Raw genomic sequence first — 72089 nt, 5'->3', positions numbered from 1 at the left:
TGCTCATGGAGCCAAACATGCTAAAGGGATAGAGGCAAATGGGATCCCATTCCCTGAATTTGAGGGAGTGCATCCACTTACCTCTTGAAGCAAAGTAAGAAGAACAGGTGCATTGCGGGCTCCAAGACCAAGCCATTTCCTCCACCTTGTGGTTCACAAAGCTGTGGCATTGCTCCTCTCGCCACGGCCTGGCTGACCATGAAAAATGGATGCACACTGCTCAGCAATTTGACACGGTCGTGTTCAATACGAAAGGGATGTTAAAGTGAGCATACACCTTTAAAGCGTCTTGTGAACAAAACAGCTAATGTAACAGCATGGACAGAAGCCAGAGACACTCTCAAGCTTCAAATATTTACATATTCACTGCTCAACATCAGTGCAACATAACACTCCCGTATAACACTTTACATTGGTAGGCTGCAGATCACTTTACAAAGGAGGGCAGTATCAATGACTCCATTTGACAGATGGGAAAAGCAAGGTTGCCCAGTAGGCCAGTGACAGAGCTCTGATCTCTTGTTTCCCCAGTGGAGTGCTGCAGCCAGCAGGACACAATGACTAATCTGCTGCTTTCCAGCCACAATCCTCCATACCATAAATATTTCCCTCACCACAAAGAATTTAATATGTTATCAGCCACAAAAAGGGCAGGTTAGACTTGGGATCAAAACTGAAGTTATTTGATATGATTTCAAGGGAATGGAGCGAAGTCTTCAGGTTCTGATGCCCAAAAAAATAGAATCGTATCTCCAGGATATTTCTCGACAGATCACATAACACATATGACAGATAATATATATGTCCCCACACATACCAGGGCAGATCCTCAGGTGATGCTTGAAGGCTGTGGAGCTATGAGAATACACACCAGCTGAGACTCTACCCCCCCTGAAAGTGGGTGCACACCAGGCCCACCACTGTGGGGGAGAGGGACCAAAGGGGGCAATTGACCCAGGGCCTGGTGATGCAAAAGGGCCATGAGTTTGCAGCCACTACTGCAGCAGCAGCAATGGCCAGAGTGCCTGGTCCTTTAAAGTGCTCCCAGAGTGCTGTGCTCTGGGTGGTTCTGAGGGCTGCCTGGGTAGACGGGCGCACTGGGTGGTGACTCCAATCAGGGCTAAGGGCTGGGGGGAGGGGCGCATCACGGGCTAGGTGAGGTTGAGGGCAGGACGTCCTCAGACCTGCCCCTTTTACCCAAGGCGCTGACCCTTTTGGGGGCACAGAGCAGTGCTCCCCCTTTTGCCCTGGGAGGCTGTCAGTCCTGCTGCTGTCAGTCCTGCTGCCTGCTTTATGCTTTTGAATATATAAGGAGGGGAAAAAATCCAGACAACCAAAATAGTCATATTAAATTAAACGTTGTAAACACACTAAGCTGTAAAAGGGCTGAAAAATATTCATGCCTCTCACTGTATTTTCTTGTTTACTTTTCCTCCAGTAAGATTCTGGACAAGGCATGTGTGATACAAGTTGGTCTAAGATTCTGGTTTGCACCTTTGTAAAGGCTACAGTGTAGCCTGGGAGATGCGGTCAGTGGAGAACGCCTAATATAATTTTTCGCTCAGCTGACAGGATGACAACAATGCCCAATGCATCCGTAAGATTCAGTCTGGGCTGGTTTTGCTGATGGAACAGGAAATTGGATTCCGCTGTCTAATCCATTGTTAATGACTCCACTTCATAAAAATACTCAGTCTTCATTATACCTTCGTGCTGTTGGTAATGGTTTAAACCTTGGGGAAAGTCTTCCCGGAAGAATCAATCATCAAGTATGTCACCTTTTAATTCTATGATTTATTGATTAGTTTTCCACTGCTATCGCCTTGTACCCAAGCTTGGCAGGAAGGTCAAAGTGATGTTATTTGTCTTGACTCCACAGTAACTGTTAAGACTGTTCCACAGTTGGACACTGAGTGCAGAAGGTGACGACCCACAAGAGACCTTAAAAATAACTTGTCGTTATAGTATTGTATTTAAAAGCTTCCCCATGTCACAGATTTTCTGTCCTTGGACGCTAGGTGCCACCACTCAAGTGAGAAAACCCCTTTTTAGAACCTTGGCAGACACACTTGGGATGTTTTTCCTGTGGAGTAACCCCAAGCTCTTAACCCTCCCTTAGGAGGGAGCTCAAAAACAGAGAAAGATATTAAACTGCAGTTTTTGATAGATGACCATTTCGTTTTCAACATGCGCATACACAGACCCTTTTTTAGGACAGGAATTAAATTATTGCCTTAAAAAGGAGATTAACAAAACAAAAGATATACATGATAAAGCATACTTGGTTGCTAGGTGTTACACAGCACTAAAAAGGTAGATTAAAACGGAATTATTTTCCTGGGATTCAATTTAAAAGTTACAGTATATAAGGGAGGTACAGCAGCCAGCCTGAGAAGTTCTGCACCAAACCCAAAAATAAAACATAGCCTGACTGCATTTGATTAAACTTTATCCGTACATATTTGTATGCCCAGATTTCTTTATTGGTCTGAATATTTACTGAATTCTTCAAACCTGGTTTAGGCTTAAAACATCTTTGTGCTCTCTGTCTTTGGCACACAAAAGCAGATCCGTGTAGCATGCAACTGCTTTAATTTAAAAATCCCCCTCTTTCTTCCCGTTGGCTTATCTGGCTGCTTTCCTGCAGAGAGCCAACTGTTGATGGGTTTAACCTTTGATGGACACTCTTTTGACAGTAATAAACTAATTTGAAATGTTTGTGGAATAAGTATTAGCATCTTTTAGCAACACGTATGAAAACAGACCAATGAATTGCACTTTTGTGAAATGGGTGCTCTGATTATTTTTAGTTTTGAACATCTTAGTTTCCTATCTGGCAATTAGCCTTGCCTAGGCGATCGTCTATGTCTGTCATTCTCAGTGGGGCCCACTTGAGGATAACACTACACCTGCGTAGATGGAATGTCAGCACCTCACCTTTCGAATACACTAGAGAGACAATATCAGCTACATCCCACACTTCATACCCATTACAGTCATTGGTCTCAGCATGGGTTACTTAACACGCCTGCAGTTTGAGTTATTCTAGCAGTTGGCTAAGTATCTTGCGGAGAGTCACGAGGGGAGATGTTAACTGAATTGCAAAGAGAACCAAGAGCCCCATGTTCCCAGTTTCCTGTTGTAATCACCGCATGCAGGAATCCAGCGCATTTCAAAATGCAACGTGCCAGTCTGGGAGGCATCTCAACTCCAGAGACAGCAACCATGGGAAAGGCTGTGTTCACACCTGTTGTGTTGCCTTTCCCACAGGGAATTAAGGGCTTGGAGCATAAGGCCCACCTGGCTGGCCCAAACAAATGCAGGATAAGAAAACTAGTCAACCGCCGCTTGCAGTTTGGAAGGAGTCACCCTTTACCAGTGATGGAGCAGTGGGTTAGAAATCCACCAACCTGCCCTATTGTGTTAATTTAGATGGGATACATGGGCCCAAAGAGCCAAAGCCGTTAACATGAGCTGTCACTATCCAACTTTATAACCATTTAAAACAAGATTTAGGGTTTGATATACAGACACCTCAGCCTGCTTAGTACCACAGCAAACATAGTTAAAAATCTTGTTAGCCTTTTTTAAAAGATACAGAAATGGACAAACAGAAGATTCGAAATGTAAATTATTGAGTGAGGCTTTCATTTTAAATTCCTTGTTCCACTTCCCCATAGACGAAGAGAGTCTTCAGAAGGGAAAAAACCCCTTTTAATGCCATCTAAGAGATGGTAAACAAGATGGTAGTATCTGTCTTGCTAGGGGAAAAGAGAAAACATTTGTTAAGATCAGCTTGTTAACTGTTAAAATCTGATATCACTTCCTAGAAAACAAAATAAGGCAAACACACAAAAAAGAGAAAAAGGGAAAAAACCACCAAAGACAGAAAATGAAGATTCTGCCTGTGGTCTTAATGGTGTCTCCTAGGCTCACTGCTAGAAAAGCAGGTACAAAACATGGATGTAGTATTTTCTTTCTCAATACTCACATGAAATACTTCTGCTTCTAGGTTCTTTTAATAATAACAATCTCTTTCTGTTTGCTGTTGATGTAGATTGGCTTGTGACAGTACCACTAGCTGGATTTTGGAAAGTCTTTTTCTTTAAACTGGTATATGTTTTTGGCACTGTGCTGCCACTAGTTTTTCTTTTTTTTTTATAGCGGGTGTTATCTGAGCACCATTTAACTTGATTAATGCACAGAATGAAGTACAAGGACAGCAGACAAAAGACCATTGTTGATTCTAGTGGGAGCTTGAAGGAGAGCAAAATATAGTGCATACTCTCTAAAGAGAAGTTGCTTTCCAGAGATTTTTTTTTCCAAGAAATCAGCAGTTCTGTATTTCACATGTAGTTAAACCACTGTTTTATTCCAATGCCCTTTGACAGGTCTGAAATCCCATCAGAATCAGACTACATCCAAACAGCACTAACTATTGGGTAATTTTAGATCAGAGTACTGAATAAGCACCTGTGCCCAAAAATGAGGGATAGCTCAGTGGTTTGAACATTGGCCTAGTAAAGCCAGGTTTGGGAGCTCAATCCAGGAGGAAGCCATTTAGAAGTTGCATACATTAAAAAAAGTCTGCCAGATATGGTGATTGGCTCTGGCAAGAGGTGAGGGGACTGGACTTGAAGTCCTCTGAAGCGCTGTGAGATATCGATATATGATGGTCTTTGTTTAGCAAATGATGGGCAGTGATGAAATCCAAAGAGCATCAGTTGCATGAGCCACAGATATCAGTGCTTGGAATTGTTTGGCTATTTCATTGCAAAGTCCTAAACCAGGTAAAACTCCCTGACTTGGAGCTTTGTTTGGAGCTCAATCAGACTTGGAGAATGGAACAAAAATCCTTATCTTTCTATGCACAGGCATCCATCATTCAAGAAGAACTAGGTTCCTGCCCCTCTTCCCTGCTGCTACCCTGAGGGTGGCTGTGTAATAATTGCACCTGTAGGTTTACCCTAATTTTGAGATCAATTGTGAAAAGTGAGTGAAAATTCATAGAATGTCACAATAGCTTATAATGGTTAATATCTGTGGGGAAAGGTGCAAAAAAGAGAATGTCTTAGTTCAACCCCAAAAGTGTACTCACTTGAGCATGAAAACCATTCCAGAAAGATGAGCATCAGATACTCTTGAGATGTTAGAAAAATATTCAGCATTTAGATAAAGACGCAGGCTGGATTTCCAAAGAGGCTAAGTGAGTTGGGTGCAACAAGAGCTGGATGTGCCTTTCCATCAGACGCAACAAGGGCTGGTGACTCACTTCCTTTGGCATCTTTGAGAATCCCAACCAGGGCTCCTAGATGCAGGAATGTCCAGGTCAGTGTGCAGCATCAGATTCTACAGGATTCTCTCTTTGGCCACCCAGATAACCATTATCATAATGTAAGGACGTAAGCCCAGCACATATCAGCCCCATCCTCCCTCTGATCACATGCTCTTAACCTTCTTGCTGTGTTCAGGTGAAGCCCATCTTCCACCGAGTCTTTCTTTCCCTTCTGAAGGAGCCAAGTTCTGGAACATATGACAACTGGAGCACTTCCTCTTTGTATAGGGAGCTTTCTTCCCTACCTTTGCCAGCGTTAACACTATACAGCAGGGTCTCCCCATTCATCAGTGCCATATTCACAAATTTAATTATTCACGAGTGGCCGCGCTTCCCCAAGGCTCTGTGGCTGGGAGCGCCAGTGGCTGCCGCAGCTTCCCCAGGGCAGGAATGCCAGCAGCTGCTGCTTCCCTGGAGCCCCGGGCTGGGAGCGCTGGCAGCCGCAGGTTCCCCAAGACTCTGAGACAGGGGGTGCCCACAGCTGCCACTTCCTGGGACTCCAAGCCGCACCCCCATTCATGAAAATCAACATTCCTGAATGTGGAGACCCTACTACATAGGGCCACTGTGATCATCTGGTCTGACCATGTGGATGAGATTCTGTGATGGGTGCTACACGGTGGTTCCAGATTCTAACTGCCTGCAAATGGACCATGTGTGGAGTGTTTTCTAATTTCCCTTTAACAATACCGATCCGGTGAAAACAGCACGGGTTCAAAGAACCCGTATTACACATGAAAACCCTACTTTCAGCCAAAACTCAATCCACAAAGGCAGTTCTCTGTTAGAATCCCACTCTGCCTCCCCGTCAGTCCTATCGCTGCTTTAGATTCTCTGGGAGACAATACGGCTCGGATGCTGGGGGATGTGAAGTGCTATTGTCTGTTTCTAACAAAAACCACACACAGTGATCACCACTAAAATGTCAAGATGGGCCAGTGGGGACGTATGAGATACCAGCCACTGAGGTACCATGGTAACTGACAACCCACACTTTGCCCCTGTGTGTAGGCACCGAGTGTTGGGTTAATTTGGAAAACATAAATCCCAAGTCTGAGGTCACTTACTGACACAAGGCTTCACTCACACACTAGTGCCTCCTGCTGGCCATCTTGGGATTAGCACCCTTGGTCAAACCACTCCCTCCTGATAGTGCTTTGCCTACTGTCAAGCTGCTCCTGGACCCACATCACTTCAAGGACTTTGGCATCTCTTCATGACGCTGCCCTCCAGGCATGTCATGATCTGTGCTCTCCCCTCAGGGGTCCTGCAGCTCAACCATTTCTCCAGTGGCAAGTGCAGGGGGGGAACCCAGGCCAGCCCATTACACCAACTCTTGCCCTGGGGAGCCTGTAGATTGCAGGCACTTACTTTGTCCTCTCCAACTCAGTGCATTTTCTTGGGCCAGAGGCTCACAGTCTCAGCACCTTCTCTGCCTTTCCCTCAGGGCCTCAGTGGGCCAGTCCTAGCAGGCAGATAGGATTTCCCCTCTCCTGTTCCTACCCAGCACTGCTCTGTCCAGAGCGCAAGCTTCCATCTACGTGCAAGACACCCAGTTCTCTCTCCTTGAGCTCCAAGGAGTTACAATCCTCACCACGCCCTGAAAGTCTTTTTCTATGGGCTTGATGGTCAGCTCTTCACAGCCCCTCTCCTACTGGCTGCTTTTTGTGAAGCCTCTGCAGGGCTCTGTTAACTCCTTACTGGCCAGCATGGAGCAGACGCTCCGTCAGACTTACACTGGAGTAAATCAAAAGTAGTGTCACTGAAGTCAAAGGAATTCTACCAGCATACATGACACCAGACTCAGGCCCCACCAAACTGAAGCATGCTTGTCTTCCCACACGTGCAGTTGGCATCTGCAAGTGGTGGAGAAAGGGGGAGACAAAACAAGAATCCCAATTTAAAGAGAAAAAATGTTTTGCTACAGAAGGCTGATGTCCCTGTACGGGATACGTTAAAGTGACTGGTCTCCCTGGGGACAGTTCTTCCCAGGTGCACGTAAATAGCCCTCTTGCTTACATTTCGTTTATGTGCCTGTTTTATGACTATTTACTCTCTTGGCAACGACATCCAGGATAGATGAGTTTGAGAGACATAAGGGGATAATATGCTCTCCCTTTCTCCTCGGTTGGATAACGGCTGTTGCCAAGCCATTATTCTTTTCCCTGAAGGAGGGTATAGTGCTTTCGGAGGGAAACGCTCGTGTTGCAAAGATCACTTTGCAGAAGGTTATGTTGAGGAAAGCATTTCTGAAAATTTACTGAAGCACATCCACTTCTGCTCTCCATCAGTTCAAAACATGTTCCTCTAAAAGGATGCTCTCCCTCCATTAAAGTACAGATTCTCTGCTTTCACAGCTCCAAAAATGGCTTTTTGCCCAGATTTTAGAATATGGAGTTTCTTAATAGAGATTGTAATGGAGTTCTCAAAATTTGTTAGCACATTGTGTCAACCCAAGAGTATTAGTGTAAACCCTTCAGTATCACAAGTACAGACATAATGGTGTATGGATTCGTGAAAATAATTCAAGGTAGCAGATAGGTAGAAGAAAGAAACCTTCGAAATAAGTTTTTGAGTTAAAGTGATGACATCTGAAAACGCTTTCAGTTGCTAGCCAATAAAAATAGAGGACCACAAAATTATCCCACTATGACGGACTTGCTGAACTAGAGTTTGCAGAAAAGGAATTCACAAAAGTGCTTTTTGTTTCATTTTTAATAGGCAAACTTTTATTGAATGACAGGAGTGGCCTCCTGCTTTGCACCTCTGAAGTTCTGCCTGGTCCCTATTTATTCAGATCTCCTGGTACACATGGCCTTGGTAACGACTGCCACTTTATTCATGTACTTGGCAGAAGAGCACAAGACGACTCTCAGGAAGCCCATGGGATTGTAGTCCTGCAACAATATCCAGGAGAAAGATGTGCACAAATAGTTTAATGCTAGTTCAAACATCTCATTAACGTAATTTTTATGGACAAAACTGCCAGCCTTAATTTCAATATTGAACCACTGCTGAACTTTGTACCCATGACATCACAAAAAGGAAAGCTAAGAATTTCCCCTTTTAGTACTTTATGGCCATGATAACCACAGTGAGGTGGAACGAACCATCTCAGTGAGCTACTGAAATAGTCTTGTTAAAACCAGGACACATATTCAGAGTAAAAATTAGTAGCAGCGGTATTGAAATAGAGTTACAGTTTGTGAAACAAAAGCAAAGCAATGCCTAGATGAGCACATAATATATAGCTGGTAGGGCATTAGATGGTTAGCTTCCTTCAAGCTTCCAGATCCTTTGGCTGGTGAACCAAGCAGGGCTGACAGCACAGTAGGATGGTTGAGTGCTGCCCTATCAGTGCATACACACACTTTCCCCACTGACTTCATCAGAAGGGTGGCTCTGGACTAAATACTGAATGTTGGCGCTATAGGCCTGGTAAAGACACCCAACTGTAGCCTGGCTAGAGATTTCCACACTGTTCCAAAAGGTTCGTGTCTTGCTGGTATGAGGCTCCCAGACCAATACTGGTCTCCAAGCCAGTCAGAACATCCAACACCTGCTAGAGATCCAGACCTCTACCTGCTAAAGCTTAGAGACGGGCCTGATCCAGGTGCAACAAATCTGTGCTGAAACAGAGAGCTAATTTCGGACGGATCCCAAGTTAAAGTATTAAAGAAAGTAAGATAATTAATGTCAGTTGATATAGGAATCGACCAACCAACACAGGAAATAAAACAAGACAAAACAAAACCAAAGAATGACTCTTTTCTCAACCAAACTTGTAAACACATTAAAAAGGGAAATGACAATGGTGTAGTATACCTTGACGACTGTCAGAGCACTTGGTCCCACATAGTATTTTGATTTAAAACTAAAAAGATATAAAATCAATATGGTACATGTGACATGGATTAAAATCTGGATAACTAAAAGGTTTTAAAACGTACTTGTAAATGAGGAGTCATAACAAAGCAGGCCTGTTTCGACTGGGATCCGTCGGGGATCACTTCCTGGCCATACGCTGTTTAACATTTTTATCAGTGACATGGAATAAAAATATAAAATCAGGTTACAGAAAAACTGGGGAAATGATAAATAATGCTGAGAACAGGTCACTGAGACAGAGTAAACTGGATTGCTCGGTAAGCTGTGTGTAGGCATTTTAATACAGCTAGAGATAAATGTATATATCTGGAAACAAAGAATGCAGAGCATAATGAGTATGAGACCTACATCCTGGCAGGCAGTGACTCTGAAACGATGTTTTTTTGTGGCAGACATCAGGGTATGCGGATAATTACCTGAATAAGAGTTCCCAATGTGACACTGCAGTCAAAACAGCTAATACAATCCTAGGATGGATAAACCCTGATTAGGAGTAGAGAGATTGTTTTACCTCTGCATTTGCACAGGTGCACCTGTTGCTGGAGTACTGCGTCCAATTCTGGTGTCCTCAGTGCAAGGAAGATATTTATAAACTGAAGAAAGTTCACAGAAGAGCCATGTGAATGACAAAAAAAATTAGCAAACACACTTGAGAGTGACAGAACTCAAAAAGCTCAATCTGTATTGCATAACAAAGAACTAGTTAAGGGGTGACTAGATAGCAGTCCATAAGCCCCTACATGGGCTCTTCAAGAGAAAGGTGAAGCTAGACAAATTCAGACTGGAAAAAGTGAGTGTAATTAACTATTGGAACAACTTACCAAGAGTCATGGTCAGCATCCCCTGCAAGCTGAGCACTTGGATGGCCACCCAGGAGAGATTCAGGTGCTGCTCACCTGAGTAGCAGAATGCCCACATCCACCCACAGTGGGCAACATGGGTTTCTGCGGGTGCTGCATATCCACACATGCCTTGGCGCACATAACAACGTATTCCACCCATAGATGGAAAGAATAGAGGCAACCCTGGTCATAGTGGATTTTCCAGAAGCTGGCAATTTGTAAATCAAGGCTGAATGTTTTTTTAAGAGATCTGTTTGAGGGAAGTTCTCTGGCCTCTGTCATACAGAAGAACAGGCTACAGGATTACAACAGTCCCCCTTCTGGCCTTGGAATCTATGACTGTTAAGTAAAGATTGGTTTCCTAAAGCTGGTGGTTGTTGTACCAGGCCAAAAGCCAGCAAAATTGGCTTTAGGGCCTGGATCAGACTTACAGCCCCACTTGAGAGACTTAAAAAAAAAAAAAAAAGACCCTGAAAATCTTTGAAAAAATAAAACATTTTTGGCCTTTTTAAAGGGCTCAGTTTTCAAAACCGAAACATTTCAAATGTTTCCAAGACAATAGCATTTGTTTCTGCTCTGCCCACAAGAAGATCTTCAGCTGGTGTAAATCAATGCATTCCCATTGCAGACTGATTTAATTAGGCGAAAACCTGACACCTACCACTCTCTTTCCCAGCAGTAGGGTCTGAGTGGGGGACAACTTACAGCCTAATAGCTTACACCTGTCTTTCTTGCTAGGGACCCTGTGAAAACTTCAGGGCAGCATTTGATGCTAAAAGTGCTCCTCTGTGGTCATACTTAAAATCCCTCTTTTTCCACACTTTCTTGGAACTCTTTTCCCCACATTCTGCTCACTCAGTGCTTTGTTTTCAAAGCTCTTCCACCACATAATTTTACAATCACCTATTTCTAGCCTCAGAGAGGCTGGGTGGAGGAGGGTTGAATCTAATCATATTGATCAATAACCTTGCTGCTTGGGAAGTGTGCCCTTTCTTTTGTTTAAGAAATGCCTGCTGGGAGGAGGAAAGCATGTGTCAGGGTAGACTAATGAATTTGGTAGGAGATAGATTAGGGGCCTTGTGCACAAGCATATTGCCTACATAAGAGGGAGAAAACATAATAGCAGCATCAAAAAGCAGGAATGGGCCAGAAAACAAATCACTTAGCAATAGCTGAAAGGTTAAGCTCTCTGAAAGGCACATTTAGTTTTACCTTCCCCTTAACGAACACCATTGCAACCCTGTATGGTTCCCCGTCTCTGGCCTGGTTCATATGATTTGTTGAAATAAATTTAGCTCACCTACCAAATGTACATCAGAGCAAATAACATGAGAACTGTGATCAATTACAGACTGATCAATATGTCCGGGGTCTCTTCAGCAGGAGATGGGTTTTGTTCTGGAGGGTCACCCTTCTGATGTGCGCAATCTAGATCATAAATCAAAACCAGGGAAATTCTTCCAAGGTGATTGGGCTATAAGTTAAGCCATTTGTACCAACCACCCTAAGCAGAAAGGAATCTGATAAAAAGGAGAACCAAAAATAGTAATCAAGGTTGACAAAACAGCAAAATATTATCAAGGTGAGCAAATCAGAGAGTGGCGGGGGGTCAAGAATTAGATAAAGCAAAGTTTGTGAAAAAGCCCCTATAATGAGCTAGAAAATTGCCATCCCAGTTCAAGCCACGTGTTAATATGTCAAATTTGAATATAAAATCTGAAGAACTGGGTCTGTCCCATGAAAGCTCATCACCTAACAAATTATTTTGTTAGTCTTTAAAGTGCTACTAGACTGCTTTTTTGTTTTGATAGTATAAAGACTAGCACGGCTATCTCTCGGTTACTGATAAAAAGGTAATGGTTGGAGTGGGCATTTGGAGGCATATAATAAAAATTCTATATATACATATAGCTCATATATGAGGGGAGAAAATCCTATTAAACTGTTATTGGTACCTTTGGGTAAATGTACATTTCTCTGTACTACACTTCGACCTCGCTGGTCCAGCACTCTTGGAACCTGACCAGTCCTGAACAAGGGAGATCGCCAGACCAGGGGAGATCAGTGCCAGATCCTCTGCTACCAACATCTGGGCTTTCTTGAGGAGCCATTAGTTTACTGGCCACCAGACTCCCCTTCTGGTCATCAGCCCCCATTTCCAGGTTTTCCTCCCAAACAAAGACCTCACTTCTGGCCCCTGCTAGCAAGCTCTGCTTCAAACTCCAGCCAGGCTCCCTACTACCAGACTGTTGGCCCAGTTCTGCTCCCAGACCCAGCCAGGTTCCTGCATTAGCCTTTCTGCCACTGGACTCCCAGCCGGTCCCCACTCTCAGCCACCAGGGCCCTCTGGTCCAACACCACCACCACCCATGCTTTTTGGAAAATGGGTTATGCATATTTACATTCATATGTCATGGGGTGACCTCACCGCCACAGCGCCTCCAGCTGGTCAATCAGGGAATTAGCTCATTCTCATCAGCAGGGCACCTCCCTCTGGTTGAACAAGAAGTCCTGCAGCACCTTATGGACTAACAGATATCTTGGAGCATAAGCTTTCGTGGGTAAAGACCCCCTTCACCAGATGCATGAGTTGGGAGGCGGTGTTAGTGTGTTGCTCACCACTGGTCCTCTCTCTACTTTGCACCCCAGTCAGGATCTGCATCGATCCCAGGATCACCAGACCCTACCTCCTTAAGAGGGTCCCAACAGTCCTTGTTCGGGGTGCCCACCAATAGCCAGCTTCAGCCTCTCTCACCCCCTACCTCAGGGGCAAGCCACAGGCTGTATTGGCCACAGTTGGCATAGCTAGGTGTGGTGTAAGGCAGGAGGGAAGGGACTCAGACCCTCCTGCTACTCTGAGTCCCAGCCCTGACACTGTCTGGCAGCAACCTTATTTTGCCCTCTTCTTCTCTCCCCTTCATTGCCTTACTCCCTGGGCTACTTCTCTCATGACCCTGGCACCTTCTGGGCCTCTACACTGGGGCCAGTAGTCTAGCATGCATCAGGCTGTAGCTGCTCCCTAGCTCATCCAGCACTGCTCTATTGTGGTGCTTGTTCTCACTAGGGCTGATCATACACCCTGCCTGGCCAGGATCTAACTGAACCCAGCTTTGCTGGAGCAGCTCCTTATATGCAGGGCTGCCCCAGAAAGCTGCCGTCTGATTGGCTACCCCCAGGAGTCCTTCACTCATTGGCTGGGGTGCTATGCAGGCTCTCTCTTGCCTGCCTTAACTCCTTCCTACCAGTAATGAGGCACTTGCCCCACTACAACATAACTAAGAAATGCTTTGAACGAAAGGTGACTTGTGGCCTGTCATTCTTCATGTTATAACCTGCTGGATCTGTACCGCCTATTGTTGTGCATGTGTCATTTTTGTAGTTGAAGTTACAAATAATGTCTACATATTTGTGTTCCAAAGGTTTTTTTCTGTGAAGACCTCTGCAGGAGGTGCGGCTGCCCTACTGTGAGGGGGTAGCAGTACTTAGTCATCTTAATGGGTGTCAATGCACATCTGAGGAACTTCTCCGTGAACATGTAGTCTCACAGACAGGCAGTGGCTGATTGCTTGGACAGGTGACCCGCTCATGTGACAGGCTCCATCTTGTTACACAAGAGAACAATGCAATTCCCTCCACAGGGGAAAAAGCATAAAGTGGTTCTGGGTTCCTCCATCTCTTGTCTTCAGCCTGCTTTGGAAATTGCCTGACATGCCTAAGGAAGAGAGAGAACTTTACAGGAGACCCAGGGCAGGATAAGATCGTTTCTGACCTGAAGATTTCACCTGATATAAAGGCACTTGTTTAGGATAAGAACTACCAAGAATAGAATTAGCTATGCGTTTTCTCTTTTGGTTGATTTGGTTGATCAGCTTGTCCTTATCTATATCCACTTAAATCCTACTGTTTTGCTTAATAAAAGCTCTTTTGTTTATAATCAAACCCAGTCTAAGTTGTTACTACCCAGGGAGAGCTACCAGTGTGCAGATCTCCCTTTCATTGACAAAGGGGGCTCAGCTAATGAGCCCTCCCTGTGCAAATCTTCCACAGAGAGAGTGACAAATTTATGTGAGGTTTTGATCCCTTCTGGGGATGGACTCCCTGGGTGCTGTGCCCTAGAACTGCTTCCACCCAGAGTTGTGGTTAAACAGTGTCTGCCTGGCTCTGCAGGGGATGGTAACCACAATAACTCTATACCTTGGCTGGGGAAGACCAGAGGGTCTGACTCATCAGGAGAGAGTGGAGGTGGGGAGCCCCAGAAGGTAAGAAGGTGGGTGTCAGAGGCCCCATCAGCCCAGTAGGGAACATCCCAATGGGTCTTCTGTGACTGCCCCCCTGTCAAACATCTGTAATCCTTCCAGATTACAGGTGTTGCCAGACCCGGAGATTGAAGTGTACCTCTGCGGGTGATGTCTGGGTTAAACTGTATCACTTACAATATTTTGTTGAATTTTGTTTTTGTTGACAAAAATCAGCAGCTGGGAGTCTGACCCTTTTGTGAGGAAATGAGCCCTTCCATCTCTCCACACTGTCCCTTACCGCAGTATCACATTTAACTTCCCAGGACAGATACGTAGCAGTGAAGAGTTCTTGTCATAGTGTCTCTTTGGTATCATTTTAATGTGGCTTCTGCTTGGTATTATTTCCATTTTGGCAGGATCCAGATTAGCACCATCCATGTATTTGGATACCAGGCCCATAAGTGGATTGCATCTCTATGCCTCACTCAAGGATTTAAAAATAGAACGCTCTTCATTCCCAACCAATAGCTGAAATAACTTGCTTAGTTTATGGATGGGTGAGTGTGTGAATGTGGTAGCTGAGGGAAACCAAGCAGAAGAAATTAGCTTCTCAAGAGCTTATATGAGTTTTTATCCTTTTATTTTTCCAGATTGTTTATAATTCATGTCCCAGCTGAACACCTATAATTATTGCATTCTGTATTACTTACTCTTCTATTGGTGATGGTCCACCATAAGATAACTATGCACGGCTGCCACCAGCTCACAAAGATATTCCTCTCATTGAAGAGGTAGATGTCCACACTATGGTGCTGAAAGCCATGGGTTCAAACTCTTGCTGACAGAACCCAAACCCATTGTGTGAATGATGGATTCTCCGTAACTTGCAATCTTTAACCCTTGATTGGAGGACTTCAGTAATTCAGCCAGAGGTTAGGGGGTCTAACATAGGAGTCAGGGGATGATGTTCTGTGGCCTGCAACATGAAGGAAGTCATACTAAGATGACTATGATGGTCCCTTCTAGTCTTAAAATCTGTGGATCTCATCTTACCTTTGTTTGTGAGCATCCTCTAAAAATACACAGTCATTTTCATCAACATAGGAGAAAATACATTGTTCCTTCCTGTTGATTACAGAACATAAGAGGTTTTTTTGCTACGCATAAAATTTTACCACTTCAAAATGATCCCTGGAGGGGTGTTTATTAGCGAAGTCTGAACTCATCTCTGGCTGAAGTGGCTCTGTCGAGATGCCATCTGAGCCATGTGTGGTTTCAAAGTGCTTGTGATCAAGTCCTACAGTAAAATGCAATCAATAAAATTACATTAAATATTGATACCGCCTTACTTTGTGCTGTTTTTGGCTCAATTGTCTTCAAAGATCAGAAAAAGTATTAGCAACGTGGACTGCCTAATATTGTTGGTATAGTTTAATGAATACTTTGCTAAACATACTGCAACAGAACATGTGGAATGGGCCAAATTCTGTTCTCCATCGCAGCATTGTAAACCTGGAATAACATCACTGATTTTAAAAGGAGCTACTTCATATTTAGAGTAGCAGAACTGAGAGTATGTCTTGACTACCCAAAAGATCAACCTGGTCAGGGTCAATCTTCCAGCGTTTGATTTTGTGCACCTAATGGGGATGCGTGAAATTGAACTATCAGGTGTTGACAATCAACCGTTGTACGCCTCAGTCTCGCAAGGAGTAAGGGAGGTCGACAGGAGAATTTCTCCCATCAACCTACCTCAGTGAGGATGGCCACGTAAATTGATTGTAGATAAGTCGATTCCAGCTACACTATTGCCATAGTTGGAATTCCATATCTACAATCAACTTTAAGGGCTAGTGTAGACCTGGCCTGAGAGCAAACACAGCCCAGTATCTCTCACATTTCTCATAGCCTCTGCACACTGTGTTTTATGTAAATTGCACAAATAAAACATGTAAGGTGGGCAGATATGCACAGATCCTGATGTGTTTGTTCACCAGGCTCTTGAATATAATGGCTCCAAAAATTGGAATTATTCATACAGTATTTTGAATAGACTTGGTTGGAAAGTGAAAATGGATCTGCACAAATACTCAACAATTTAGCTTCTGTTTTTTATCAGACTATCTTTTCTGACAATTTTCTAAGCAGCAACCTATTGAGAAAAATAATAGAGCTTGTGGAAAAATGGGTCAACATTTTCGTGAACAATTTTGTGAACATTATGTCCAGTTTTTATGTGAAATGTTGATGAAAATTTTTGTCACAAGTTCTAAGTTTTTTACTCAACATGATGAACTGACAACATATACGTGAAAATAATAAGGAAGGATGATGATGAGACAGCCATTTGCAGCTTTTAATGATGAGGAACAGCAACTATTACACTTGGGATTGTACTTCTGCAGCCACTGTAAGCACATTGTCTGAGCATCTCACAAACTTCAAGCAAACACCCTCAGGAGACAGCGGAATACTATTGTCTATATTTTACAAATGGGGAAAAGAGACCCAGGGACTTTTGCAGGGAACTCTTAAGAGCTGAACAGGAAAGTGAACATGGGTATCCAACGTTCACACCCCAACTCCTGCACCATCCTGCTCCCTGGAGAGGAAAACGATTTTTATGCTCTCCAACTGCTTTATGTTTGCATTCTAGCCAGCAGGACTGAAAAGGGAACCACTTACATTCTGCTACTGCAGACAACAACAAGGAGTGTCTGTCAGGAATAGCAGTGCTTGTCACAGCACATAGGAAGAACTAGCATCTTATTTGTTGATTAAAAAAAAGAGCCATTTGGTTTCATATTTGTGTAATACCCAGAGGCATTGAGACCTCATCTGGGGTGAGTGAAGTCTCTGCTCTACAACCTCAGCTGAGAGCCAGTGGGTTTTTAGCTCACCTGGTAGTATGCAGCACTTCAGACCCTATACTCGCAGGTTCTATCCCTAGGGCCAGCAACTCAGGTCTGTCAGTATTACAACTGGTGCATTGGCTGGGAAGAACTGCTGGAAGGTCTCAGAAGCTCAGGGTGTACTTCTTCAGCCCAGGGAAGCGTGTTGTACCCAGAGGCACTGACCTCATCTGGGGTGAGTGAAGTCTCTGCTTGATAGCCAACTGGCTGTGAGTGCAGGGCTTTAGACCCTATGCTCACAGGTTCTAACCCTGGGGCCAGCAACCCAGGTTGGTCAGCATTACATTTGATATTCAGAACCACGACAAGGATTTCTCAGTGGCCTCTCTCACCTACTCATCATCCAAGATGATCAGTCCTGAACCTGTGCCAGCAGCTAGGGATTATACTGCAAGACAGCCAGCCTGGATGCCTTGTTATCGTCATAAGCATTTCAACTGCAACAACTAGAAGCCTCAACCAGTTCAGGGAGCCAGTGCACCTTCATGGCAATTGCTGGGACAGTAAAGGAGAACAATGTTGCACATGTGTGGTCTGGGTTGCTGTCACATGTGCCAGGTTTGGGACAAAAAGAGAGAATAGGATCATGGTTAAAGGGTTCACACTGAACTGCAAAAATTCAATGAAACTTTCACATTTGTCTTTCTGTTCAATAACTGTCAGCAATGCAAGTGCACGTCTACTACTGGAAGTGTTGCAGAGAACATGAGAACAACAAGGAATGCTGAAGACTTTTCCTTTACCTCTTATTTGCATGGTTTGAAGATTTTACATGAGCAGGGTGTGGTCTCCTACCTCTTAACTGTCAGTAAATCTCATCCCGTTTATTGTTATGCCAAGGGTTGGGCTTTCATGCCATCTTACTGAAGCTGTCCTGCAGGGGAGCTGCCTCTCCTGACTTTGTCTGAATGAAGGAACAAATGTTCTTTTGTGTAATTATAGCTGAAAAAATGGGAAACCACCATCCCAGGACTAGTTTGCGGGCAAGAGCTGTGACTGGGCCATCAGAGATTAAAAAACCAGCAGAAGCAGAATTAAACGGGAGTTGGAAGAACCAAAGAAGCACAGGTAACAGGACAGAGAAAAAGCTAAGAGATTTTGGAAAAGAACCATGGCTGGAAGGATAGTTGGAACTACTGTAGGAGCAACAAAACTCTCTCCTGCTTTTTGATTCCTATTATGTTCCAGGAAACAGAACTTTGGCTTTGTAATTCAACAGGACTGCATCAAGGAAATACCTGACTCCACCATCAGTTTCTCCTGCTAACGGAAACTGTTGCCTCTACTGACTTATGGGAGACACATTAATTTAATTTTACACAAAAAAGCAGTAAAGTAGCACTTTAAAGGCTAACAAAATAATTTATTAGGTGATGAGCTTTTGTGGGACAGACCCACTTCTTCAGACCATAGCCATACCAGAACAGACTCAATATTTAAGGCACAGAGAACCAAAAATAGTAATCAAGGTTGACAAATCAAGAAAAAATTATCAAGGTGATTTTCTGATTTCAACCTTGATTACTATTTTTGATTCTCTGTGCCTTAAATATTGAGTCTGTTCTGGTCTGGCTATGGTCTGAAGAAGTGGGTCTGTCCCACAAAAGCTCACCTAATAAATTATTTTGTTGGTCTTTAAAGTGCTACTTTACTGCTTTTTTGTTCTGATAGTATATAGACTAGCACGGCTTTCTCTCTGTTACTAATTTAATTTTGTTTTTCCTACTTTGCCTATTTATTCTGTTTAGTTGAAGTAAGCAGCCATGATAGTTTAGTCAACTTAGGCTAAAGAGGCCTAGTTTTCTCCACACTTAATAGTAATGCAGTAACGCAAGGAAACCTGGAGAGACACCCTATATGTAAAATAAAAGCAAGGCTAACCATTTTGTGTCAATACTGTCCACATCTTTTATTTATCTTGCAGCTACAAGGACAGATGTCTGTACAAATAGACTAATACCTATCTCATTGAACTGGAAGGGACCTTCAGAGGTCTTTGAGTCCAGCCCCCTGCACTTACAGCAGGACCTATCACCATCCCAGACAGACTTTTTTTTATTTGTTTTTAAATCTATTTGCCCCAAATGCCCTTCTTAAGGATTGAACTCACAACACTAGATTTAGCAGGCTAATGCTCAGTCAGCACTACCTAAGGTCCCATTAAATAGGAAGGGCCCGTGACTAATGTTGACTTTTCATCGATATTCCAAAAAGTTGGGGGAAATTTTAAAAGTTAGGAGTTTATGATAGGTTATACAGATGGGGTATAAATATTTCCACACTGCAGCTGTAAGGGTGTGTTCTAATACCAGGGGTCTCACTTCTCTGTGTTGGAGAGCAACACATTCCTTATCTTTGGTACCAATTCTCTGTTTTCTTGAAGCCTCGTATCTCTGTGCTTTACTTTGCTACTCTCACTATCTTTTGCTACATCTGGGAGTGCAGTGGGTCCCCTGGGTCCCTACGACAAAGAAGTAATGAGTATAATTTCTTACAAAAGCTTAACAGATTTTAAACCTAGCATAACCATTAAAAGCCAGTTGTGTGTGTGTGTGTGTGTTAAGGATTAAGTTGTATTCAAATGTTAACTGTACTTAACATCCTATAGGTTGTATCTATTATGTTTATTGCTGTCTCTTACCACCATGCTGCGAAAAGAAAAAGCCTGTATGTGTTATTAACCAATGTTGCCTGTGTAATCCCTGGAAATTCTGAAATGACCTTTTAATTACAAGCTGCACAGGGACAGGTATGGACATTTAATCTTTAAATCAGATTGGCAAGCCAAAAATTCCTATTTAAAATCCCTTTAGTTAACAAAACAATCCCAAAGCCCCCTAATACTGGCTAGCCACTGTGGTCAAAATGTTCAAGTCAAAAGGGTTAACATTATAATGATTATAACACACATAGTAAATATTTTGGTTTAAGAAATAATAAACAAGGAAAAAACAATATGACTACTGCTGCTGAATTTTATCTTTCCCAACCTTATCCATCTCAGATGGGACTAACATAGTCTTGTAGTTTCCAAACATTGTTTGGTTTTGCTCTGATACATTTATTTTTATTTAAATAACATCCACAAGGACCCAGATATTCCCTTTATTAAAACTTACTGGGTTTTCCACCAGTCTTTATCAGCTTATGGTTGATAGGGTTTATTATTAGAGTTTACACTAAGGAGGAATGGCCTTTTACTGCCTTGGCAACAAATGGCAAGACTTTGTCATAAATGAGGAGCTTTAGAACAGAGCAGGACAAGAACCACTTGATGTTCAAATCAAGACCAGAAAGTGGGGATGGCTAGGCTACAATCTCAGAAAACCATCATCTAGCATAATCCGCCAAACTCTCCAAAGCAACCTGCAAGGAAAACCTCGGACAATGTGGAAAAGATCTACTGAGACTGAAGGACAATAGCTGGGGTACTCCTGAAGTCAGCTAGAAGTTTTGTCCTGAGACAGGCTGAAATGGAGGAGACTTGTAGATGAGTACCAGGGTTTATGTCAAGTCACTGCATTAGCACTGGTAAAAAATGTGTTGGTGTTTTCCTGGACTAACTTTCAGTGGCACAATTCCCAGTCACTCTTCATTTATGTAATGTTGCAATCACAGAACATTATTTGACGCGACTGCATGCAAAAGAAAAAATTAGCATCTTTTGAAATGTTTAGCAAAATTGTAGTTAAAGTAATTAAAAACATTTCTACATCTGATGTGTATTTTCTCAAAGGATTTTTTTTAAACAAAATAAACGACTGGCCCCTTAGCAGTAATATATGCTCTTAGGGTATTTAATTTCAAAGCACAATAAACATAACACTAAATAGCAAAACAAGAAAGGGAACATTTAAATTAAAATGTTACTGTATAGAAATACCCTTAATTACACACAGATATACAGAATAAAACAAATTTACTTGGGAAAAACTGCGCATTACTAATATTATGACACAATGCCAAGGATATCTAACAGCAAGTCGTGTACAGCAATGGCCATCAACTTACCCCTCTCTGGAGTCTGATTCGTCCTGCGTACCCCCAAGTTTCACCTCATTTAAAAATTACTTGCTTAAAAAATCAAATGTAAAAATACAAAACTGTCATGGCACACAGTTATTGAAAAATTACTGACTTGCCCATTCCATCATGTAATTATAAAATGAATCAATTGAAATATTGAGACTATACATATATTCATCATATAGTATATAGAAGAGTACAAACATGTCATTGTTCGAAAGAAATTCTATAGTTTATACTGACTTCATGCTTTTAAGGTTGTAAGATAGGGCAAATATCTAGTGAGTTGATGTACCACCACAAGACCTCTTTATACATCCAGGGGTCCGTGTTCCTCAGGCTGAGAACCACTGGTATAGAGATGGATGGCACTCAACGGTTCTCCACATCAGACACTGAACCTAGTTTTATCCATTATCTTACTGATGCCCCTGGTAAGTAACATTTCACTGAAGCCCCCTGAGACCTCCAAACTAAAAAGTAACCATAGATTATTTTCTTAAGACCAGAATGGACTATTATGATAATCTAATCTGATTTCCTGCATAACAAATACAATCTAGTCCCAAAGGAGTAGCTGGGTTCTATCTGCAAAAGCAACAAGGAGTCCTGTGACACCCTAAAGGCTAACCGATTCATTTGGGCATAAGCTTTCATGGGTAAAACCCACCGTATGGACAGCTGAGTATGGCGAAATTTACTTTGCTTACCTAATTTGATCAGTCCGGCTAACTTGGAATAATTGGAAATACTTCCCAGTATTTACAAAAATAAGCGATCATGCAATCTACACATTCCAGCAATGGGAACTTGCTGCCTCTCTGAGACTTTTACCTCCAGCTGTTGCTGAAACATGTGTTGATTTAATGAGAGGAGTACACAGTGTGGCCTTTGTAGGGGTGTGCAAAGCCGGGGGCAGGCCCCCATGGAGCGTGTGATATTTTATAAGGGGGTGCAGCATGACTGGCTGCTGGCTCTCAGGCTCATCCATCTCATTAAAAATGTTGAAATAGGTTACTGTTTTTGTGGGTGTGTATTCACATTAATATACTAATTAATAATGATTTCAAATTCTACAGACTTATTATCTTACATGCGCCAAAAGGCCAAAAGGTTTTTTTTTCATATGAACATAACTGAATTTCTGTTGGTTTGGATTACATTAGATAGGTTGGGGTGGCTCTGCTAATTGCGGGGACAAAAAGTGGGACCCAACATAAAACGTTCGATCCCCCTGACCTAAGGGATGGTATTATGCTGGGACTCAACATTTTTTTTTTTTTAAATTCCTGACCCAAAAAAAGGAGGAAGGAAAAGGAAACATTTTTTTCAACAATTTTCCCCCCAAGAAATATTCTCTGTCTTTACGCGGTTGTACTGGTGATTGGTTAGTGTCACTCTTGGCTTTCATGAACGTGGTGTAATGTTATATGGGCTAGTTGGAAGAAGAATACACAAATTGCAATGAATGTAATATATTAATAATGCCTAGCTCTTCTACAGCAGTTGTCATCGGTAGCTCTTTAAGTGTTTGGCAAAGAAAGTCTGTGCTGTTCTTCCCATTTACAGATGGGAAAAATGAGTCAAGGAGTTGCCACAATCTACTCAGCAAGCCAGTGGCAGAGCCCAGGGCACATACATCCCAACTGTCTACCATGTATTAGACCAAACTGCCACCCCATCCATTAAATCAGAACATATTTCCAATCACAACTGGTGGTAAAAATCTCAGAGATACAGCAAGTTCCCATTACTGGAATTTACAGATTGCCCGTCACCTACTCTACATCCAAACAGTTAAACTTTTCTTTTATTAATATTGTAATATAATATTATTAATATTTTAGCTTTGCTACTCAGAAAGATACACATTGTTCCATATTGCTAGTAGGGTTCATCTCGACCACAGTTTCAAGTGTTTTCAGATCTGAATCCAAACTTCAAGGTTCTAGTCTCAAATACCCACAAGGAAAATGGCCTAAATTCCACTCCTTTAAGGACCAAGAGGGAAAAGGGAAACACACCCTCTTTTCTTCACTTGCCAGTTTCCAGACTAGACCAAAGGCCAATATTGTGTTCCAAATGACAACACATGAGATTATTTCTACCGCAGCAGTACTCAAGGAATTCAATCAGGGAATTGAATAAAGAGGTAGTAGGAAGGATTTCTACATTAGATATTGTAGATTGGGGCAAAAGCCTGACCCAGCTGAAGTCAGTGGCAAAATTCCCATTGATTTCTGTAGGATCGCGGTACCACCCTTCTCTCTAGTGCTCGGTTCAGTCTACCCAATAACTTTTATATAATAATATTTTCAGGCAAATGCGCATCTGTAGTCCCTGATTCTGCAGATGGGTCTTGTCAGGGAAGTCTGCCTGCAAGGAACCAACTGCACCCACCAGGCCCATGAGATCAATTGTGTTACCCTGTCAGGAGAGGGTAAAGTTTGAAACAGGCTGGCCAACACGGTCAGGGAGACAAAATGTTTTTAGCTACAGTTACAAGCTGCCGCAGGAAAGACAACTGAGACCCCTCACAAAAATAAATAAATAAATAATAAGCACCAAAAAGAGGTTGGATGAAAATATAGCCTAGCAATGTGCCAGTAAAAGCTAATGGATTCAAATGTGCCATTCTTTACTGGAACACGACCCCTCATTCTCACAGGCCTTGGGTGATAGCTGCCCAACCCCAAGAAGATACTCACCAGCAGCCACACACCATACCATAGAAAAACTAATTCAGGAATCAATTAACCTCAGGAAAATTCTTACTAGCACCCACTGGCCATACCATGGTAATAGGACTCCTGGAACTTTCCCTTACAACAAACCCATTGCCAGCTTTGTCCACATGCTTAAATTTGGTACTTTGTGCCCTGGCCTCAATAGAGACAGCAATTACCTTATACATTACAAAGACAGCTTCCCATCTTTGGTATTCATCGTGGCCTCAGGCAAGTCACTTAACTGACACTTGCACTTGCAGTAAGTAATTTTCTCTCTCCCTTTGCTTCCCACTTTTGTCCTATGTACCTGATTTGTCAGTTTTCATTTCACTTTTTTGTTTGTATCTCTGTTATAAAACCGTCGTGCCAAATCACTTTCAGCACCATTGCCAGTACTGCACTATCTCCAGATCTGAAGAAGGGGGTCTGTCCCACTTATAAATTATTCTGTTAGTCTTTAAATTTGCTACATGATTGCTGCTTTGTTTTCTTAGGATACAGACTAACACTCTGTTACTATTGGTCCTATTTGTGACAGGTAACACTTTTCCACCCTTCCTCTTCCCCTCCCCTGCTATATAAACCCCAGATTCTGTTTCTCCACTTCATTATTTTTTTCCATCTGAGAAAGTGAGTTTTACCTACGAAAGCTCATGACCTAATACATTTGTGAATCTCTAAGGTGCTACAGGACTGCTTGTTATTTGTGAAGCTGCAGACTAACATGGCTACCCTCTGATTCTAAACAGGACTGGTCCTGTGCTTAAGTGAGGCTGTCCATCCTGCATGTGTGTCTGGAAGAGAGAACGGATTTCATTCTGTTTGAAAAATTGATCAAGACTGCCACCTATGAACCTAAAGCTGAATGACCACAGCTCTGCAATCTTTTACATGAGAAAAACAGAAGAGCTTGCAGAAAACAATAAACACAGCACTACAATTTAACGCACTTTGACACCTTCTGGTTTTGAACTTCAGGAGTTACAATCAGACCTACTGGCCAGACACTTATTTATTCTTCCTCTGGAGAATTGCTAGAGCTCGTCCAGTAATTGATAATCTATCATTAAATTTGATTATTTGTGCTTCCTTTCTGATCAGGAAGCATTCACAAACAGATCATGATTTCCTGAGATCTGTACTAATTCATAATAAGAATTGATTCTTCCAAATCAAACAATTCAAGTTGTTCTTCCTTTGTTACAATTAGTCAAATGGTATTGTTCTCAGATCAGAGTGTGAAGGAGACAGAGGGATGACTGGCACAACAGGAACAAGGTGTCTGACTGAGTGGGACCTCAGATATGCCTGATAATAATACGTATATAACTCCGTATGTACGTGGCAGCTCTGGACTGGCTTTTTGTGAACATTCTGATGAGTGTAGTTTGGTGGCATGACATTTCTGGGAAAGCAGACACTGCAGGGCACAAACCCAGCTGAACTGAATTTACGCACTTAAATATGTCATCAAATAGTCATACAATATTTACTTCAGTACTCACTCTAATAACAACGCACACTATGCGTAAGACGTTATGTTATCTCTTGGGCTGCCACTGCTTAGATGACTTTGACATGTCACTTTACAGATCCCAGCACCAACACAAAGTAATAAAGACACCCCTCTTTTTGTGGTGGCTCCCGAAATCTGCTCCCAAAGCGGCCTTAGTAATATAGCTGTGACAAAATGGCCATTTTCAGATAAAAGTCTACCTTCAAAATGGCTGCATCCCACAAACAATGTTTTGGACACGGCCGCTTAATGACCATCTGCCCTCCGAACATTTGGCAGAGGAAGTAACCATAATGAAACGTTCCAATTAGCTTGACTTTCAGATGAATCTCTGCAAATTAGAACAGCATGCATCAGTACAGGTTTCTCCAAAGAGATCCAGACAAGAACTGTTCCTACAGCAAATTAAATTAGTGCCATCAGAGAGGACCTGTAAGTGTTTTTTAACCCAGAGTCAGAATTTGTTTCAGTTCAGAAATATTATACCTTCTTTGCAACACTGCAGTACAGGGCTGTCGCAGTGCAGGGCAGGCGTTTTTCCCACAGAGGATTGGTTTTTTTCTCATGGAAAATAGATTTCAGGACACAAACAAAAATGTTAATGAAAAAAGTTCCTCTTTTCATTCACGGGTTTTGTAAAGAAAACAAAACTTTCCAGCTTTAGGCCAAAAAGAGGCATTTTTAATGAACATCTGAAAGAGAAATTCCAACATTATGAGTCAGGATGCAAAAAAGCAAAACATGTGCGTGGTTTAGAAATAAGTACGACAATTAAGCATTGGTTTTGATGCTTTCTGATTTGAGGCTGTGTGGACTGACACTCACCCCTGATTTTGTGTAATCATTTCAGGTTCAAAATTCAACCATAAATGCACCAACAAACGTGAACTTCCTCACCAGTAGCTCAGATGAATGAATAGCAGTTCTAGGACTTCCCACCTCTCAGCCCATAGGGTGATGGAGCTACCATTAATCTCCCTCCCCTACCAGTGTTATAGGTTTTCCCCAGCATCCTTTCCTCCCTCCTTTCCTCCCCTGCATCCCACGAAAGTTCACATCTGGATTCTATTAAATATAAGGGGACTTACCGGGCTGAAAAGAGGACCTAGAACCTGCAGGGAATGGAGAGCTCATTTATAAAGGCTTCCACAAAGCGCACTCTTTTTCTTGAAGAAGCGATGACCCACTTTCTCCATAATACTGTGGGTTAGTAGTTGTGTACACAATGAGTGCACTTCACTTTCTGGGACACACAAAGGCCACTTTCTGTGGCCTTCAGAATTGCATCACCAATTTCTGCACAAGACTTCCTCTGGCTTTAATAGTAATTAACTACACATCGCCTTTCTATTTGAAGATCTCAAAGACCCTGGTGGGTAAGGGAAACTGAGGCACAAAGAGGGCTCACACAATATAGCTATTTAGTAGATGAGAACACAGACTGGACTCCCATTTTGTGGGCTCACCTTTATTGCTTCCCATGGAGTGTGATGCACAGGATGATGGTTAGATTTGGCTAACACAGCTGGTCAAACTTTTCATCACTATTTTGCACATTGATAAAAGGATGGAGGGGTGAAATTTCACAATGTATTTGCTACGTTTTTTTCCTGGTTTATGACCAGATATGCAGAGGATAAAACTTTTGAAAATTTCACTTTAACAAATCTGCACCCTCCCCCACCAAAAAAAACAAAAACAACCTCCCCTTTAAAAAATAAAACAGAACTAACAGTGCAACCATAATATACCTAGAAAAGAAAAAACTTACTGTATTTGTCAGCCACCTTCTTTAAAGAGAGATGAGGGAAATGTTTAAACAAATAGTAAACTCACCAAAAAAGAAATTTTCAAGGTACTGAAACTATTCATAAATTTAGATTGAATTCAGTGAGTAGTTTTGGCGGAAAAAATTTGGGATTTTCAAAGTCAAAACAGTTTATTTTCAAAATAAAATGTTTTGACTTTTCATTTTGTAATACTTTGTTTAAACCATTCAAAATTAAGTGTTTAATTTTCATTTTGAAGCAGTTCTTTGTTTAGAAATTTAGCTACATATTAAAAAAACCAGAAGACAAAAAGGAAAGACACCTGAAAATCATCCAATGGACAAATCAAAAAACAGCAACAACAAAATGAAAAACAGTGTAATTTCAGGTCAAAAAAACCCCTTTCATATGACCTGAAACATTTTTTCCCATTTTTTATTTTGGCGAATAAAATAATTTCAGTTTGAACGGAACTGATTTTTTTTCTTTTGAATTTTTTTGTTTTGGCTGTCAAATCCAAAACAAACAAAAGTATCTATTTATCTCTAACCTTAGATAAGTACGCGTTTCCCATTTACTGGTATTGTTGAGCGTCTCACAGTCATTCACGTATAGACACAATACCCACTAGGAGACAGGAAAGTACTATTATCCTCATTTTACAGACAGGGTACTGAGGCATGCAGAGACTAAGTGACATGCCCAAGGTCACACAAAGTCTGTGGTGGAAAAGGGAACTGAGCCCAAGTCTGTGGAATTCCAGGTTAACATCCTAACCACTGGATCCTTCTTCCTCAATGGGCCTCTGAGAAGACAATGCTACGTTGTATTAAACACAGCTTCTGAATTTTATACATTCTAGTGTTCATGTTGTTTGATTTAAGTTGGTGTTCACTTTACAGTTACTCTCTTTCTGTACAGAGACACACACAGTGAAGTGGATGATAGGGATAGAATCTATAAAGCAGCAGTTTGCCCAGTTTTAATGTAGGGCACTGAGTGATGCGCAGCAGAAAAAGACGAAAGCCAGCATGGTTTTGTAAAAAACAAATCATGTCAAACCAACCTGATAGCTTTTTTTGACATGATAACAAGACTCGCAGATAAGGGAGAAGCAGTGGATGTGGTATACCTAGACTTTAGTAAAGCATTTGATACGGTCTCGCATAATATTCTTATCGACAAACTAGGCAAGTCCAACTTAAATCGCGCTGCAATAAGGTGGGTGCATAACTGGCTGGCTAATCGCACCCAGAGAGTAGTTGTTAATGGTGCTCAATCCAGCTGGAAAAGCATAACAAGTGGGGTTCCGCAGGGGTCTGTTTTGGGACCAGTTCTGTTCAATATCTTCATTAATGATTTGGATATTGGCATAGAAAGTACGCTTATTAAGTTTGCAGATGATACCAAGCTGGGAGGGGTTGCAACTACCTTGGAGGATAGGGTCATAATTCAGAATGATCTAGATAAATTAGAGAAATGGTCTGAAGTAAACAGGATGAAGTTTAATAAAGATAAATGTAAGGTGCTGCACTTAGGAAGGAATAATCTGTTTCACACATACAGAATGGGAAAAGACTGTCTAGGAAGGAGTACAGCAGAAAGGGACCTAGGGGTTCTAGTAGATCACAAGTTAAATATGAGTCAACAGTGTGATGCTGTTGTAAAAAAAGCAAACATGATTCTGGGATGCATTAGCAGGTGTGTTGTGAACAAGACACGAGAAATCATTCTACCGCTCTACTCTGCGCTGGTTAGACCTCAGCTGGAATATTGTGTCCAGTTCTGGGCACCCCAATTCAAGAAAGATGTGGAGAAATTAGAGAAGGTCCAGAGAAGAGCAACTAGAATGATAAAAGGTCTGGAGAACATGACTTATGAAGAAAGGCTGAAAGAATTGGGCTTGTTTAGCTTGGAAAAAAGAAGATTGAGGGGGGACATGATAGTGGTTTTCAGATATCTTAAAGGGTGTCATAAGGAGGAGGGAGAAAACTTGTTCTTCTTGGCCTCTGAGGAGAGAACAAGAGGCAATGGACTTAAACTGCAGCAAGGGAAGTTTAGGTTGGACATTAGGAAAAAGTTCCTAACTGTCAGGGTGGTCAAGTACTGGAATAAGTTGCCAAGGGAGGTTGTGGAATCTCCCTCGCTGGAGATATTTAAGAACAGATTAGATAGATGTCTATCAGGGATGGTGTAGATAGTGGTCGGTCCTGCCGTCGGGGCAGGGGACTGGACTCGATGGCCTCTCGAGGCCCCTTCTGGTCCTAGTGTTCTATGATTCTATGAACAAATAACCTATTCCACAGAAGCGTGAATGTCGTGATGGATGAGTGGGGTAAGCAAGAAAGACCACAAGAGAAACGCACATGCTAGAGAAGTGCTCCGAGTAACACCCAAACAAAAAATACGAGAGAGCGCAGGCTTAGAGGGTTTGGTGGCAAAACATGCATTTCTGACAACTAGGTGGGGAAGAGAGTCCGGGAGATGAAAGCTGAAGGAAAAGAGACAGAGGACAAGGAAGCAAGGTGGGGTGGGATGTGCACAGGCAGTATGAAAGAGAATATGGCATTGAACAGAGCCCCTTTGACAGAGAGGACTCTGAGCTGACCATTTGACAGAATTGAGAAAAGGAAGAATTGTATCTCTATATTTCAATCTACACACACACATACAGAGGCTGTGTCTACACTACAAAAATAACTTCAAAGTTGCTTACTTTGAAGTACAACTTTGAAATAAGCAACTTCGAAGTCGAGTGTCTACATGCACTTGACTTCAAAGTTAAACTTCCTGAGAATGGAGTAAGTGGAAAGTAAGGGAAAGAAAGGGAAAATGTCTGTAGACTCTCCGCTAGCTACTTCGAAGTGGTGGCTAACTTCAAACTTAACTTCTAAGTTAGTTCCTAGTGTAGATGCACCCACTGTGTATAAGATCACAATTACTATATACAGGTTGAACCTCTCTAATCTGGAACTCTCTTGTCTGGCAACATCTGTAATCTGGCATGATTTTAGTTAGGCAGATGACCACTTGCCATGGGTGTGGCCAAGTTTCTCATGGGCCCATAAAGTTTATTTACAGCTGCCCAGACCTGGCTCTCAGTGTTCTGTGCTATTTAGCTGTAATTTACCTCTTAAAAGAGCCCAGTAAGCAGTGGAAGTGGTGGTAATGCTGCTTGACAATATTGACCTCCTGTGGTCCGGCAAATTCTCTTATCTGGCACCGGTCAGGTACCGAGGGGGGCCAGAAGAAAGGGGTTCAGCCTGTATTACAAATACATTCAACCAGATGTCATTAATCTGAAATATTTATGTCCTCCTGGAAAAATTAGTGGACAGCTGCTGAGCTACTGGCAAAGTGGCTGCTTAAATATTTTCTTTCCTTCTCTTTGGCATCATGCCCTGGGCTTGGGTTCAGCTACACGTAATTGAGACTATTCAACCCAATAACAGCATTCTGCCTCCTAGAGTAAGCACTGTGCAATACAGTACCCTTGAAATCAAGTCTGTAACTCCACAGCATCCAATAGGCTCTACGTTCCACGCATGTGGCAAATGGGACACCACAATGCGGCAATTGGTTCTGGGGCCACATGCAGCTCTTGGAGCCTTTAAATGCGGCTCATCCAAGCTGCATACTTGGGTGCCGTCCACACACTCTGTACATGCACCCCCCGCCCCACTGCTTTGTGAGACAAGCACGTGGTAGCAGCAGCAGCTCAGGTCCTGGTGCTGCTCTTGAGATTCTGAGGTGGCAGCTCTGGTGAGTTGCCACATTCAGTTTGCACAGGGCTGGAGGTGCCTGGCTCTGGGGGAGGGCATTTATTTAGAGCCGGGCAGGGAGGACTAGGGAATGCATTGTTAGAATAGGGGAGCTGTGGTGAATACAGAAGGATGACAACCACAAGTGTGGTGATCCTTCAGTTACTATTGGACACCACTGCTATAGCTCATTATTGATGACCTGACTTACACGTTTGCACTGATAGGAGAAATTAGCTCTGCTATGAATTAAATAACTTGCCTGCGTGAACAGATCTCTTGAGCCTGTCCCCTTATTTTAAATAACTCTTCGCACTAAAACTGGAGGATTCCAAGGGTTGAAATTTGAATCAGTGGTAGGAAAAATGACTATCCTAACAGGAAAGGTAAGTGAGCACTTTAACTTGGCAGGACGCTCAATTAATGACTTGAAGGTTTGTGTATTTTTACAAAGCGATTTTAACACCAGATTTCAAAGGGAGACATCTGAATTGGAATTCATTTGCAAATGTGATAACTGTCACCATGGACCCAACAAAGATCTCAATTATCTTACGCCTTACCAGGACGAGTATCAGAGGGGTAGCCGAGTTAGTCTGTATCTTCAAAAAACAACAAGAAGTCCCATGGCACCTTATGGACTAACAGATATTTTGGAGCGTAAGCTTTCATGGGCAAAGACCTGTTTCATCAGATGGATTGGTGGGAGTTCCAGAGGAGGGTCTAGATTTATGGGCTCATGGAAAGGAGGGAGTCCCAGTCAAGAAGAGGGCCAGAGCTGACAAGGTCAGTTCAGTCGTGGAGGAAGTTCTCTCTTGACTGGGACTCCCCGCTTTTCATAAGCCTGTACATTTAGACCCTCCTCTGGAACCCCCACCTATGCATCTGATGAAACAGGTCTTTGCCCATTAAAGCTTATGCTCCAAAAGATCTGTTAGATTACAAGGAAAACATCCCCACCTTTGATATGCACAGGGACGGCACCCATCCCATGTAACTGACACTCCCCAGAGGTTTTTTTCTCTCCCTGTCCTTCGTCTCCCTCTTTTACTTGTTAATTTTTATATTTAGCCGATTCCTCAGTTTTCTTTCAGTTCTGCTCCAGAATCTGAAGAAGTGGCTCTTTCCCAGGAAATCTCATTACCTAATAAATAAAATTGTTAGTCTTTAAGGTGCTACAGGGCTGCTTGCTTTGTTTTGCGAAGATACAGACTAACACGGCTATCCCTCTGATTTCATCATAGCAGGAGTTACTGATAATGTCTCAAGCCTTTTGATGTGTCTATATTATCCATAAGCTAGTCTACCAATAAAGATAATAGCATGTTATAACAACTGTTCTCTAAATTTGCACTGGGTAGATGACAGCACACAGGATCAGTCAGAAGAGAATAAACTTTTAACTAATAAAGATTTAGAACCTTATCTGCCTATGTTCACTCTTCATCTGATGCCATCATCTTCTGCCTGTGGCATCAGAAGCTGTGCAAAAGTGGGCATGACCACTATACCAAAGAGCATGTTATGTTTTAAGGGGTGAATAAACAGAAGAATTACTTGAAATACAAAGGAAAAAGTCTGATCCATTGTTATCCTGTACCTTGTCCAGTCATGCATACCAGGGCAAAGGGGATTTGATTTTTTCCATCCACCTTGCACTAAGGAAATGACTCTAAAAGAGGCGAGATACAGCCCACAGTTTCTACACAAATCCAATTAGCAACACAAAGCAAGTGAAGAGAAATGCAACACATAATTCAGGTAGAAACAACGAGGAGTATGGTGGCACCTTAGAGGCTAACAATTTTATTATGCCATAAGCTGAAACAGACTAAAATGGCCGCCTCTCTGAAACCAGTCATAATTTGGGGAGGGTTGTTTCAAAATAGAATATTTATCAACATGTTGCAGACTATGTCATGTGCCCATAAAAGGATAATGTGATAGTTACATCCTCCAAAATCATGTAAACAGTCTCCAGGAATTAAAGCACACTGCCGCCTCAAACACTTCATTGTATTCTGAGCAAGTTATCCTTTAGACCAATATTTTTGTCTTTATGTTAATGTGAACCTTTTTATTGTAAAAATATCTTCTTCCACTAGTGGTCATTGTTGCTCTTTATAGCAATAATCTTACTGGTTAATGAAAAGAAGATACTGAAAAATAATCCTAAACTGTCTGTATTTGTAGTGTATTAATCAACGTACAGGGAGCCAAACAAACTGACCAATCTTTACCAATTTACCTACCAGTTGAAAGCATCTTATATTTCTAAATAAATATACTAGAAAACTATATTCTGATTCCAGCAAAACACAACAGATTGACTAGAAATAACTAGAGTTAGGCAGAATCATGAACTGAAAATATTGTCAAAAGACAGCAACTGATGCTGTGTTAATGCTGTTTCTGGCAAACAGGAACTTTCATGACACACTCTGTTACGTAGGACAGATCTACAGTACAGCAGTCCTTCGAAAGAAGTTATTCCAGAACATCTCTTCCAAAAAACCTCTTTCAAAAGAGCATGTCCACACACAAAAAAGCAGATCAAAAATCATTCTGCTCTTTTGATATCAAAACAAAAAGCAGTCAAGTAGCACTTTAAAGACTAGCAAAATAATTTATTAGGTGAGCTTTCGTGGGACAGACCCACTTCTTCAGACCATAGCCAGATCAGAACAGACTCAATATTTAAGGCGCAGAGAACCAAAAATGGTAATCAAGGAGGACAAATCAGAAAAAAATGATCAAGGTGAGCAAATAAGAGAGCAAAGGGGTCGGGGGGGGGGAAAGGTCAAGACTTAGATGAAGCCAAGAGATAGAAAGAGAGCGTCTACACAGCCCCCAGCCTTTTCAAAGAATGGGCCAGGGATCGAAAAATCAGGCACCATCAGGACTGCTCTTTTGAAAAAAGCGCCCCCGGGATGTTTAAACACATTTTTTTCCAAAACAATCTTCATTGGGGCAGGAATAGGGCCACTGGAAAAAGTGCTGTGTTCTTCCAATTTAAAATTGAAAGAATGCATTTTGCGTGTAGAAGTGCCGTGGGATTTTTCGAAAGAGCCCTGGCTTTTTCGAAAAAACTTGCTTGGGTAGACATAGCCCTAGTGTCTGTATATTTCTCAATCTATGTATATACTTTTGCAAAATTATACCATAACCCCCCAATTTTATATGAAAAGAGCATAAGTAGGAACTTTTCCTAAGCCTTCCCAAAGCAAAGTCCACGCACAATGAAGAGTTAAAAACTCACCCTCTTACTGGGGTTTGGGCTTTATTAACAAAGAAATCTACAATCAGAGATGAGTGAACAATTGACTTTTCTGATCTGCATCTGAACAGAAAAATCGGGGTAGTGGGTTTCTCACAGAGATGAGACAGGACATTTTCTAAATGAAATATTGATTCAAAATAAAATGGTTCATTCTGAAACAAAGTGTCAGAATGGTTCACCTGGAAAATGCCCAAGCTAACCATTTACTTAGCTGAAACTACTTGATGAATTTGCCCCAAATTCATAAATTGTTTCAATTATACTGAAATGGGATTTTTTTTGCAAATTGGGTATTCACCAACAAAAATTTGCCCAACTTTATAACCAACCAAAGTTCTGAAAAATGTTGGTGTTTTTTTCACTGGGTTCACAGGAAGGTCCCTGAATTTTTTTCAGTTTTTAAAAAGCATTGTACAAATTTCAAAGGTTCGGTTATTTCAAAAAATTTAGAAGAATAGCCATTTTTTTAAAAAAAAATGTATATTGTTCACTTTTAACAACTTCTCCTCCTACTCTCCCCAGAGCCTGCCTTTTTACGTCACTCTTCTAGGCCATATACTCTCGGAGGCATGGCATATTGATTTCTGTCCACTGTGTAGGTCTGAATACAGAGTCTATAATATCCATAGTTACTGGATTAACTCCATTCCACCCCTGGACCCTAGACTGCAGCCATAGAGGACTGATTTTAGGAGCATCACAGTAATTCCCACACTTACCCTTTCAACTCCAGGCAGAATTTTCCTAATGGTCAGATATTAAGTGTGACCACCATCTCAAAGGTCTGGTGAACCTCAATGCTTGGTGATTTTATCTCATCACCATACTGAGGTGTATTGTGTTACATGATCATCTATGAAACTAATCACTCACTGATGCAACCACTATGAGATTACACAGCTTTCAAAATCAAAAAGTACTAAAAAGGTTGAGACAATCCACAGAGCAATAGAAAGGACAGGGAAGTTAAAGGAAAATGACAAAGCCAAAAATACTGAATCAACGTAATCCATGAACTTTAGGAAACATACGGTAGAATGAAATATGGCATTGCAAAAGTTCTGGTGTCATCTTCATTATCAGGCTCCCTTGAATCATCTCTTAGAGCAGATTTTCCCACATCATGAGAATTTGAGTTTTCAATTTTTATTTCTCACTTAAAATCAGAAGAAAAGGTCAAAACTGAAAAAAAAAAAAATCAGGAACCAGTAATCTGAAAAGCATTTCATATTGGGTTAATCCAGGAGTCAGCAACCAAAATAGCAAGACAAGCCATTTTCCCCAGTTTAGTAAAAAAAATCAGTAATTTAAGAGCTTCAACGCATGTGAACACAGGACAGTCCTTAATAAATAACTTCAAATCATACGTTTTGTAACCCCTATTTTAAGAACAGAGCACACACAATGATCTGTAATGCAATACATGTTTACTGCAGGACTTTCAAAAACTTTGTACATGTTCTGTCTCCTCAAACTTTACGTGTTTGTATCACTATCTTCCTGACTTTTGCTCCTGAACCTTCTCTCTCTCTCTCTCTGGAGAATGTTAGGGGTAGTTATCGGATGTTTCAAGATCACGTATCGTTTGCTGTTTAGCTCGGAGTTGCTCATTTTGGGGCTTTTAGATGTTCAGGAGGTTTTTGGGGTTTTTTTTTAAGTTTACAACTGCATTATGAGGAGCCACAAAGAAGTCCTGCAAGAGCTGCATGCGGCTCCAGAGCCTCAGGTTGCAGACCCCTGCGTGAATCAAAGTGTTTCATTTTCAAAATATTAAAATATTTTGCTGCAATTATCACCTTTTGATAATGTTAATCTTTTTAGCATACATGAATTCAAATTTCGAAATGAACAGTGATTTTCAACCAAAAAATTATTTTTTCTTCCATTTTGAAACCGTGAAAATGAAACGTTGACAGTTTTGAAACTTTCTCCAGCTCCTTCAGCCCCTTCCAAATTGGGAGATTTGTGCAAATGGACTCTTTCCCAAAACAAACACATGGTTTCCCATGTATAAAATGAGGGAGGGAGGGAGGGAGGGTTCCTGGTTCACTGGCAGGTAGTTCTAAAGTAGTTTGTTCATTTCTGCCAAGATCCTTCAGTTCATTAGGTGCCCTTATGTGAAGTAAAAAGTAAGCTGAATACCCAGTTGAACTGTGGTGATAGAAAGTGCTAAAGAAAATGCCAGTACTCAGTGGACATTCTGGAAACTATTCCTTTCGTTGCAGATTGTCCCACTGGGAATGCGCTGAAAAATGTTTAAAGAAAGACTCCGCTGCTTTAAATCCAGTTACACGTACTTCCATTTTAGTGCATTCTATATTCAAGCAAGCATTTAAATATTCTATTAAAATGGATATCCATCATCAAATAACAGAACCCAGCAAAGTAATATTTAACACCCTGGTGCTAAGCCTCCATCAGAGCCATGGCAACTCCTTGAGACCCCCTTCATTTATTTTCCAGTTCTGGCACTGTAACCATGACAACGTACACTGAAACCTTTCAAGCAGAACAGAACTGAATCACAATAAGAGCACAAAATACCTGAGGTGGGGAAAAGAGAGGAGCGGCACACGCAGGTAGCTGCTGAAATTAAAAGCAATTGTTAGGAGAACAGCAGGAAACAAATGCTGGCTCACCTGCCTGTATTCTCTTGGCAGCAGTACTTTATACAAACCTAGTCCCATTACAAGCATTACTCACTGTGCAGCCATAAAAATACAAAATTAAGATATTTTAACAAACAAGTGGAGTGCAAAATAAGGGTACGGCTACACTTAAACCACTCCAGCTATAGCAATTCGGTATAGACTTATGCCGACTGTAGGCAGTCTCCCAGCAGTATAGTTAAACCATCTCCTTGAGAAACGGTAGATAGGTTGACACAAGATTTTTTCTGTGAACCTTGCACTGTCTACACGAGGGGTTAGGTCAGCATGACAGGGAGCATGGAGTTTTCACGCATCAGAGAAACACAGCAATGCTGTGATAGACCAGCTCTAAACTGCTGCAGATGATTTGCAATTAAACTTCATTCTGCACCTGGCTCTACTCCAATTCTGCTTTGGTCCAGTTAGCGCTCCAGAGGCAAAGAGACATGACCAGCAGAAAGGAACCATCAGTGGCTCAAAAAAGGAATAGGATCGTCTCCTGTAAACAATTCTAGAAGTTCGAGTTTCTTAGCCTAGATCAAAGAACCTGTCTGAAACAGGTACAAGTTAATAAACCATAGCCGCGTGAACTGGGACTTAGACATCCTGCATGCTGATGGATATCAGTCATCAAGGAGGGTGCATTTCAATAAGCTGTTTACCTGTACTGTAAATCAGGGAAAGGGAAATTCCCTGTTTTGATTGTAGCATCTAAAGACCAGAAGGGGACCAACCTATATGTTAGGGATTGTGTGCTAAGAAGACCACAGTTTGAAAGGAACTCTGAGAAACAACTTGAGAACAGGTGAAAAGTAGTTCTCCCCCCATCCCCGCAGAGCCATATGATCATATTAGTGCTTTTATCTTCTTCCCTGCACGATCACAGAAGAGCTTCACCAGAACATTCACCAGAACAAGAGATGGGCCTAAACCAGGGGCCAGATTCAAATGTCTCTGAACTTCCCATGCTCATCAAAACTCCATGGTTCAGTGAGTGATCAGAAAACTCATGGTGGAAGGCCAACAAATGAATTAAAAAACAAAAGCAGAAAGACAGACAAAGGAGGCATTAAAATAAAAGGGGAGAAAAGCAATGTAATAAATTTCCATAAGGAAAACACCAGCATCATCATCAAGCATGGCAGAAGCAACATCTTCCCCATTCAATAGCCAGCCACCTGGTTTTCCAAGGAAGGAGATACAGCTCTAATGACAGACAAGTTCTTGCACCATCAACACATATAACTACATGTGCCAGTGCTCAGCTCAAAGTGAAAGCCCATATCATGGTCGGGATCTCTCTCTCCTTGGAGGTAAAGGAGTAGTTTGCTGGTCTCTCTTGTGCTTTTACATAATGGTGAATGGGAGGAGGTTACAGAGATAAGGATTTATCTTCCAAGAAACCACAACCAGAAAAAAAGTGACAAGCTTTTCACTTCACCCTGCCATGTGATTATTTAACTGTTGTCTAATGGATTTGATATGCTCTCAAATCCTGCAAATTGTTTGGACTTTGTTCCAATCTTTCCCATCAAGACCTATCTAGGGACGTGTTTTCATTTATTATATAAACACCACACAGCATTTTACCCTTCCAGCTCAAAAAATTTAAACATAATAATATTTCAAAGGCTAGTGAGAAAATCATCATCTGGAGGCCCATGTGTGAGAAATATATGAAAGAAAGAAAAGAAATATAATATGCAGAGTTAATTAAATCTTTCACTTTGGAAGGCCTCACTCTACAACACATGTGTATGAGTAAGGTATGTAGGATCAAAGCCCCAGGCTCAAATTCTCCTCTCTGCACCAGCAAATACATCAGGTCGAGAATAGTCAGCGCATCAACGATGGTGAAAAAGGGCCAAAGTGGCACTTCTTTAAGCCCAAGTACTCCAGATGGAGCACAAGTCACCTACAAGTCTCTTCCACTTCACTCTCTCTCAGGATAAAACTTCTTGCTGATCCCAGGAATACCCCAGTTGTTGTCCTTCAATCTCAGAAGATCTTCTCCATGGTGTCCGAGGTCTTCCTCTTTTGCGTTTTCATTGTGGGTTCCATTTGAGACCTTAATGGACTATGCTGGATGATGGTTTTCTGAGAGTCTGACCTAGCCACTCCCACTTTCTTCTCTCTGAGTGAAATTCCATGGGGCAAGGGAGGTGGGCATGGTCCCCTCTAGGCGCAGTAGATTTTTCTGACCACCATTAACTTCTCCTCCACAAACTTCAATCTTCATATGAAGGATCAGAGAGCAAACATACAGCAGAGAGCCCAATGCCACTGCAGCCACTCAGCTGGCTGGCTGGAGAAGAGGAACCAGAGGAAAGAATTCTGCTGTACATGAGAACTGCGGTCAATGTTCCTTACATACCCTTAGGTCCACACAAGGAAGGGGAGCTTCTGAGTTCTGTTTTCCCCTCCAGTGCCCCTTTGTGCAACGAGGATAATGTATCTCCTTCTGTCATCCACTGTAACAATATGCTGCAACACTGGTGGGCTACTGCCTGGGTACGCTGCTTTGTTTTGGGAGGATTCTCAGTTAAGCATCCCTGGATTACCTAGGGAGGTGATGGAATCTCCATCCCTAGACGTTTTTTAGTGCAGCTTGACAAAGCCTTGGCTAGGATGTTTTAGTTGGGATTGGTCCTGCTTTGAGTAGCGGATTGGACTTGATGACCTCCTGAGGTCTCTTCCAACCCTATGACTCTACAATTCTATTACATTTTACCGTTTGGCACCTGGGAGCTGCAGCAAAGGATGCCTTGCAAATCTCATTGGATGGACAGAGACATAGTTCACATGGGTAGAACTGCTTTAAAGGATGGGGATTATCTGTTTTTAGGGTTGGAAGTAAAATGCTGATACATCCCCCCCCTTTTTTTTTCTCCTCCTCTATGTCCCAGGGAGGAAGAGTGACATCTGGTAACAGCTGGGCAGATTCTGTACCTGGGATAACAAGAAGGATTTGTGCAGAGTCCCTGAACTCAGCAGAAGCTGAGCAAAGGTTAGGGCTCAGGATGGAGGCTGCCTATCTGCAGAAGAGATGAGATGTGAATCAACCCTGATTTTAGGAGGAGTTTTCACTCTCTTGCTCCTCCTCTATTAAATTTCAGGGAAGAGGCAGCTGTCATCTCAGAAGGCATCACTCGCTCTCACCCAGGCAGCACAATATGACTCTTCCTCTCTAGGGAACTGTTTATGAAAGAGACTCTCTCAGTCTACAAGGTTTTATAAAAGGCAATATTTTTTCCTCTACCAGCATATTGTACATATTTCATTTTCCTCTTTCATTCACAGGAATCTCGACCTTGCCCTTCACCACCAGTATTTTAGATTTTCCAGACTTCTGTGATGACATCAAGTCTCCGTAGGTTGTTGCAATGCTTGGAAGCAGGTATGCAAGCAACACGTGAGCAAGGGAACAAGCCAACTCCCGTTGCCTTCAGTGCCAAGGACTGAGCCCTCCTCTTGGTCAGTAACAGGGAAAGCCGTGCTAGTCTACATACTATCAAAACAAAAAAGCAGTCCAGGAGCACTTTCGAAAGCTCATCACCTAATAAATTATTTTGTTAGTCTTTAAAGTGCTCCTGGACTGTTTTTTCATCTTGGTCAGTGCTTTCTGGAGCAAGGCTTGGCTCTGCAGGAGAACCATGGAGCAATTAACTTCAAGGAAAACCCTATTCAGTCTCTGGATGTCTATTACTCCACCTGGATACATGACAGAGGGCAGATGCATAAGCATCACTCAGTTTGCATGGTGTTGGCAGGTCTGCAAACCTCACTCCATTTAAAGATTCTGTTTGCTGAAGCATTCCAGCTGCGTCTATAGTACAGTCCCCTTTCGAAAGGGGAATGCAAATGAGGCAAATTGGAAATGCAAATGAAGCACTGCTTTACATAGCTCATGCTTTATTTGCATAATCACAGTTTTGAAAGAGAGTCTTTTGAAAGAAAAACAGCAGCAGTGGTTCCTTCAAAATAAAACCTCATTTTCAAGAGCACCTTTCTTCCTAATTTTTTCAGGAAGAAGGGTGTTTCGAAAGCCATCTGTGATGGGTGGGAAGCTAAAGTCGTAAGCTGAAATGTCAGAGAGGTAGCCATGTTAGCCTGTATCTTCAAAAACAACGAGAAGTCCTGGGGCACCTTATAGACAAACAGATGTTTTCGCACATAAGCTTTTGTGGGCAAAGACCATGATGCATCTGACAAGCAGGACTTGGCCCACAAAAGGTCATGCTCCAAAAAAATGTATTCATCTATATGGTGCCACAGGACTTCTTGTTGCCTTTAGCTAAAGTCTTTTCACAGTGGCTAGCTCTTGAGCCCTAATCCTAACTGAGTTGCCTGTATGAGTTAAAATCATAGGCAGTGTGTTCTAAAGACTCCACGGGAATGCTAGGGAAGCAGGAAGTGAGTTGGCAGGAGGCCAGGAGAGCCAATGAAATAGAGGGTGGGCTTTGATTTGGAAGCAGGGACTTTCCTGTTCCTGCTGTTGTGTAACCAGAGCAGAGCTGGATGGACGTGAATTAAGGCAGACAGATGGGCCTGGGGAACTCAACGCTACGCATGCCCAGGGAAGGACTGAGTCTTGAAACTACAGATATATGAGTAAAACCTGAGTAGGTTATGTTTTTTATTTTGGGGTTTGTTGGACTTTTCTGTGATGAGCCCATATGACCCCCCACCTCTTACTCTGGAACGGTTTAAAACCGACTCCCAGGGAAGCAATTTTCTGTGTTTTAATTCTTATTTTAGTTGCTTTGTAACACCTACTAACCAAGTAATATTTCACTGTGCATTTTCTTTGTTTTGTTAATAAAAATCACCCTTTTAAGACAACGATCTGAGTCTTGTGCCCTAGAAGACCAGAGGTTCTTTGTGCACGCATCAGACTGCAAGGCCACACTACTCAGGGCTTGTCTACACTACCGCCTTCCTACGAAGGAAGGATGGCAATTAGGGAGTTGGGAGTTTACTAATGAAGTGCTGCTGTGCATAGAGTTTCCCCCCTGCCCCATGGCACCTCCAAAGTTTTAAACTTCGAAGTACCAGCATGCATCTAGTACCAGCTATGCAGTGCAGCACTTCATTAGTAAACTCCCAACACTCTAATTACCATCCTTCCTTTGAAGGAAGATGGTAGTGTAAACACAGCCTAAGAGAAGTTACAGTTTTCAAGCTCTCTCCAGAGGGAGGGTTATAAGGGCTTGAGGGTATCACACAGGAAGGAATTCCCAAGTGCGTCTTCCTGGGCTCTCAAGACGGGATTTACATTTGGGTGGTGGGAGCAACACCAATACAAGACCGGAGAATCTGTGACCTTGTGGAGTTTTAACACAAGCCTTTAGTGGCAAGGTATTTTTAAAGTCTCTTGCAGCCCTCACCTTCTGCACTCAGCGTGCCAGTGTGGGGAACAGCCTTGACACCATTCAAACTTAATTTGAAGACTACAAGTGACAAAAAATTTACTGCATCCTTTGGGAAGCTGGTCTAATATTTACTCTCATCTAAAAATTTGCACATTTAGAACTCTGCTGACTTCAACAACTTCTTGTTGTATAGTCTGGTGCATTAAGGAGCCCTCTAGGATCAGATCTCTTCCCTTCATGTGGCCACTTGGAGGCTGATGAAATCATCATTTCGCTTTCTCAGTAAACCCCACTGGCCTGAGGAAATATTATTTAGAAATCTCAGAAGATCTGTTTTCTTAAAGATTCTTGGAGATTGGTAGGAAATGTTGTGGGATCAGCCTTGGCAGAGGGTGGTATTTTGGTACGGATGCTTTCTATCTCAGCTGAGAGTGAAAAGGCTCAAGAATTTTACTATGGCTAATCCAACTAAGAGCTCCCCTGACTCTAAGACGGATGAGTTATTGGCAAGATGCCTGTGCCCTCAGAAACTGCACACCGGGGGCCCAACAGCCACTGTAGGATCCAAGGCGATATGGGATGGAGGCCTGGCTCGGGGCCTAGAGCAGTCAGCCCTTACTGCTGCCCAGACTGTGGCACTGGGGCCTTCTCGCCCTCCCTCACAACGGTGCAGAGTGGTAGAACGTAGCCCTAGATTTGTCGACAGCCACCGCCCAAGTAGCAGCAGCAGCAACCAAATCTCCAGGCACCTCTGAAACACCAGGCCCTGGGGCAACAGCACCCGTCCCCTTCCCCTTAACGGACCTGCTTCCCACACTCCTCCCTCTACCTCTCATCTTTCTATACTCCCCAATACTTGCTACATTTCATTCCCACATACTCAATACCCAACCTCGTCATCCACAGGTCCTTCCGCACCTTTAGCCTCTGACCCCGAAACCCCCGTTCATCCTCAATACCTGTTCCCTGAAACTTCACGCTCTTTCCCTTGCCTCTACCTCAGATACCCTCAAGATGGGCGCCACAAAAGAACTAGAATGAACAGCGCCTCTTCATCCTCAGTAGGGATGAGGATTTCTCTGCAGCGACACCAGGAGATGACCAGGCAGATGGGGCAGCACAAAGAGGTCACTGAGGTGCTGTGGGCACAGGTGATGAGGTGATTGGAGGCAGTGTGGCTGGGATACTCCGGTTGTAACTCAGCTCTCAGCGTTTGACGTCTTGGAGGGGGTAATCTCTCCCTGTTAAATACTGGCATGGAATTGAGGATTGAGGCTCAGCATATGGACCAGCTGCCAAGCGAAATCCTGAGTGGGTGAACAGGAGTGGCCAACAGAGGATTTTTGGAAGGAGTTTGGACACAGCCGTGTCCAAGCTCCAAGTACTGGAGCAGCACTTGTGTCATCTTGCTTGGGTCTCCGGCAGCAGCAGCGCTGGGTACGGATATGCTGCTGGGGTCTTGCCTCTCTGTTGGACAACTCTGATCCGAGGGTAGGGCTGCTGCTGCTGGGGAAGGGCAAAAGGAGCAGCTGCCTCAGGGCCCAACAATTTAAAGTGGCCCTGAACTCCTGGATGCCAAAGCCACCACATTGGCAGCAGCTGGAGCCCTGGACCCTTTAAGTCACCCCTGGAACCCCTGGCGGTCAGGTGCCTTGCAACCTGAGTGGTGCTAAAGAGCTGGCTGAGGGATGCTACCCCCCCAGCCCCGCCCCTTCCTCCCAAGACTCCGCCCTTTCCAGGAGATCTAGACCTGGCTCTCCCCAAGACCTGACAAAGACTCTCATCAGCCCTGTCCTAGAGCTACAGGTGCAGCAGCACCACTCCTTAGAATAGCCCATTCATGCAATCCACATACAGAGGGAGGATCACGTCTTCAGCTGATCAGTGCTGTAAAGCAGGGTAGCATCACTGAAGTTGAGGAGCTGCCCTACACAGTCACAAGATGAGCGACCAATAACAGCAAGCCAAGAGCACATGGCAAACCAATGGCAAAGCCCGAGCACAACCAACAATGGCACACCATTCCATGAATTGTGGTCCATGCACAGTGCTTTGCATTCATCACAATGTACCACCTGTGCTGCTCAGAGAAAGAAAAGAACAGTATGATGCAACCTAACACAGAGAAGAAAGTCAAATTGGGCAACATGGCACATTTTAAAGCTAATAATTTAATTGGTGACTACTTACCAGCTGCGGTTCTGATTGGAGCTGCAAAGAAAAACAGCAATGGCTGCTTCATAAATACAAGAATGTCACGAGAGACAATTCAATAAATTTTGAAGTGAGAAACTTAATTGGTTATCATTTGCTTCTACCAGCTGTTGCCAAATTCCCAGCTGTGAGCTGGAAGAACAATGCCATAATAGGTATCTCTATAAATATCACAGTACTAAAATGCAGAATCCTAGGAGCTTACAACAAATAACAGGAACTAAATTGTCTACAACTTCCCACCTGTGGTTGAAGTAAGACTGCAGGGGAGTAAGAAAAATAATATAGGTTCAGTGCTCTTGAAGATATAATAATATAGGTTCAGCCCTCCAAGAAGATGAGTTGGGCTAATGGAAAGTCCAAATAAAGCACGAATTGTATTGTACATATCCATAGCTCATCTAAAAGGATTGTGAAAAAGTTAATTTAATTAGCTTGCCAATTGACAGAAAGTGTCCACCAGGTCACAAGCCAATATAGGGCCTCTGATGGCAGCTCCACCCAAGGAGGGAGATCAGATTGTGAGCGCCATTTGTAGATTTTTACCTTAAAAAACTGTGAAAAGAGTGTAAACAAAGTGACAGTGACTATTTCCAATGTGCTGTCTCCCGACCTTCCGAGAGCAGGGAAACATACGCAGAGGCACATTAGACTGGCTTCAATTCTGCTCGCAGCCATACGACCCCATAGAAATCAGCGAGGTTACAAGAGCACACTGAAGAGATGAATGGCTTCAGTACTTAATTACTGTACCCTAGAACGCTCTCCTCATCGTTGCTGAGTTCTGCACTTTATCCATCTAAACAATGAGACCCTTGCAAATCTGGAGCAAATCCACTGAGCAAAAATGTTAGCACTAACACCACAGGGGAGAACTCTCCCCTCTCAGGCACAAAATGTGACCCCATGTTGGGTGGATTCACTCATTTGCTGGCCTCCCTCAAGCTTTATACCAAGGGGCTGTGCTGTAACAGTGAAGAAAGCAGCAATGAAGTTACAAGCATTGGCAGAAGCCTATGTTCCTTTCCTTTCAGGTGGGAATTGGGGTGAGACAATCACCTTGTATAAGGCCAGTAGCAACCAGGTGAGCTGGAACTAGGTGAGGAAGACTTCCATGGGGCCGAGAAGTGAAGTTCTGGACAGCATCCCATGAGGTGGAGCAGGGGACAACCTAAGCTTTCCAGTGGAGCTGGAGCAATTTATGAACAGGGTGCTATGATGGGGCTAACTGCAGAGGACTGAACTCAGTGACCCAGGGGATCCTTTCGTGTCCTGTGGCCCTACATGCAATGTGCAACCATGAGATTGTGGGAAAACGCCTCCGCCACATGTGGAACAGAATCCAACCACCACCCAGAAGAATAAGCGAGAGTCAGCTTGTAGAGGGATCTTCTTGCAGAGAATGAGCCACTCCCTATGGACACAGGCAATCACCTCTCCTGGCATCTAATTGTGAGCAATCTCTTCCCACCCTAAAACAAAACAATTAGAAAGTTTAAAATCATATGCCATCCCAATGCAGCAAAGGGGCATACTTATATGGATCCCTCCTGCTTCTTACCACTGTCTGACTCAGGCTTTGGAGAGGATGAGCCGATACAAAGGGCATCTACAGCATAATTGTGACAACCAATTCTTTTGCTTTCTCACTGTATCCACAAGATGCTGCTGCAGCCCGTTTAGATGCTAACAATGCTTCTAACACAGCTCTAGCTTTCAGACACTCATTGCACTACAAAGGGAAGGGGCTGAGTTCACCTTCCAAGCTGAATTAAGGCCAGACTGAGTCATTTTGGGGGCAGAAATTATTCTGCTCTCACTGTAGGCAAAGCACCTGTTTCTCATTTAGGTCAGTTTATAGGTGAGGGAGATGTTAGGATAAATGAGAATTAGGTCCACAAAGGTGAAAGTTGTGGGTATGAATGCATTAGGATTGGGATACACATGGGCTGGAGCACAGGTTTTTAAATGCAGCACCTTTGCGGAACCGAGAGATCAGGCACCACCCCTTGCTCCTGTTGCTGGGGATGAGTTATGCAGGTGAGAATCGACATCAGTCCTTGGCAATGTTTAATATTTTCTCTCTTGCCTTTAAAATTCCCCTTTGGCCTTAATCAAACTGCTGCTCGCTCACAGCTCAGAAGCTGCAGCAGCTTTTGTAAACCCCCTCTGGGATTCCCTCTGTTACAGTTCAAGCCTTTGTCACGTGACATCCAAGCACCAAACATCCTCTCCCAACATCATTTCTTTGACCCGCGCGGCCTGATAGCGCCCTCTCAGATCTCCTTCCTACGTGTTTTCTTTCCCTTCTTTCTTTTCAAGGCACATGCACTAAACCAAGCCTGTTTTCCATTTTGACCAGCAAAAGCAAACCACTATCAACTAGCAAGGATAATTACTTACTTGTGAAAGCAAGTGTTATTTCTGAATTCTGTGCTAAGGTGTAACACAAATGTCACCTCAGCTCTGGTGACATGAAGTAGTTTCATGTCACGTGACATGGTGTGAACACACGCATGCTGTGCTGTTGTATTAAATCTTCGATGCTTATTTGAAGTGGGTTTTCCCTCTCTTGTTAGAAACAGGTAGTAGACACTCTTGATAATAGACAATCCATTCACTAAATTCAGTGCATCACATTCATCTACAAGGATATAGCTGCTGGTGATAAAACATTTACACAACCAAGGATACATTGTAAGAGGCTGTATTTTATTTAACACCCCGGTAAATAGGCTGTGCCTAAAAAAAAAAGAACAAATCATTTCAATTTCAAAAAGTCCCCCTGGATATGTGACCCAGTAAATTCTGCTTTTCATTAGTTACTGACAGCACCGTGTGGCCAATCTCATACAAGTTTGTAGCATTGTTTCATTTCACAGAGGAATGAGTACTGCAAGGTCAAGGAGTTACAGTTTATGTTATTTGCGCTTTGCTAATCCCCAAACCTGACCATCCTCACAAGGAACCCAGCAGTCTCCCCCCAACCCTCCTCCACTCAGGAAAGTTTTACTCGAAGAGGTAATGGTGTAACATCTCACGTGACTCGCAGTCCATTACTTCTACAAAACACATCACAGTGCATTTGCTTGGACACTATGAGACACCATAACTAATTAAATCTAGAGAACCTTCACTGAAGTTAAGGCCTGATCTTAGAGCAGTCAAGGCAAGGCAACTCCACTGATTATGTTTTTGCCCCAATCCAAAGTGCACTGAATACAGTACACGCTACCTTTAATTTTCTTGAGTGTGTTTGCTTGCCAACTCGATTCGCAAGGTTTGGTGATCTACAAGGAGTCTTCCAATTCTATTGCGAGTGCACTTACTGTAAAGAATTAGTGTTGACTTAAGAAATTGTTGTAATAAAAATACGAAGAATGGAAGGCATTACAGTGCCACTACCGTCGTACCATGCAGGAATAAGCAAGCCTCTAACAACCTGAAGAATACTGGAGACAGCACGTCCTAGCGAATGTTGTTTATTTCAATTGATAAAACACAAGCTAGCATCCTAAATGATCACATTGTTCCGTCTGGTCTGAAACACTATGGAGCAATGGAATCCTCTGCCCTATTTATTAAATGTCATAATGGATTGCACTTCTCAGGCCACCAGCATGTGCCAATGAATGTTGACTCTCCCTCAATATCTTCTGCTCCAGAACCAAAACAAGACTGTGGAAAATGTCCCTGCACCACAGGCTTTTTCTGCTACAAGTTTATTCTTTCCTCTCTCAGCTCTGCCATATCCCTTATCAAATAGCCTATATGCCAACCCTTCAATCATGGCTATTTATTTGCTCCCTTTGATTCCCTCCTCAAGCCCTTCCTGTTCCCACACTTCTTTCCTGGGACAAAGATCTCATCAACGTCTTGGAAGAAAAGTTCCAACAAAATACCTCTCCTGTAGCTTGGGCAATCTGACTTAGCAGTCTCAGCTCAGAGCCAAGTCCTGGCTGTGGTGATCAGTCTGATGAGGAGTTAAACCACAGTCAGATGCCAGGCCAATGGCTGAAACAGAGCGAGAGCCAGTGGTCATGCTGGAGTCCATTGCTGGAATCAGGGTGAGGAGGCAAATAAACAAGAGCAAGACGTGGGAACCAGGCAAGGAACGAGGAATTTGTTCTCAGGCTTTCTGCTGACCAGACCCCTAATAACTAGTTGCTCAGGCAAGCAGGGTGGCAGGAACAGGAAGTGATGTGCTAGGAGGTGTCCCATCAGTTGTCTGCTGTTAGTAAGAGGACCCCACTAAGTCAACAGCCCCTCTTAGCAGGGTCTTAGCTGTCATTCTCTTGTCCATCATTGATGGGCAGTAGCACAGAGAGGAAGGTATTGATGTAACTATATGATGGCTCTGGGTCTGAGGCCTGTAGCACCTGACCTCCCATGAGTGAAAAAATCTTGAAGAAAAGTCCAGTCAAGCGCACCTGGTATTGCCTCAAAATCATGAGCTTCAATATGATGCCACCATCTCCAATATAGTCACCTGGAACAGGGCCTTCACTCGCTACAAGTGTCTGCCAACCCTTCAAAGCATGTGGGCTTGTGGTTAACAAGGAACCTGGCCCCCAAACACACAAGCACCCACCAGCTGTGTCCCACAAAACCCTGTACTTTGGTACTGGAATGCCTTCCGCAGAAGGTGAAATAAAGAAATTTCAATGAACTCTACCTGAGAAAGTCACTCCGACAAGTGTCTTCAAAGGACTGGGTGAGGGATCCCATGAGGTATAAAAGGAGTAGCTCAGTGGCTAGACACTGAGAGCAACCAGCTATCTGTAACGGTATTTACGGCTGTAGGCTGTAATAGTGCCAGCTGTCCTGGAGCTGTGCTTTAACTACATCTTCTACGGGTGGAGGAATTTCCCTGTAACCAGCCCTAGCATCTCCTCTGACGGTGGCGGTGTGGGTGGCAGGAAACTCTCACAAGTGTCAGTGACTATCCACAGCAGGCAGTGACAGAGTGTCCCTCGCCACCCTCTCTCAGCCCTGAGGAGCACAGAGATGTGGACAACCTACCCCTGGGAGCAGAACAAACTACAATAAGGAGATTTCACAGAGGATTTCATCAACTCTTTAAAAAAAGAGTCCTGAGATGGATCCTATTATTTTGTCAGTGTAGTAACAGGAGGTGAAACTCTCACCCTGGATACAGATAAAGGGGTTAGAACAGCCTACAAGCAGCATTCCCTCTATCTTTTAACATCCATCGGCAGAATAAATTTTGTTATGTGCACCCAGCAATGGGAGAATGTGCACCACCAATAGAAACACAGGCTGCCCACAGTGGGTGTCTGTGAGCTCTCTGCTAATAAATGGGCAGCACCCAACCCTCTCTCATCAACAGGAGCAAGAATTTCCCCAGCACAGGAGATAGACCACTGCAGGCTGACTTCCAAGGAGCTCACTGCAAAGCCGAATGTAGGGAACATGCCAGGGCAGGGACTCAGCGCAAAGTGGGCTGGAGATTTAGAGTAGGGCTACTGCCCATGGGCAGACACAAACAGCCGGTTCTGCAGACAGGCCTACATTACATGAGGGCAAAGGTGGAGAACCTTTATTGAATGAGGGGCAGAGCCAGTCCTAGGGACGGGCAAGCTGGGCACTCCCCCAGGGCTGCCAATTTCAAGGAGGTGCCAAAATGGACTGCCCTGTGTGGGGCCGGGGCCAGTGGACGCTTGCTGCACAAGGACGGGGGAGGGGCAGGGCAGCAGCTGAGCGGCCCACTGGCCGGGGCGCACTGCGCTTTTGTCGCATCGGCCTGGATATTGCAGGGGGTGGGCTTGCAAAGATACGCACTTCCCAAGCCAAGCCAACAAACCGAATTCACGCTCCCGCTCTCCAGTGCACACCGTCTGAGAATCCAGCCTGATGCCAAACGCTACGTGAATGTGGTTGTGACTCCACGGTAGCATGAGAGTTCCACGTTTAGCCAGCAACACCGGCATGATGTGTTCTTCACAATGACTGTGGTGGGGTGGTGCATTTGCAAGCAAAACACACTCTTGCTTCCTCAATATTGGCTCCTTTATTGGAGACCCTTACAGCTGACAACACAGGAGAGAACTTCATAAAGAAAGTCTCATGATAGCTGTTATTTATTATGCAAATACCGCCTGCCATGGCAACTTTGCATCCAGTAGTTTGCTTTATTTGCTCTGGTACATGGCCTGCATATTCAAATTAAGCCTGCGTACATTGTGCCTACACGTTACAAAGATTTTGTTTGCCTTGACACTTCCAGGAGAACAAACTACAATTAATACAGCCCGTTTAAGCAGACAGCACCCAATTAGTTATCATCCATTTTCAGATTGGGACACTAGACAGAAAAACATGGAGCTGGCTCCTTTTTCAAGAGGAAAATACATCCAAACTACAGGTTTTCAAAGACACATTTAACTCACAATGGCAAGGATACTCACTTGGCCTTTAATGTGAAATGGTGTGTTAATTTTTCTCTGTCACCTCTTAATTGCTTCCTTATTATACTGTTCAAGCAGTTAATTGCTAGACTGAGTGAAAGAGTGTTTTCAGGGGAAAGGAAATGCCACAGCATGAAAGAAAAAAAAGAAAAAAAAAACAGAAGCAACGCAGTAGAGTAATTGGGTCTGATATAACATTAGCTGATGTATTACTTTTAATGGTATCTACAAAAATTAACAGGCAAAGCCAAATTCTTTTCTAGTGCAAAACCAGAGCAAATAAGACATCATGTCTGTGATGTTTCTTATTCAGCTGCCATTTACTTAGCAAGTTCGTGTAGTATAACAAGTTTATCTACTTTGTGTTCATGTTTACATTACATTGCCCCCTGTTTAATCTCTTCTATTCGCATGTCTTTTTTTTCTGTTTGTATTGCATGACACATTTTTCTGAATTGCATACAGAAATTTGTTTGCCACCGACCTGATGACTTTATAATGGATAAGAACATTCACAGTAAGTGGGGAAAGAATGGAAGGACAGAAATTCTCATGCTTCAGAGGATGTCAACCTTCAATTGACAACGATCTGGAAGAGTCTTCCTCAGTGGACTAGATAATTGTCCTCTATGGAGGATTTCTGCACAGTTATCTGAAGCATCCTGTACTGGCCACTGTCAGAGCTGGTTCAGCTGATCGTATATTGTTTCCTTCTTCCCTGTAATGACAAACATCCCTGTACCTCTATCCCCCATTACCGTATCGAGATACTTGACCCACACGTAAATTTCTCCTTCAGCTTCCCTCTCTAGCTTAACGGCATTACATTTCTCTCCTCGGACACCAAGTCCCTTCATGTAGCACGAGGGAAATGTGAGTAAACTAGGGAGCACTTGACTGAGCTCACAGGGGGTAAGAACAGATACTCTAGATGCAAAGACAAGAAGTACAGGCATTTATTTAAACAACAAAATGTGGATCTCTGGCTTTAATGAGGATCTTTGTGCGCCAGTGTTAGAATTCAGTTAGTATTATTTCCTTCATCCCCTAATTTTTATTAGTGCATAGCTATTATTAATGGAGACAGACAGCCTCAGAAAAGCACGCACTAGAAGTGATGCTGCACAACAGATTTAAATACGCGCATTTATCAGAAAAGTGAATTAAATACAAACTTTGGTTTAATTTCATGACTGTTGTTTCCCAATGGACAATAGAAGGCAGACAATCCAGTTACTCACTTGTGCTTATTAGCATTTAAACGTGCTGATTAACTCATTAGTAAAACTACATCTGAAGTCCCCTCTTTTGTTTCCTGCTTCAAACTGATAGTCTTCCATTTATTTGTTTAGCAAGGAACGAAGGAGGGATGTTTCAGTGGCTCACAGAAGAATGCAAGTCAATACAAACACAGGAGTAGCAGAAAACTGCCAACACACAGTGCACAAATTTTACCCTATATTCTAAATGATTGTCAAAGTCTAACACCTCCTTGGCGCTAACTCAGTGAATGAATACATTCCTTTTTTAAGAGGAAGTTGGTGACAATATAGTTCCAGGTGACAAATACTCCACAAAAAAACTCTTTTCCAAAAAAATGGATCCAGGGTTACATAAAATGCTCCAAATCCAAGGACTCAGTGCTGAATGAATCCCAGGTAAAATATGTCAAGTATCGGAGGGGTAGCCGTGTTAGTCCGGATCTGTAACAGCAACGAAGGGTCCTGTGGCACCTTATAGACTAACAGAAAAGTTTTGAGCATGAGCTTTCGTGAGCACAGACTCACTTCATCAGATGCTGGTGATGAAGGTAAGATAAGGTGCCACAGGACCCTTCGTTGCTGTTACAGGTAAAATATGGTGTCCTACCACTGTTTAACAAACCCGACAGTCAACTATTTGTGGGTCACCGCTGCTTTCCAGTTTTGTTCATTTCATGTGATGTTAAACCAGGCCCACCCATGAGGGAGTGGACATGGGCAAAGAGGGCAACTTCCCTGGGGAGTGGCAATTCAAAAAGGCTAATGCAGCAATGGCAGTGGACAGAACCCCTCACCCTTTAAATTGCTGAGGGAGTCCCAGGCAGCACATTCTAACAATGCTGAAGAACTGGCAGGGGGAGATAGCCCCCAGCCCTGCACCTTCTGCCAAAGTCCCCACCCCTTCTGGGATGACTCTGTTTGGGATGATTTTCCATGCAGTCCTGGAGGCTGCAGGTGCTCTGCCTCCAAGCTCCAGCCTCCACCTCTTCTCCACCTGTGGTGTGGGTGATTAGCTAAGACGCTTGATAAGTCTCTGGCTGAGCCCCCAAGCTGCTACGTGGGCATGTGAACCAAACGGAAGCTCTGAGGAAGTTCATGCATCACAATGCCCACAGCTCTACGTGCACACTGAGCCATCCCCCTCATATCGGTCACCACTGAAAGGACTCCAAATCCCACAGACCAAACTTACTTTTGTTCATTATCCAGCAGATTGGCACCATCCAAATCCCCAAGAGCATGAATAGCTTTTCTCTAATTATCAGAGAATTTTAAATGTCTTTAAATAGAGGCAAAGTTCAGTTAAGATAAATTCCAGAACTCTATCCTATCTATGTAACCCTCATCACCATTACGTCTGTGCACTTCACAAACATGAACAGAACTTTTCTTCACATCATACTTGTAAAATATTTTCATCTTACACACAGGGCACTAGGTCCAGTTAACTGCTTTGGTTAAGGTCACTCAGGAAATCTGTGTTGGAGCCAGGAACCAGACTCTTTCTTCCAATGTGCCAGTCAAGTGCTATTGAAGACCAAACCATTCTTCCTATTCAGTCCTCTTTTGACCTGTTTTTCTCCCATTATTGTTTGACCATTGAAAAGTACAATAGACATTGTTTAAAGAACCCAAGACAGTACTCTCCTCCTTCCACTGGTATAGTCAACAAGCTCTTCATAATTCAAGCTAAATATTACTGAGATTTCAATTTACATGGCAGAACTTCTGAAATTGTCTGCAGAACCTTTATCCAAGAGTGCTTCATCTTAGCATGATTCCTAAGTGCAAGAACGTATTCCCTCTTACACAGAATCTTGCTGCTATTGTAACACAGTTAAATCTCTTTATATATTTTTGCAATTTAATAGAATATAAATATGTTCTATGTAGAGGATATAATTAAATTGAGCAATCTAATGTCTTATTTCCAAAGGAATAACTGTCTGTTCCCATTCTTCTATATGAAGTTCTTTACCTAAATCTTTCCCCTTTTTCTCTTTAATTTCCAATTTGCCTTTGTTTAAGACTACTGACAGTGTTCCAAGTAGCCTTGAAATCAATTTAGTGAGACAGTCTTTTTCTACTACAATTTTTCAATCTGTGACATTTGCATTTCTATACTTTTCTTTAATTCACAAAGAATAGCATGTCTTATTCGAATGAAACAATAAAGCTGAGCTCCAGGAATATTAAAATCTACAAATTGGTCAAATGATTTAAAATGTCCATCCTTAAACAAATCTTTAATATAAATGATCTCCCTTTGTTGCCAAGTTCTAAAGGCTTCATTTTTAATATAAATTGAAAGTCTCCAGTATAATACAATACAATCAGGGGAAACAATTTCTCATGCTGCCCGATGAATTTATGCAGTTTTCCCATAATTCTAAAGAGTGAGAAATAGTTAATCTTTTCCTCAACACTTTGTTTCTTATGAATTTATTTACATACCTGTTTCTACTGACTCAAGTTCAAAATTTTGCATGAATCCTCTTCCATAAATCAGTAATAATTATTGATGGCTCCAACCTCCATGAATTTATCTAGCTCTTTTTTGAGCCTTGTTAAAGTCCTGGTCTTCACACCATCCTCTGGCACCATAAACACTGTACAGTGAATAACTATGTACAAATATGCAAATCTCTCTACTCCAACGGGCTGCTGTTCCTTCTCTGTTCTGACTGATTTATCCAGGCAAATTCACCATAAGTGTCTCACAGCAACAAAGATGACTGACTTGTGTGTCTCACACTGGAAGCAGGAAAGTGGCAACATGTTCACGAGGGAGGAGAAGAAAAGCCAAAGCAGGAATCCCAAACATCGGACAATCATGAATCGGGACTCAAAACATCAAGGGGTTGCTGTAACAATCATGAGATTTTTAAAATAGTAAATATGGGTTCTGTTTGCTTTTTGGTCTTCAAGTCTATTAACTTCACATTTTCAGGCTCCTGTGAGCAGCTGTGAGGCTAGAAACCATGGGTTTTTTTAAAAAATGAAAGCTAAGATGCTTTCGGAAGAGCTGGACGACAGGAGATGGGTCTTTAGGAAAAATAAGGAGACCATGAAGTTGCATGACAGTATTTCTCAAGCTGAAGCATCCTAGAGTAAGACGGTTCATCCAGAGGTGAGCCCACGCCACAGAGTTGACACCGTACCTAGATTAACGATGCTAGCTAACACACGATTTTTGGCTATAGTGTATTAACTTCATACATTCAAAGTCTCAAAAGGCTGGAAGGTACGAACACTTATTTCTTTAAGTACATCTAATGATATTTAGAATGAGTTTTTGTACTAACATTAGAGAGATACACCACCTTGGTGAATGAGCCAGCATTGTTTCTTGGCCAATCATTACCTGCTCTGGTAATGAACAAATGATGAGCTAACCCTGCAAACACTTGTGTGAGTATTGCTTGTCCACCCTAGCAATTAATCTGATACCTCATGCCAGTGTCTCAGGATCAGGCCCTGTAGGCAAGATTCTCTTTTGCCACTGTTGAGATGCAACTACCTCTGGGGTGGAATTCAGCAGCTGATTTCCCCCTGTGAATTGGGAATGGGAACCACAGCACATAGCAGGTCACTCTAGACTGGAGAAAGTGAGCAGCAGCCACCTCTCCTCCCTGAAAACCTGGGGGCAGAAGTATTTATCCCAGCTGGGATTTTGGAGAGAGAGAGAGGGAGTGTGTGTGTGTGTGTGTGTGTGTGTGTGTGTGTGAGTGAGAGAGAGAGAGAGAGAGAGAGAGAGAGTATGTGTCTGTGTGAGAGAGAGAGAATTTACTGTTTATCTCCAAAGATATGAGGAATATTTTAAGTGAAGGATTTTCCCTTAGTGGAGGAGAATCTGAAATGAAATCCCCCCAAGTGAACTGGCAGTGGTAAGTTCACAGTTAATTCAACTCTGCTGTGATGGATTCCACTCATGACACACCTGAGTCGGATGCTGTCTTGTACTGTATGGCTTATAAGCCAAAGCAAACAGCACAGCACAGCACAGCACAGCAGTATTTGCTTGACATTGTGTACTAGTCAGGGATTTCCCATTTCCTGTGTTGCTCCCAGCTAACTGCAGTAATTCTTAGATCACAGCTGATGCAGGAGGTTCATTAGTACCCCTTTATATATGTGGGGGTCTTTGGGGGACATCATCAACAAAAGGGGACCATTTCACATACAGGAGCAAAGATTCAAGCTATGATTTTGAACTGCAAATCTATTACCCTGAAAACAAATGCAATCTCAGCTGCCTAAAATTGCACATTACGGCTGCGTCTACACGTGCACGCTACTTCGAAGTAGCGGCAGTAACTTCGAAATAGCGCCCGTCACGTCTACACGTGTTGGGCGCTATTTCGAAGTTGAAATCGACGTTAGGCGGCGAGACGTCGAAGTCGCTAACCCCATGAGGGGATGGGAATAGCGCCCTACTTCGACGTTCAACATCGAAGTAGGGACGTGTAGACGATCTGCGTCCCGCAACATCGAAATAGCGGGGTCCTCCATGGCGGCCATCAGCTGGGGGGTTGAGAGATACTCTCTCTCCAGCCCTTGCGGGGCTCTGTGGTCACCGTGGGCAGCAGCCCTTAGCCCAGGGCTTCTGGCTGCTGCTGCTGCAGCTGGGGGTCCGTGCTGCATATACAGGGTCTGCAACTAGTTGTTGGCTCTGTGTATCTTGCACTGTTTAATGAAAGTGTGTCTGGGAGGGGCCCTTTAAGGGAGCGACTTGCTGTTGAGTCCGCCCTGTGACCCTGTCTTCAGCTGTGCCTGGCATCCCTATTTCGATGTGTGCTACTTTGACGTGTAGACGTTCCCTCGCTGCGCCTATTTCGATGTTGGGCTGAGCAACGTCGAAGTTGAACATCGACGTTGCCGGCCCTGGAGGACGTGTAGACGTTATTCATCGAAATAGCCTATTTCGATGTCGCAACATCGAAATAAGCTATTTCGAAGTTGGGTGCACGTGTAGACGTAGCCTACATGAACAGCTGAAAATGAGAGTGTGAGGGATACCATGAGAATTTTGCTTTTCTAACACATTCATCCCAAGTAGTTGTTATTGTGCAGCAAAATACTATTTTTCTATTACATGCAGTGACATACAGCCAGGTTGGTATTCTGCTGTGAAAGTTCCTAATAAAAGATGCATTGGGCTTGATTTTCTCCTGTCCTTCTCCTACTGAAATCTTTGCACCAATACAGAGAGAGAGAGAGAGATGATATTCAATCAGAATGGAAGCACTTTACCCCCACTGTGCACTAGTGCAAGGGACTATTATGGAAAATCAGACCTATTAAATATTAGGCAGATATGCAGTAAGGGGTCAGGAGGCATCCTTACCACCAAGATGACTGTACCTACTGTACAAGATACAACACACATGGAAGAAGTAGGAACAGTATGTCTCCTCTGCTTTCTCTGCATAGTTTGTTTTACTTTCTAGTTATAAATGTTTCATATAACGTCTAACCACAGGAGGACAAAGTCATTTCGGGCACAATTCCATTTAACTTCAATGGATTTTCACCAGGATTGAATTTATCCTGTTATCTTTGAGATGAGAAAGAAAATATACTTATACTGTCTTTAATCTTCCAGCTCCCTCAATGAAGTGCCATGGCTGTACTAGCAGTTGTATCTGCATTTAAACGTGGGTGGTTGTAAATATAGGTAAGGGCAGTAATCAACCAGGTGGCTACACGCTACCCTGAACATGAGCAATTAGCTACAAGGGCAATTTTCTCCCAGAGGTTTGTTATTTCATAGCCAATTACCCAGGCAGCTTCACCCCACTTTGAACTGTGTGTGGAGTACGGGCAGCCTATGCATCTGGGCCATCAATAGATTCCCTGTAGCTTCGGCCATCAACCCTATTCATCTTTTTCTAAAGTACTTACAGCATCCACCTGCCTTTCAGTATTTAACTCCTTCATTTGCGAAGAAGCAAGCAGAAAATTTGAACCAAGAGCTATTTTTATCTGTGTAATCGCCCAGGCAATTTGAACATGGTGTGGCTGTGAATCTCTATGTTCAGCAATCTGCTGCGTCGCCTAAATATCCAACTCTAGGGAGAGAGGAAGTGCTCAGTTACAACATACACACCCACTAGAGCTGGCCTTTCTAGGCAGAACTTGGACTGATTTACTAGGTAGTGATCAATGGAAAAAGTATGGCATTACCAAAGAAAATTCGTCAAATGCAGCATGGGGTCGCATCCACAGAAGATAACAAAGGATAGCTTAAAATAATGAAAGCTCACTCAGTGACCTGCTTACATACGGCATTAATAATATAATTATATCCTAAATATTAATGGAGTCGGATTCATTCCCCAAACATGCCAGATAACAAAGCTTTTACTGTACCTTTAGAGCTACAGATGACAGAGAGAATCCGAGCATACTAATATATATGTATACATATGTGAGCATAATGTTTGAATAAAGAGAGCAATAAATACAATTTGAACACAGACGTGAACATTCCAGACAAATAAACATCAGCTGCAATATTAAGTCAGGAAACACCAAAGTTGCCACACAGCCCGATCTTCAGCCTGTTGTGTATGTGCACTGAAATACAACTGATAATATGATCATATACTATGTTCTCCGGAATACCCCTGCACCTTTCAGACCACGATCCAGCAAAACACTTCCCTCTCATGTGCCTAACCTCTAAACAAGCAAATAGTCTCATTGACATCAAAAGTTGAAAACAATGCGCATGTCTGAACTTAAGAGGCTGGATTGTCTCCTTAGGTCTAGACTCTTTGCAGCACAGAGGCCAGTCCACACTAGGCAGGTACGTCAAGTGTAAAGATATGCAACTCTAGCTACGGAAGTTGTGTAGTTGGAATCGACTTACCTGCAAATTGACCTACCCAGACGTCCTCATGGTGGGAGGTTGACAAGAGAAACTCTCCCATCGACTTCCTTTACTCCTTGCAGGACTGAGGAATATAGGGGTCAATGGCCAATCCCATATAGTTCAATTTCGTGCATTCCTACTTGAATTCTGGAAGATCAACCCTGACCAGGTCGATTTTCCATGTAGTGAAGACATATTCGAAGTCTGAGATGACGTAAGCAGCATCTGAGTACATATCACCAGGAGAGAATTCACCTGTCACAGAAGAACTATCTGCTGGGCATGGATAACCTGATCCCAGTCCCTACAACTACCTTCCACCAGTGGTGAAAAAGGAATTGAGAGTTCCATTACACCTATCCTATCCTGGCACAGTATCTATTAAGGACGCTACATCAATAAGGTAATTTACAAATGCCCAAAAGCTTCTCTGAGCATCAGAGGGGCCAACCCAGCTGTGAGAATCAGGGAGGCCATGCAGCTTTCTGATGCCTCATTTCTGCCACCATCACCACCAGGGACTCAGCACTGCTCAGGAACATGAGAGAATCTGCACTGAAGTCTGTACAGAATGCACAAATGGGCAGAGTTAAGGGTGCATAAGCAACAAAGCTTCGCTGTTGCTGGACTGCACAGTTCTTCACTTCATAAATCTAGTGTCCTTTTAATGGCATTTTTGACTTGGAAACTTAGGCTTTATTATCAATAGGGAAAGAACAAAAAAGTTTCCATCGTGTGAAATTATTTCTAGACTGCAGCCGCATGCTCTGCCCTGCACTGTTGCTACCATTGATATCACAGAGAAAGAGGCAGGATTCCTGCAGAAAAGCATTTTGACAAGCTCTTAAAAGTCCACAAAAAGGTCATTCAAATAATTTTTCTCAACTCTACTTTGCACCATTCAACCAGGAATTCTAAGTACCTTTGCGCAAAAACAGAATAATTTCCTGAGGGATGGAAATTCTCAATTTTAATATTTGATTTCATACCAAATTAGGTCAAAAACTGACATACAAAATACGGCAGAACAAGATATTTGAAAAAATTTAAATTAAAAAAATCTGATGATTCTGTTCTTTGAAGGGCCTTGCTGACTGGATGCCATTTCTCACATTGTCATCATAACTCAAGCAGTAGGTGTAAATCAGCACTACTTCAATGAACTCAGGGAAGCTATGCTGATTTACATCAACTGAGAGTCTGGGCCAATGTTTGTAAATTAGGTGCCGTGAGCACATTGTGCAGGCCAGCTAAGAGAGAAAAAAAAAGTTCATAATCCATAAATCCATGGAGTGTGGACAATAAGGAGTCATTTCAGTTGTAGATGGATTAATATTAACATCTATCTATAATCCGACAAAATACGAATGGGGCTACCATGGCTGCACTCATCTGTTCTTCTCTGTCCCATCTTCAGGAATGAACCTATCCTTTAAAACGTTATTTTAATAAAATAAATAAAGGAGTGATGGTTGCTAATCCACAGAAATATTTCCCTGCACTAGAAAATAGCAATACCCTAGGGAAGCACAAACCATAAGTTTACTGATGTTAAACACGTAATCATCTGAGTTATTAAGGCTCCTTTCTGAAATGGTCATAGCAAAGAGAAGGACAAAATTGCAATGATGTTTGTTCTATGAGTTGTATATTTCAGCAGTGGAAAAGTTAACTTTATTGTCTTACTTGCAAAACATGAATAAAGTGCAGGGCCTTTAAGTATTGCAATTGTAAACACATACTGCTGCTTTCAAACTTTTAAAATTAAAGTTTACTGAAGAGTTTATAAGAAAGATCTTGATTTTTACCTTGTCTTGCTATCTTAGGCCAGATTTTTATCTCAGTGTTTATACTAGCGTAAATCAGGCAAACCACTCCACATGTAATCACTTGGGATATATTCTACACCACTGTAACCAAAAAGAGATTCTAGTCCTTTGTTTTATGTTTCTACAGTGTAATTCAAATTTTAAAATTAAAGTTCTACATTTAAAATTCAGCCACATTTAGAACTTTCATCAAGTACATATTCCCATAAAGTTACAGATTTTAAAAATATAACAATTGTTGACCTAAAGTATAAGGGGTCTAGGGGTCATAGCGTGCCATAAGCTGAGATAAGTCAACAGAGTAACACTGTTGCAAATAAAGCAAACGTGATTCTGGGATGCATTAATGAGAGTGTTACGAGCAAGACACAAAAAGTCATTCTTCTGCACCACTCCGCACCAATTAGACCTAAACTGGAGTATTGTGTACAGTCCTGGGTACCACATTTTAAGAAAGTTGTGGAGAAATTGGAGAGGGTCCAGAGAACAGCAATTAAACTTATGAAAATATGACCTATAAGAGAAGATTAAAAGAACTGGGTTTGTGTAGTTTGGAAAAGAAAAGGCTGAGCGGGGACATGAGGCCAGCTTTCAAACACCTAAAAGGGTGTTACAAGGAGGAGGGAGAAAAATTATTCTCCTTAGCTGCTGCTGATAGTACAAGAAGCAATGGGCTTAAATTGTAGCATGGGAGGTTTAGATTGGATATTAGGAAAAAAAATTCCTGTCAGGTGGTTAAGTACTGGAATAAATTGCCTAGCGTGGTTGTAAGATCTCCATCTTTGGAGATATTTAAGAACAGGTTGGATAAATCTCACCAGGGATGATATAGATGGTGGTTGGTCCTCCTGTGAGGGCAGGGGATTGGACTTGATGATCTCTTGAGGTCCCTTCCAGTTCTAGTGTTCTTTGAGCCTATGAAATTAAAAAAGTCTGTTTCACTGTCACGTAAAGACCTTTCTGTGCTTTAAAAGAACCAAACATATCAAACTACAAGTCATGGGTACACACATGCACACTTTTTATTCACAAAACAGACAGAAAGACGTAAATTGGACAATTTTTTCCCTCTTAAGAAGCTAAACTAAAACGTCATTAATCCCAGAGTCACTGTTTGGACTGAAGCTACGTGAGCAGACATCCTTTAGGGAATTACATTTATATATATTTTTAAAACCATGTGGCAATGGCATGCAAAATATCACCACACACACTGTGCAACCTTGAGCTGAATGGGACTATACACATGTAAACAGCTAAGCACAAGTGCAAGTGTTTGCCAAATTGGGGTCTTACTTTTCAGGCTAAGTCCTATCACCCCATCTGAAGCACTGGGCTCCGGGGACATTTCATTAAGAAAAGAGTGTTAAAGCAAATATCTTCAGCCCATATTTGCAATGAGACGCAGAGTCTGACTTTGGTGCCTGCATTGAAACCCTGTTGAACTCAGTGTGGCTCCACAAACCCCAAGGGCATTTTTTGTGCATCTCTTAGCAGACTTGGACTTGGACTCTTAGCAGAATCCAGACCTTAATATTTTCCCCATCGATGAAGAGCACAGTTCAAGAGAGGTACAGTACATGGCCAAAACCTTAATGGATGTTCCTAAAACTATGCAATTCATACAAGAACTAATATATTTTGCTGAAAAGAAAGTTGATCCCAAGACTGTAGCAGGACAAGTCTCCACCTTAGAGCTCACCCACTGTAACAAGGTGAAGAGTAACAGAGAAATAACCGTGCTAGTCTATACACTATCAAAACAAAAAAGCAGTCAAGTAGCACTTTAAAGACTAACAAAATAATTTATTAGGTAGTGAGCTTTCATGGGTCAGACCCACTTCTTCAGATTTTCTAGCTCATTATAGGGCTCTTTTACATACTTTGCTTTATCTAATTCTTGACACCCCCCCAACATCTGCCTCTCTACTCTCTGATTTGCTCACCTTGATAATCATTTTTCTGATTGTCAACCTTGATTACTATTTTTGGTTCTATCAAAACAAAAAGCAGTCAAGTAGTTTTTCAAGTTGTTTTGATAGTGTATAGACTAGCACGGCTTCCTCTCTGTTACTATTTTTGGTTCTCTGTGCCTTAAATATTGAGTCTCTTCTGGTCTGGCTATGGTCTGAAGAAGTGGGTCTGTCCCACGAAAGCTCACCTAATAAATTATTGTTAGTCTTTAAAGTGCTACTGGATGGCTTTTTTGTTCTGACAGTAACAAGCCAAAAGGCCAAGAGGTCTCCACCCCAATGAGCTCACAGACAACTTGTTCTGTAACATCTTGGAACAATGAGGCAAGTTATGAGTAAAGTAATGATTTTTTTTTTTTGCTCAGGAAATTGGGCTTACAGTCATCCTATCTCATATATAATTATATATATAATTATTATTTAAACAACTTTATTGTTTATCTAATAGGTGCTGTTACTGGCATAGTTATTTTATTTTCAGTCATTTTGCCCAAAAACACGCCGCAAAATGTTTGCTGGTCAGTGTTGTCTTTTTAAATCAATTGCCCCTCCGGTGAGAATGGTTTGCCATTCTCAAGCACTGATAAAATATGTCCCACGAAGCGTTTTGTCAGCAAAGGGGGGCAGGATATTGTCAAGAAAAGTTCATCTATTTCATTTCACGGGTGAAATTTGCACGTTTGCCCACAAGATGGCAGGCTACGATGCCGTTTTCAATACCCAGAGGGTGCCCAACTGGAAATAGTTTCACTCTCCAATGACAGCAGCCCCAGGTAGCGAGGGTGACATTTGCTTTACATTATGATACACGCTAATTAATCATCAGTGATCCCAGAAGTATGTGCCCTTGCTATGGCTTGTCACAGTGGGGGCTTTCAATATTGATGTTATTAGGTACACATATGTTCCACTGCTGGATTTAGACCTTTCAACTATGGAACATCATTAAGTGTTTTTAATTAATACTGTTACTAGTTAAAAGATCTGTGTGGTCAGAAATGATGTTAACATTTATACTTTGTGAAAAAAAAAGCCTGAAAGTTAGGTCACCAACCAAGAAGAATGCCTTCTCCCGAAACAAAATACAGTACCTTCGTGTTACAGCTGCTGCTAAAACTACTGCAAAACTGATCAGACTCCAGCTCTTAGTGGCATGATCTAGGCTTGTTCTAATATTTCAGCTGTTCCACACTGAATGCATCCTGGCTCAATGCCACTAAAGGAGCTTTGGCAGTCTACAAACAACTCCTAGTTGCATTACATATAAAGGATTTCTGACACTTTTATGGTGCTTTTTAAACTAAGATTTATAAGCAATTGACCAAGATTAACTAACCCTTATACAAACTCTGCACAGAAAACAAAGGTGCTTTAATTTACTCTGCTGGGACCTTGGTTTCACATCCCATTCTAGATACAGATTTGAAATGGTGAATTTCCCAAGCAGAACTCCATCACACCAAACCTCATGGGATGGGAATGTATTTCCTTGGCTCTTTGGCCGCTTTGCCCCTTCTTCTGTCCCAGTGCCATTCTCATACATGCACTCAAGAGACATATCCCCCAGAAATGGCTAAGCTGCCAACCCTGCTCCCATTATGTCCAATTTAAGAAGTGCAAATTAAATTAACAAAGTTGCCTTCAATGGTCACTTTAAGGATTCCTCTAGTTGCCTAGTATGTCCTTGGCTGGCATACGCCCCAGCTCCTGGGCTCACACACAGACCACTCCGCCCCGTCTCCTTTCAATAGGGGATTTGTCAAACTCAACTCACCTTTCTCAGACATCTCTTCTCCTTCTGGAACACCAGACCTTGGGCTACCACCCTGAGCACCTGTTCCCTTGTTCCAGGACCCCACTCTTCAGGGGCTGCAGAGCCAGTCTGCCTCACTCTCTCCAACACTTCCTCCCCACCCCCGAATTCTTTAGAACCTCAGATGTAGTCCTGACCCCCTCAATTTGTTCAAATAGCCCCACCTGCTTGGACACAGGGACGCTGGGCCTAGTCTGTTCTCAGGGACCAGCTACTCTACTTCCCCACTGTTCAGAAAAAAAAATGGGTTTTTCCGCTTTTGACCTCTGATGAAATGTTTCCTGAGTTTACTTTCACCCCTTGGGCCTGATCTAGTCACAGTGACTAGCTAAATTGAAACAGCCACCACTTGCTGCCCGTTGGTGTGGGTGCATTCTGATGAGAGGGGCGCTGACAGGTGCAATGATACTGAACGGCTTGGCGTGGACTTTATTCCAGCAGTTCTGGGCGGGCAGAATGTTTCCTGGGGGTCACTCCAGTTGACATGAATTAGCACAACCCCAAGGCTGCTCTAAGTCACGTTAGGAGCCAGCCTCATACTGGGCAGACAGGTGACTTAGAACTACCTTTTTCTTCCTCCAAAGAGCCCCCTGACAAATTGTGCTACTGGATACATTCCTGCATTACTACCAGCATGGATGGACGAGCACAGAGTCTTACTCCACTTTGACATTTGTGGTATCATGATTGTTTTTTATTGTATTTAAAATCCCAATTTTTCAAGCATAGAGCCTTAGCTTTTGAAATGACACCGTCAGAGGGATGGGAATACAATGCAGGGCTGGCCACTGTAAAGAAGCAAACCTCCTGGAAACCTGTCTTACCCTGGGCTGCCAAGCTAAGGAGCCTGTCTGTGGGCACCTGCAACCTACAAACCCTGAAGTTTCCAAAAGCCATATGCTGAATGCAGAAATAAGACCTTTCCAGTCTGCTGAACTCCCACTCAGCCTTCTGAGGTGAAAAGGGAGGGGGTCTGACAAACATGTGGAAGGTGTAAAACCACCAGGACTCCTGTCTCAGACTGTTTGTTTACTCTCCCAGGAATTCAACCTGAAGTAGCCAATACATGTATGTTTAAAGATCTCGTTCGGCCAATAACCATTAGGCAGGAGCAGAAGGGATCTCTGTCAGTCACTCCGGGAGCACTTCACTGACCAGGATAATCAGACCAATGAGTGACAGACACATGGGCTGGGTTTAAATGGCAGGCTGCCACTGTATTAATTGTACGGCATTGTCTGTCCCAGCTTTCACATACCAGATGTTTGGTTCCAGGACTTATACCATGAACCAAATCACAAGCTGGGGTGCACCTTCCCGGTCTACCCCACAGACACAGTTGGGTTGTACAACCGCCACCTGCCCCCATCACATGTGGTTGGTGGCAACTAACAGAGGTGGGCAAAACCATGAGCACAAGGTCCAACTGGACAACACTGGGCTTTGTCTACCTCTGAGAACTGGCCCTTCCAGCCTTCACGCAGCCCAGGCACTGGCCACAGACTGTAACAAGTCAGAAATCCTAACAGTGCTAGAGGAACCTCAAATCCGTCACTTCTAACCAGGGGTGAAAGTAACTTACAATTTCTTACAGGTACTGTCCGGTTGAAAGCCAGGTCCTGGCCAGCTCTTTCAATAGCTCTTTGCTGGCTTTTGCTGCAGCTCAGCCAGCTTTTTCTGGAGCTATGCACCAGGAGGTGCCCACTGACTTTCAGCTCTGCTTCTGAGGCAACTCTGTCCCCTGGAGGCTGCCAGACAGAAAAAAAGAAACAATGCTGGGCCACATGCCAAGTTAAGCCCCAAACTCAGACCTGTGGCACTGTCACCAGCACAGCTCCACAGCAGAGGGGCTCTAACTGGAGAAAACATGGTTTAACTCAAACAGGCAAATATGGTATATAGCAGCCAAGCAGCTGCCCCAGTCTCCTTCACCTAGCCAATGGTTAAGCAGAGACTCAAAGGAGATGGGTTGAGGAAGCAAATTCCCACCCCCCACATGCAGTTGGACTCTTCTTGTTCTCCACTTTCCAGTCAAACTCTCCTCCTTCCCTGTAAGGGAGCAAGAGGGTTTCCTGAGCAGAAGCAGGACATCCCAAGATGTCAGGGGGTGGCACTCACCAACTCCTCCTCCCTGCAAGCTGGATGCACAACCATGGGCCAGCTCCACGAAGCCCAGCTCCAGGTTGGCATGACACGAATGACATGAATCAGAACTACTTATGTCGGGGAAAGGGTTCATGGGAGGGGCCTGAGAGCCGTAAAACTAATGAGCTAATGACCAAACTGCGCATCCCAAAGGCTGCAAAATCCTCAGTCAGTGCCTGACACTCCCACCCCAATGGCTTAAGTAGCAAGAGTTCTTCAAAAAATAATAAACCTGGGATTCTTTTTCTCTGATGTCTTTTCTTGGGCCTTTAAGTTGCATCTATTCAAGCTTTTCTTCACCATCATGAGGGCAAGGAACCTACAGCACTCCAGCAGCTGGAGCTTTAAGACAAATACCAAATAGCCCAAAACTCCCAATAAAATTGTGTGAATGGTGGGATTGCCTGTCCTCTTAGTCTGACCATATAGATTTTAGGGCCTGAATGGAGCAGGGGAAGCTTTCTCCAAAACAGATGCCTGAATTTCTGCCATTGAGGCTGCAGGGCACCCACCAATTCCACAGGTCTTACGCTTCACAAGATTCCAATAAACCCTAAACCACAACAAGCTGCTCCTGGAGCTTTTCTTGCTGAAAGGGTGAGAAACTACAGTTGTTTTCCCATGTGGACTGTGCGTTGCAGTCTTCACTGGGAGGGGCAGAAAAGTTTGCCCCATCCTTTGTGGAGCTGGAAGACTGGCTTTCAAAACAAGGATCTGTCTGCATAGATGCCATGTGGCTTGACTTCATTGTTTTCCTGTCCCCAACACCTCATTGACCCCCAACTGGCCACTCACTCCCTGCCCCCCACCTGCCACGTCTCCCTCAGCGAAAGTTTCATTTGGTTCAAGGTCAATGAGCATAGTTCATTGGTGACAAAGATCGTAGAATCCTAGGGCTGGAAGGGACCTCAGGAGGTCATTGAGTCCAGCCCCCTGCCCAAAGCAGGTCCAGCCCCAACTAAATCATTCCAGCCAGGACTTTCTCAAGCTGGGACTTAAAAGCTCTAGGGATGGAGATTCCACCAACTCTCTAGGTAACACATTCCAGTGCTTCAGCGCTAACTCATGTGGAATCCCTGTGGGATCAAAGGAAGGATGTGCTTAATAGAGGCTTTCATCCCTCTACAATTCTCAGAGCCCAGCACTAAGTTGAGCGGAAGAAGAAGACCACACAGCGTCCTCACCTACACCCACTGGAATATGCTACACTGTTGGGTGGTTAGGGTGAATTCTGACCATATCAATTGGAGTTTTGCCACAGAGTTCAATGGAGCCAGAATTTCCACACAGAACAGAGAAGACCTTGACTCTTAAGGGCATACAAAGAAACACATAATAATGATCCTGCTCTCAAGGAGGAAGGACTGGCTCAACCCTGCCGGAACGGAAACCTGTGGGTCTCCCTTTCACTCCGAACTTGCCATTTACGTACTGTGTAGTCAAGTAAGCTAGTTTCCCTTCACTATATTCACTGTGTCTACAGCCCCATGAACCAGTTTGCTTTTATTGTATTTTTAAAATTCATCTCTTCGTATTATATTCAGTGGTAATATAAAAAACCTACTGGCCAGTACTCTGGCAGTCCTGTAGCAGCTGCAGATTTTCATGTTCTAAGGAAAGTTTGACCAAGGATGTTAGGTACTGTATTTATCTTTGCCCCCAAACCAAAGTTATCTTGTGGGGGGATTATGGCCCCAAGTCAGCAATGCACTTATGTACATACTTAAAGCTTATTATGCAAGTGATGGAATCTTCACTGACCTTTGTTAGACATAATACATGCTTACAAAATAAAGCATATGTTAAAATGCTTTGATGAATCTGTCCCTATATTGTTTTTACAAAGAAAAAGGTTAATATTTAATTTTTTTGTTATTCTAATGTCCCTATATTTCTGGAATTAAATAATAATGACATTATTCTACTTCTTATTTTGTCATCCCTAAATGCAGGTTTTGCCCTGTTTGATTATAGACAGCAGTCAAGAAAAGACATTTTGCACTGTAACAACAGTTTGTTCTTTAAGCCATTCCTATACCTACAAGCTCTTAGAATTAAGTACCATTTCATTTTCTCTCTGCATCATGCCAAACATAATACTTGTTTAAAATCCCCTCTGTTCCTTAGGTACTGCAAATGTGAAAGTCCCTTTGATGGCTTACAATTTAGCATCTTTTCACCAACCTCCTGATATATGCTCCTACAGTATTTTTTTCTTAAACCACATTTTAGCGGCTCTATTCTGAAGCTTGGAAATCTAGTGGGGAAAAGAAGCTGACTTTTAGCAGCGGGACACTATCATTCAAGACATGCAGATTTTGGTCCTTTTCCTGCTTGCAAAACAGATGGTGTTTTATGCTTAACACAATCAGTACCATTCTCGATCTGTTGCCACCTAACCTTCACCACCTGTGTGAAACCCAGCCAGAGCTTAATGAACATACTTGGAGCTGCCTGGACTGAATTAGTCCCAGTAGGAGCTACCTTCAGGTACTCTATAGTTTCTTGGGTAACTGCAAAGGACTATAAGAAACCTTTACTCTGTGGTTAATTAAATAAAGGTTTGCCTCTACTCAAGGCATTTTATTTTTTCAAAAAGCAGGTAATGGCTTAGGTGGTGGACTATTTTGATTTCTAATTCCTGAAACCTTGAATTCTAAGATGCCAACCAGTGACATGAAAATGGGTTGAGATTCTGATTTTAAGCCACATTTGTCTGCAATTTTTAATGTTCTTTCTTCACTTAGTAACAAAAAATATGAGAATACTTCTCCTACTAATGGAAGGGGTCAGATAAAGGATTATTTATTGCCTGAATTTTGTGCTTTTCTGCTCAAAAGACTGAGAAACCTATCATTTTTGCAACAAATCATTGTAGGCCTAGCTTGACGTGCATGATTGGACATAGGTGAATTTTCATATTTTGGGACACAGAATTAGGGACATAAATGGATCAGCAGGCTGTAAAAGAATGTCTGAAGTAGATAAAATAATTAAAAACACAGAACTGTTAGGAGCAAAAAGAAAAGCCTCTCCCCGAACAAATATGTTTGAAATCAGGATGAAATTTAAATTGGTCTCTTCTGACCAAATTCCACATCCCAGGAGGCAAACTGAAAACATGCGTTTTAAAGGCATTAGAAAGTTATTTCATTAACATGAATTATCACTTGTGGAAAGACACAGATTCACTGAATCAACACAGCTTAAGTTTGATTGTCTCTAAAGTACCAGTTGTAAGTTCTCCGAGTCAGCAGTGAGGATATGAATTTTCGTTACTTGCTTTCTGTCCACACATCCGATGGGCAAGTGGATGCTGGAGGGCTCCCTGAGCGTTGGAAGGCTATTCTTTGTATTATACCTTTGTAAAAATGGTGAGTAAATAAGCATGGTATAACAACAACAAACTAAGGCATTTACCCTCACAAAATATGTTAGGTGTTACTAACCTTTTATGCAAGTAGGGGGGAGGGACAAATGTCCATAATCCACGGTGTCCAACACGCTAGCCACATGGGGCCATTTGGCCAGCTCAGCGTGGCTAGTCGGCTTGAACAATAAATATATTTTCAGAACAATGTGGCTAGTTCACTAGTGGCTACTGCTTTAGAACTGGTTGACCCACGTTCCAAACCTGAAGAATTCCCATTTAGAAGCAGGATTCTAAACCACAGAACAGGGCAATGGGACTTACGGATGAGAAAGATCAAGGAGACAACAACTGCATGAAACTGATTAAATATCGCATCAGAACAAGGTTTAGAGGAGGAACTGCTCAGCACCTTAAACCATTGCTTCTTTTAAAAAGCTAAATCTAGGAAATGCCACAGCACACAGAGGAAAAGCTATTCTCCATGGCAACTTTGTCTTCACTGCTAAAAAAGAGCTGTGTCTTACCATAAGATAACCAAAATGCTTTGGCTATCCCATTGTACAACCCCATTAGAGGAAAAGTAATGTAATCTTACTAAGGTAAACTAAACAGTCAACCAGGGACCCTGGGATATAGTGTTGATTCTACTGGCACACTGGAAGATAACTATTGTGCATTATTACTGTTTATTTCTGTTTCTGTAGCACCCACACACCCTAGAAATGAACCAGGATCCGTTTGCACTGGGCACTATAGAAAGTACACTGACAGCCTTTGCCTACAATCACTTCTGATGTAGGTATAAGAAGACAAGAAGCAACAGATGGATATAGATAAATAGAGGAGTACAAGGAAACAAGAAGACAATATTGGCAGCGTGATAGAAGCTGGTCTTGGTACACAACAGCCCAAACATTGTCAAGATTTTGCAGGAAAAGCACAGGAAAGGAGAGTTTTGAAGAGAGATTTGAAGAACAATGAAGGGGCTTTGCCTGATGTTTCCAGGGAGCTCATCCCAGACGTTGGTTAACTCTAAAATACCTTCTAGTGGTGACAACAAAGTCTTAGTTGCAGTGACACACAGGAACTGGTTGAAGAACAGCCTGCAAGTGAAAGGGGACAGTATAATTAAATTTAACACCCTTGTGAGAAGGATGGCACCAAATATTAACAATGTGACATGAATTTTTAGCAAAGGAGGCGGGATAAAGAGAGGACGCCTAAAAGGCTCTGTCGTCAGAAGTGAGGAAATTAAAATCCTTCGACTCGGCCTGGAGGCCACTTAAGCAACTGTCAGAGTCTCAGAAGGGAGGCCTCTCCCTCCACAGCACAAGTGAACAGGAAAGCAAAACAAAATTAGCATGCGAAAGTGGCCAGGGCCAAGAGGAAATCTGAATCAAACTGGCAGCTTTCCAACGCTGAAATAAACGGCTCAAGTGAAGGCAGCAGAAAGGAGCACAGACTTCTGCAGATCCCAAGCAATGTGCAGAAGCTCACTGAAGAAGTAGTCCTCAGCATTTTGATAGTGGTGGTATCCACACTGAGGTAGCACTAGAGGGTTAAGTGGCAATTTGAGGAGCAAAGACCGGAAGAAATAAAAACAGAGAAGAGCACTTAGCGCATCAGAAGCGGAAAGCACAAGAGAGATTCAACAGGGCTGCTGGAAGAAACTAGGGAGCAAAGAGAAGAAGGTTATTACTGAGAGAAATGATTTCTGTTTCCTATTGGGTGACATCACAAATGTTGAGGAGATACCTTGCCCAGACCTACCACTTTTGCAAAGAAAGACAAGCAGTCCTATAGCACCTTAAAGACTAACTGTTTTATTTATTAGATAATGAGCTTACATAGGTAAG

The sequence above is a fragment of the Carettochelys insculpta genome, chromosome 13 (genome assembly GCF_033958435.1).
Source record: "Carettochelys insculpta isolate YL-2023 chromosome 13, ASM3395843v1, whole genome shotgun sequence".
Classification (NCBI taxonomy): Eukaryota; Metazoa; Chordata; order Testudines; family Carettochelyidae; genus Carettochelys; species Carettochelys insculpta.
This window is presented reverse-complemented; position numbering follows the sequence as displayed.